Source organism: Solanum dulcamara, chromosome 8 (assembly GCF_947179165.1).
Source record: "Solanum dulcamara chromosome 8, daSolDulc1.2, whole genome shotgun sequence".
Classification (NCBI taxonomy): Eukaryota; Viridiplantae; Streptophyta; class Magnoliopsida; order Solanales; family Solanaceae; genus Solanum; species Solanum dulcamara.
Genome location: NC_077244.1, coordinates 21,756,045 through 21,828,133, shown reverse-complemented (window position 1 = coordinate 21,828,133; position 72,089 = coordinate 21,756,045).

Genomic DNA, 72,089 nt, shown 5'->3' with positions numbered 1-72,089 from the left:
TTGACATAGGCCAGTACCTACCTATAATCTAAAATATCCAATTTGACCATCATGTTAGCTAAATACTATATGTCTAAAGTCAAAGGTTGCTCTGCAATAGGAAATTAAGCTAGGCTACCCATACTCCCCACCTTCCGGGTTAAGGCATCCCTTACTAGATTTGCCTTGCCTGAATGGTAGAGAATAGAAAGATCGTATTTTGCCAAAAGTTCAATCCAATGATGCTGCCTAGAATTAAGATCCATTTGGCTCATAATGTTCTGTAGGCTGCGATGATCAGTTTAAAACTCACAATACACCCCATAAACATAGTACCTCTACAACCAAAGCGCGAATACTACCGTCAAAAACTTTAAGTCATGAGTGGGGTAGTTGCGCTCATACACTGTAACATTCCTTAAAATACTCACAAGTACCTTAAGAATGCCTTAGGAATAGGCCGCTCGTGTAATCCATTATTCTTAATATTTTTGGCAAATTTGAGTCCAGAATATCAATCAGGGAGTCAAAACCTGCGAGAAAATAGTCTCGGGAATTTTTAGGATCCGTATATCAAAAGATAGGTTTTTTAAAGAAACTGCACAAAATAGTAAAGTGTTAGTCAAGTCTGCGCCGCGGACTTGCTCCCGTTCAGTACATTTTTTCTCAAGTCAAAATCTGGGAAAAATCTCATTCGCTCAAAATTTGCCTATCAGAGAACACCTCTGCATCGTGGACCTGCGCGATGGTTTTTGTCTGAATTCGGTTTTTAAGAAAAGTCACTTTGGACTTTTCCCTAATTGTTAGTAATGAACTGGACATTTTTAGGACTTAATTCAGCTCTATAAATTAACCTAAACCTTTGATGATATTCATTCTTCTACAATTTTCCTACGCAAATATTTCTCTGTCTACAAAAGACTCTCAAGAACTCCATTGAAGCCTTCAAATAAATTTTCTCAAGCACTTCATAAAAACTCTCAAATTCTTCCAAATTATTTAGTTTTCTCACCTAAGGTATGTGGGAATATTCATGGATTCTTTCATCTATGAAGCCCAATTAATTTCTCAAATTTTTTATCAAATTAAAGAGTGGTATTTTATGTGTCTTATGATCTCTAATCCAATTACATGAATTATGATTCAAATTATAATTATGAGTGTATTTTAATATAAATTGATAGTTATTACATTGAATTGAAGAGGTTATCCATGATTTTCCTATATTTATCTTTAGCGTTCATGTTATGAATTATGGGTATTTTTAATTATACTTCCAAATGATATTATCTTTATGAATTGTGTATGGACTGATAGGAGGTATATGATCATACATATTTTCAAGTCATTTTTGTGGTTTTCAAATCAATTGATCATGCAGTCATGTCTTACCCTAATTTCAAGTATAAGCTATGATCATGAATTTCCAAGTATGAATTATGTCTATGTATGTATGATTTGTAATGTGGAAGGACAACACCCGTATTTTACTTATCTTATGAAGTTGAGAAACTCTATTATTTCAAACCTATGATCATGGCTATAATATATGCAATTATGATTTCTATGTTATGTATGTACTCTGTGGGATTTGACTTAGTATCGAATGTGGACTTGAGGTAGGGGCTCGAAATATTGGGTCTTTATATAAAGTGTCTTGTCCCAACTATGTACCACCATAAGATTTCCCTTTCTGGTCTAGCTAGTGGATCTATATATAGCGTGTGTATGACCCGCCTAGCGGGGTAGAGTTAACCTTGGCAAGTAGATTTCCCTTTCCTTTGATGTATGGGTAACATTGAGATTCCATGTTATAGCTCTCATGGTATTATTGTCAGTTATAGTTCCTATCCCACACATGTATGACCTTATATGTATTTTCATATCTGAATTATGCTTTTCTATTGCTTGTGTCATTATGATTTTTCTCCTGACTTCAGTTATTTTATCTTATCATGTGTTTTACTCAACTATTGCATCCCATGATTTATGTTGCATGTCATGCCCTCATACTTAGTACATTCTAACTTACTAATGCATACTTTTTGCCTACATTATCTCATTATGTAGGGTTGAGGTTGAATATCTTATTGGTCCACGTGACTAGTTAAGCTTTCCTATCCGGTAGTGTCGTGGTGAGTCCTTATTTATCAGGGAATAGTCATCGATTTGGTTATTATTTTCAAAGACTTTTGTTATATTTCATATTCAGGGTGAGATAGGTACATGTCTTAGCCCTGCCTATGTTCATGAGTAGAGACATCTAGTTGGACAAATGTTTCGAGTCTATGTTGTCATGTGATATTATTCTTTTTGTACTCATGGTTAAGACTCTTTTATGAGGTTTCCTCTCTTAGTTTACCTTATGTATGCTTATGATATATACAAGAGGATTGGTTGGAGCCATTTGGGGTTTCGATCGACGTATTACGACTAGGGACTAAGTAGGGTCATGATAAATTTGGTATCAGAGCACAAGGTTTAAGTGTCCTAGGGTGTCTAACATGCTGCTTCAAATAGAGTTTTATTCATGGGTGTTGTCACGACCCATCCCCGTAGGCCGTGAAGAGTGCCCGAACTGGACACCCACGTGTACCCCGGCCAACTATGCATAACCTGCCTCATATTTACACTCAATATATATTAAAAGGGAAAGTAACATACAGGCCGACAGGGCTGTAGTAAGACATAAGGACGTTCGTAATACAAATATATGGGAGCCGACAAGGCTGCCACGACACCGGGAATGCCCCAAAGTATAGGTCATATCAGTACCATCGTACATACCCATACACATAGCTCATATACCACTCATGCACAGCTCATATACAGCCCATATATAACTCATATACAGTTCATATACATTTTATACACATACACAACTCATATACGTCCAACCCATACCCGTATCCACAGACCTCTAAGAGTAAGAAAATAGTAACATAAGGCGGGACAGGGCCCCCGCTGTAACCATGATCAAACTAATATGCACATCAGAGTTTAGTACCCAAAATCAGGCTCCAGCACAATGGAGCGCTCTTCAACCGCTGAGTGGGACTCCTATGCTGACGGATCCCTAACTTGTGCACTTGTACCTACGGGCATGAAACGCATCCCCCCCTTTCCAAAGAAAAGGGGGTCAGTACGACATATATACTGAGTATGTAAAGTATAACATAATATAACTGGAGGTATATCCGAAATAGAGGAACAAGAGAACAATTTATCAAGTCAGAAACATTTACCTGCACTCTGTAAATTATAAAGACATGCATGCTCAAATTTTCAATATAGCCAGCCCCATCAGGGGTCCGGTGAATCATATATGTAGTTTCAGTATCAGGCCCTATGACATCGTCATCTTATTACAACACATCATCATAGTATCAATATTAGGCCCCAGGACATCGTCACCTTATCACAACACATCATCATAGTATCAGTATCAGGCCCTAGGCCATCATATATCTATATAAAGATGCCAGCCCTCTAGCAAGGGACTCGGTGAACAATGCAGTAAATTGCACGAATTTAACAACCGGCCGGGGACTCAGAGATGAAGTGTTACAGTATACACGAGTAGATTAGTGAGAAACAAAACACAGTTTAAATCATTATCTGAGACTCAACTATATAAGAGGACTAAGCTATTGTCTAAGAATTCAAGTAGCAGTATAGTCATTCTAGCTGCCCTCTAAATGCCATTAGGGGCTATATTAATTACATCTCGAGGTCCCTAGACCTATACCAAAGTAAGACTATTCACTTAAGAATTCCAGAGTACTCGTCTTCGAATAATTTTATGACTAGGAGTCTGTATATTCACTAAGTCCTCAGTGTATAAAAGATTAAAGAAAACTAGCTTAACTATCATAAAAGTTCAACATTCAAAACTGAATAAAAGACACTTAGGAATGGAATCACTTTAGAGATTATATCATTTTTACTTACCTCTACGACATGCCAAAAGAAGAGAAGGGATAGGCTTCGCATACTTCTTATGGACTCCCCTTAATCGTGTTTATGTCGTTGTCCTCGCAACCTGTTTAACACGGAAGTAAGACATGTATTAACAACCTTAGACTTTTCAGCAACTTAGGCTACCCACTAATATTCATAGCATTCATCCCCTCGCTCGCCTTCTCGAGTAGTTCCTTAACTAGTTAAGGTGTTAACGGAAATGGGACAGCACCTCCCCTATAATGTGCCCTATCTGAATTCTCAACCATGTGTTTAACACCTGAAGACAACAAACAATACAACCAGCAGCCCATACATATGCATATTATGACAACATTACACAATATAAACCCCCAACGACTCACTCGAAACTATGATACCAAAACTAGAATTTTTAATCTTTCTTTCGCGAATTCTTTAATCGCAAAGCGAAGGGTCATGTGGCTGCAACCAGCATCCCCCACGCCCTTAACAACACACATTCCAGAACCCTAACAATTCACCACACGACCAGCAGTTACACACCACAGCGCAACGCATTATTCGATTACAATTAACTATAGCGATTCTAATTTCGATTATTTCGAACGCCGAACTTTTCAAACTTTTTCCCCAACTTCCAGCAGATCCTAAGTGTGTAATACACCCTAATTTAACCTCATAAACTTCAAATTAAAGGGGGAGAACATACCTTTCCCGAAATTGGCTAGAACTCGCCGAAATCGCGCCTCAGAATTCTTTTTAGCATGCTGAAACGTTGTGGCAGCTTGCTGTCCATTTTTTTGGCTGCACCGAACTCTAATTTTATACTACTAATACTTCCATATCATTTTGGTACACGTTATATAATTAATTTACAGAACGAAAACGGGACTTACCTATTTTAATCTCCCAAAGCCGTCACAATTTTCTCTCCACTTTTAGGGCTGCTCACGTTGCTTTGGCTAGAAATTGTGAATGAAAGCTGAATTTTAGGATACATATCCATACATATATGTGACACGTGTCAGCCCCAAGAGGTGACACATGTCCAGCCCCTATTGGGCCACCACATCTACATGTTGAAGGAGGGGCTGCCACATGGGAGTGGGGCCCACCTCCCCTAAGCAGGTGGGTCACCTACTTGCTTAGGTGTTTCCACGTGTCACCCTCCCATTGGCTTCCCCGCGAATTTTTTTTTCCTCCTCGTGGGTTCGTAATCTCGTCTCACTTTAAGAGCCTATGAAACCCTTGCTACGTAAGCTTGGTATGTAATCAAGTAAATCACGTATGTAAGACTTCTAACTTAGTAGTTTACGTAAATAAGTCGAGTCCTATGACCCGTTACTTGGCCTCCAACTCCTTCCGACTTCTCTTGGCCCTATTTCCAACCTTCCCTACCATGGGGTGTCACATTCTCCCCTCTTAGAGTCTTTCAATAGGGTCGTAACTTAAGTAGCTCACATACTAGATTCTAAGTAACTTAAGGAACCTTCTGAGTTTAAACATGTGGGGTATAACAGGTGTGAAGCGCACCATACTTACGAGTAGGAGGCTATTAGGCTTCTTAGGAAATCCTCACTTCTTTCATGATCTATATTGTGCGATAGAGTGCTACTCTAAGCCCTTCCTTCCTAATAATTGTTTATTTGTGATTTTCAGAACATGCCTCCAAGAAGATAAAACTGTCAGGCTAATGGTTATCTTCCCAATCAAATAACTAATGAGGAGTTTTGAACTGCTATCACTATGCTAGCCCCATATAGTTACAACCAAGGAGTAATGGTTCTTCAAAATATGATCACATCAACTTCAAGAGTTAGAGACTTCCAAGGATGAACTCTCTCTAGTTCCAAGGTTCGGAAGGGGATGAGGATCCCCAATATTTTGTTTATGAGGTATATAAGATTATGGATATTATGGGGATATCTTTGGAATAGAAGGCGGACATGGCGGCCTACCAACTTAGGAGTGTTGTTCGAGTATGGTTTGACCAATAGAAGGCCAAAAGGTTTAAAAGAGGCCCTATAGGTTGGGAGGATTTCAAAGTGAAGAGGTTAAGAAATATAGACGTTGTGTCCATCAAAGTTTTATGAAAGAATCAATAAGAAGAGAGTGCTACATGGGAAACAGAATCAGACATGATGAAGCGTTATCCGTATCTCTTTCCTTATACTCAATCCTAAAGGTACTAAGTAGTTCATAATCAAACCGACTAAGATCCTACATTTCAGTCCCATATGTCATTCATATGCATGCATGATTCATGAAAATAATTTTTTTTTCTAAAAGACTATGTCTTATGTTAAGTATGAAGTTTAGATGATCTATGCATCTTTCAAAGTGTACTCATGTTCATGTTGGATTACTTGTCCTTTTTTCATGTCCTTCCTATATTAGTTGAATCTCATTCGAGGACACGTGTTCCCAAGTGGGAGATATTTTAACATTCCTCAAAATCCTCACAAGTACCTTAAGAATGCCTTGGGAATATGCCACTCGCGTAATGCATTATCCTTAACCTTTTTGGAAAATCCGAGTCCAGAATATCGATAAACTACGCAAAATGGTAAAGTGTGTGGCAAGTCTGTGTCGTGGACTTTCTCCTGTTCAGTACAATTTTTCCCATGTCAAAATCTGGCTAAAATCATTTGCTCAAAATTTTCCTATGAGGGAACACCTCAGCGTCGTGGACCTGGGCGATGGTTTTTGTCCGAATTTAGTTTTTAAGTAAGGGCACTTTAAACTTTTCTCCAATTGTTAGTTAATGAACCTGCACATTTTTAGGACCTAATTTATCTCTATAAATTAACTTAAACCTCTAATACTATTCATTCTTCTACAATTCCCCTAATCAGATATTTGTCTCTCTACAAAAGACTATAAATGACTCTATTGAAGACTTCCAATAAATTCACTCAAGAATTCCATCAAAACTCTCAAGTTCTTCCAAATTATTTGATTTTCTCACTAAAGGTATGTGGGAATATTCATGGATTCTTTCATCCATGAATCTCAAACAATTTCTCAAGTTTTATTTATCAAATTAAAGTATGGCATTTTATGGGTCTTATGATCTCTAGTCCAATTGCATGAATTATGATTCAAATTATGATTATGAGTATATTTTAATATAAATTGATAGTTATTGCATTGAATTGAAGAGGTTTTCCATGACTTTCCTACATTGATATTTAGGGTTCATGTTATGACTTATGGGTATTTTCAATAATACTTTCAAACGATATTATCTTTATTAATTATTTATGGGCCGATAGGAGGTATATGATCATTCATATTTTCAAGATAATTTCATGAATTTAAAATTAATTGATCATGCACTCATGTCTTACCCTAATTTCAAGTCTAAGCTATGATCATGAATTTCCAAGTATGAATTATATCTATGTATTTATGATTTATAATATGGAAGGACAATACCCGTATTTCACTTATGTTATGAAATTGAGTTACTCTATGATTTCAAATGTATGATCATGGCTATGATATATGTAATTATAATTTCTATGCTATGTATGTATTCTGTGGGATTTGATTTAGCATTGAATGTGGACTTGAGGTGGGCTCGAAATATGGGGTACTTATATAAAGTCTCTTGTCCCATAAATATGTGCCACCATAAGATTTCCCTTTCTGGCCTAGCTAGTAGATCGACATAGAGCGTACGTATGACATGCCTAGCGGGGTAGAGTCTACCTTGGCAAGTAAATTCCTCTTTCTTCCGATGTTGGTGTAACATTGGGATTCCATGTTATAGCTATGGTGGTCTTATTATTGGTTATGGTTCTTATCCCACATATGTAGGACTTTATATGTATTTTCATGATCAAAATTATGCTTTTCTAATGCTTGGGTCATTATTATTTTTCTCATTACTTTACTTATCTCATCTTATCATGTGTTTTACTCAACCATTGCATCCCATAATTTACATTGCATTTCATTCCCTCATACTTAGTACATTCCAACATACTAATGCATAATTTTTGTCAACATTGTCTCATAATATAGTGGTTGAGGTTGAAGATCATATTCGTCCATGTATCTTGTTAAGCTTTCCTATCCGGCAGTATTGTGGTGAGTACTTATTTATCAGGGACTAGTCATCGATTTGGTTATTATTTTCAAAGACTTTTTTATGTTTCATATTGAGGGTGAGCTAGGCACATGTCTTTTCCCCGACCCATGCTCATGAGTAGAGGTATCTAGTTGGATAAATATTTTGAGTCTATATCGTCATGTGACATTCTTCTTTTTGTACTTATGGTTTAAACTCTCTTATGATGTTTTCACTCTTACTTTACCTTATGTAAGAGTCTTGGTTAGAGCCCTTCAGGATTTTGATCGCTGAGTTATGACTAGGCCCTAGGTCGAGTAGGGATAAACTTGATATTAGAGCATAAGGTTCAAGTGTCCTAGGGTATGAAGCATGCCACGTCAAGTAGAGGCTTATTCATAGGTGTGAAGCATGCCACATTTATGAGTAGGAGTCTATGAGGCATCTTAGGAAATCTTCACTTCTTTTATGATCTATATAGTACGATAGAGTGGTACTCTAAGCCCTTCCCTCCTAAAGATTATTCTTCGTGATTTTCAGAACATGCCTCCAAGAAGACAAATCCCTTAAGCTAATGGTCCTCTTCCCAATCAAGTAACTAATGAGGAGTTTTGCACTGCTATTACTTTGCTAACCGATAGTTTGTCCAACAAAAGAGTAATGGCTCCTCCAAATGTGATCACACTGGCTTCAAGAGTTAGAGTATTCGTAAGGATGAACCCTCCTGAGTTCCATGGTTCGGAAGGGGATGAGGATCCCTAAGATTTTTTTTATAAGGTATATAAGATTACAGATATTATTGGGATGTCTTTGGAAAAGAAGACGGAGATGGCGACCTACCAACTTAGGGTTGACGCTCAACTGTAGTTTGATCAATGGAAAGCCGAAAGGGTTGAAAGAGTCCATATATGTTGGGAGGATATCAAAGTTGCTTTTCTTGACCACTTCTTTCCACCTGAGGTGGGGGAGGCAAAGGTGTTGGAGTTTATCAACCTCAAGCAAGGTAATCTAAGTGTGAGGGAGCATGCCCTCAAGTTTACAAAGTTGTTCAAGTATGCTTCTTCTTTAGTAGTTGATTCTCGTGCCCGAATAAGTAAGTTCATTTTGGGGGTGCCAGACTTAGTTGCTAGAGAATGCCGAGATACTATGCTTGTGAAAGAAATGGACATATCTCTGCTCATGACCTAGGACCCCACCACGAACTATGAAGGGTCCTCATGAAGCAAGTTTCTGCCAGATTTTTAAAGGGATATTTTGGTCTTTTCCTACATTTTAATTCAAAGTGGAGTCATTTTGAGGGTAGAATTCACCCATCTAAAGACCCTAAACCCTTCCAAACCCTCAATTCTCACATAGACTCAAAATTCACAAATTCTCTCCTCTTAAAATTCTCCCACGAGTTTCAAGCCAAGTTATAATTTCATCTCATGGTATTTCCAAGCCTCATTTCCTTCTCAAGCTTCATTAGGGATTTTGTTTCCCCAAGGTATGTGGGTTTCATCCATGGGTTCTTCCCTCATGGAGCCCAAATGTTTTTTCAACTTAGTGTTTCAATTTTAAATGATGAAATCTTATGGGATTTTACATGATGATTCTAAATGCATAGATTATGCTTTATTTGAAGTTTATTTACCTATATTGATATGTATTGACTTCCAATTTCATGAAAAGAATAATCTATTAAGGTTCTTATATGAAGGCTTAATAGTAGCCCTAAAGTGTAAATGGTGGGTTATTTTGAGATGTTTCGCATTGACGTATTTTCATCACCCTCATGTATGCAAGTATTATTTTAAAATATATTTGAAGGTTTTATGAAATGAACCCACCTAGTTTCCTTAGGATAAAATAAATTGAAAGCTTTGACTCCAAATAAAAGTTTATGAAGCAAATATTTATGTTTAAGGGAGTCTTATGAAATGATTGAATGATGATGAAAGGGCTTTTTATCCAAAGAGAGGATTCAATGTGAAAGGAAAATTCTCACATAGTTGAATCAAATGAAATGTTTTAATGAGATATTCCGTTGAATGATAATTTGATATCTAAATTTATATAAATGATTATGCTATTATGATATCTAAATATTATTCCATGAGATTGACCTAGCGTCGAATATAGCATATAGATTGGGAATCAACCTAAGGGGTCCTTAAGTAAAGTCTCATATTGCATCAACTATACGCCAACATAGATTCCCTTGTTGGATATTTAGGCTAGTGGATCTACGATTAGCCATTGAAGTTAAAGTTAAAGAAATGATTAAAGGTTACTGAGTTCTACCCTGCAAGTAGTCTCCTTATGCTAACGTAGGGGGTTATATTGGATTTCATGTAATAGCTTGCATGGTGCTAAATGTCAGTTATGGTCATCTTCCCACAAAAATATATGTTTTAAGGTTCCATGTGATGATTTCTCATGCATGCATTCACCTATGCATATTGCTTATAAATGTCTTAATGCTCTTCATTGTAAATCATGCTCACATACTTAGTATATTCAAAGTACTAGCACATACTTTTGCCTATATGATATTACCATGTAGGGACCGACATTGCTCCACACTCTCCTCCTCATAGATAAGTTCGGTTGTTGAAGGCTATCACTATTTTTGTGAGTTCTCATGTTTTGGAAACAACACTTCTACCTTTCTAGCTTGTGTTACATATAGACTATTGAGTTACTTTTGGTACTTTTTGACTTATATCTTGAGGGTGAGCTAAGGACATGGTTTATCCCCCACCAAGTCTTTAATTTAGAAGGTATGGCTGCACAAAATGTATGGTGTTCAAATGACTTGAATCTTATGCTATGTAGAATCCCTTAGTCCCATTTTCCCTTACATTTCCGCTTGTTTTTTATTATCATTACCGATGAAAAGCTTAATGAATGCTAAAAGGCTTGGATGAGGTAACTCTGGTGCTTCATTTTCCATGTCAGGTCTAGGCCCTAGACTAGGATCATGACAGAATGCTCCTACGACTTTTATGGATTTGACTCACAAGGCGTTCAAGCAATACTATGTTCGTCATTGTGTTTATCGATGACATTTTGGTCCAGTGGCGGACCCACATAGTGTTAGAGGATTAATCTGAACCACCTCCGGTAAAAAATTATACTATTTATATATAGTTAAAATATTTTTTTATGTATAAATAGTAGATGTCGAACCCCCTTCGGCTATTTCATGTGTCTACTTTTTCAGATTTTGAACCCCCTATCTTGGTTCCGCTACTATTTTGGTCTATTCTTGAAGTAAGGATGAGCATGTCGAGCATTTGAGGATTATCTTACAAGGTCTTATGGATCGCTAATTGTTTGTGAACTTTAGCAAGTTTGAGGTTTGATTGAGGTCGGTTGCATTCCTTGGCCATATATTTTCCGGTGATGATATTCGAGTTGATTCTAAGAAGACCAAGGCGGTTAAAAAGTGGTCTAGACCTTTCTCCCTCAAATATTTAGAGTTTATTAGGTTTAGTCGGTTACTATAGATGGTTTATGGAAGAATTTTGCTCTATTCCTTCACCTTTGTCTACTTTGACTCAAAAAAGCTAAAATATCAATAGTTTGAAGCATGTGAGAAGAATTTCCAAGAGTTTAAAGATCGACTCACTTTATCCCTAGCTTTGACTCTACCGAAAGGGTCTGATGGTTTTTTCATGTATTTTTATACCTCGAGAATTATTCTTGGTGTTATTTTTATGAAAAATGTTAAAGTAGCTTATGCTTCTATGAAACTTAAAGTCCATGAGAAGAATTACTCAACTCATGATTTGAAGTAAGTGGCAGTGGTGTTTTCTTTTAAGATATGGAGAGACTATCTCTATTATGTTCATGTGGATGTTTTTACCAATCATAAGAGTCTATAATATGTGTTTCAGCAGATGGACTTGGAACCTCACCAAAGACATTGGCTTGAATTGTTGAAGGATTATGACATGGGTGTTTGTTACCATCCGAAAAAGGCAAATGTAGTTCTCAATGCTCTTAGTAGGTTGTCCATGAATAGTGTTGCTCATGTTAAAGATGAGAAAAAAGAGTTGGTTTGCGATGTGCATAGACTAGCTCATTTGTGAGTTCGTCTGCTTAGATCCGAGGACGATGGTGTTATTGTGCAAAAGTGGCTCAGAATAATCTCTTATGTTAGATGTGAAGGAAAAATAAGATAGTGATCCAACTTTGGTTGAATTGAAGAAAGCATTTTCAGAAAGATCTATACAGTCTTTCTTCCAAGGGGGAGATGGTGTACGTTGTTACCAAGGTCATGTGTGTGTTTCAGATGTAGATGGTTTGGCAAACAAATATTGTCAGAAGCTCAAAGTTCTCAGTACTCTATTCACCCTGGATGCACTAAGATGTATCATGAATTGCGGGAAGTCTATTGGTAGTATGGAATGAAGAAAGATATTTGTGGAGTTTATGGCTAAGTATCCAAATTGCTAACAATGGAATGTTGAGCATCAAAAACCAAGCTGTTTGGCTCAATATATTAGCATTCCTACTTGGAAATAGGAATATTTGAATATGGACTTCATTATGGGTTTTCCTTTTATGCGTAGTCAACATGATTTTATTTGGGTGGTTGTAGACCAAATGACTAAATCAGCGCATTTTTTCCCTATAAGATTGATTATTCAGCCAAGGATTATACTAGGCTTTACATTTGAGAGTTTGTTAAGTTGTAAGGTAATACATTGTATATTTTTTCTTACAGAGATACTCAGTTTACTTCTCAGTTTTGGAGATCATTTCAGAAGTGTTTTGGTACTCAAGTTAATCTTCGTACAACTTTTATCCCTTAAACTAATGGTCAAGCCGAAAAGACTATTTAGACTTGGATGATATGTTGAGAGCTTGTGTGACTTACTTCAAGGGTTGTTTGGATGGTCATTTGCCTTTGATTGAATTTTTCTATAACAATAGCTATCATTCGAGTATTCAAATGGCCCCGTTCAAGCTCTCTATGGTAGGAGGTGTAGATCACATATTGGATGGTTCGAGGCTAGCGAGGTAGCTCTTATAGGGCTCGAATCTATCCATGAAGAGAAAGAGAAAGTTAGACTCATTAGAGAGAGGTTGAGGACTATCCAAAGCCATATAAAATCTTATGCGGATGTGAGAAGAAGAGATCTTGAGTTTGAATTTAATGATTGGGTTTACTTGAAAATCTCATCTATGAAGGGTGTGATATGTTTTGGTAAAAAGGGAATCTTAGTCCCTATTATGTATGTTAAACCCCATATGTTTTTTCTCCTCTTACATAATATACATAACGTGGCATTGTTATATTAGGTATCTATGATTTAGTATAGCACACGGGGAGAATAAGACTACAAATCTGTGGTAATATCAAGGAACGAAACTAAGCTTTAGGTCAAAGTAATCCCTTAAACAAAGGTTCATGGTTAAAAAAATGGCTCGGGTAGCACCTACCTCGTTCGAAAGGTTTAAAATAAATTGCACCTTTGATATAGTACTAAGACTGTCTAATATTCTAAGAATAATTCATTGTGAGGTATTATAATATCAAAATGGTCATATGTTAAGATTTAGAGAAAAGCAAGCAGCGAAATAAAGGTCGACAAAAGTTATCGTATGTTTCTCTAATAAATTTTCTGAACTTTGGGCCTAATGTCTCAGATCATTTCTCTCAATATATAAAGATTTATGGAAGGTACTAACCTACTAAATCAAATGACTACGAGTCTGATTTGCAATAAAAAACTCACATCAAACCAATATTGGAATAAAAAGTTATGACGATTTTACCGCGGACTATCTTGGCTGAAATCGGATCGAAAAATAGGTTCGCTAAAAAATTGGTATAAGTCGGCAATTCAAATTTTAAGCCCAAAAACATTTCATTTCCATCCCAAAATAGTTAGAAAGCTTAAGAGAGGGCTCCAATAGAGTTCTTGAGTGATTAAGGTGCATTTTTAGCATATTTTTTTACCGTTAAAATTCGCTCTCGTGCCTAGAAACGCAATCTCTACGCTTTGCAATCATTTTTCCCTTTTATTAGCTATGTTTGGAACTATTTTTTGAAAATAATACTTTGTTTTTCTTGATGGTTCTTCAAGATTTACACTTAGTTTATCATCTTGGGTCTCATTTATGATCATTTTTACAAAATACAACGAACGTTTCTTCAATTTAGGATCATATGGAAAATATGCCAATTTAAACTCAATTATGAACAATTTATATGTATTTATAGTGTTTATGAAGTTTAGGACATAAGGAACAACTTTCGTGAAGGAACTATGGGCATTCAGATTTTCGTTGGAGAGGTATGTTAAGGCTGCTTTGTCCTTCCTTTTAGCACGAATTCTCAGAAATTCCTAAATCGCCAAATGTGATATTTTACTATTTTATTGCTAGAAAGACCTTCTGTGAAAGGTATTGGTATCGCAACAGAGGTATTTTCATGATGCTATTAGGTTGATTTCAACTTGTTCAGTTAAATAGGATATTCGACATCTTTATATGTTATTTTGTCGGCATTCTTTACTATATATCCATATGTGTGATTTCTTATTCGTCTTTGGGTGGTGTGCCTTAAAAATATTATGAAAGGCATTTAGTACTAGCAATCATTCCTTCTTCCACGTTAAAGTGTAATTTAAAAACTTTAAAGCAACATGTCGATTTCCAAAAATCTCAAATATAATTTTTATATTTAAACTACTAAAACACTTAATTTTTAAAAATACTTTCTTTTACTAATTATCAAGGAATCAGGTATAAGAACTAAGTGAAGCACCTTAAGCTCCTTATGAACATCTTCAAGGTTAATTTATCTTTCTAAAACTTGAGTGAAGTTTTAAAACTTATTTGAAAAATATATTAGGTTCCACTACACATTTGTATGTGCTACGAAGGTGATTATGAGTTATGAAAATAAGAGTACCAATGAGACAAGATTGGCTAAGTTCTTGTTATGAACTACTATGTGCATTCAAAGTTCATGTCATACATGGCATGTTATGCATGGTCTCCGAGCTATAATCGAAGGGAAGGGGCGTTATTTTCCCAAAAGACTATATATATATATATATATATTATAGATGGCCACAAGTTGATAATATAATATTGGTTAGCTACCATTGCTAGAGTACGGGGTGTTACGCTCCCATAAGCTCGGAAGGAACAAGCAACAACTATAACCCAACTGACCCCCATAAGTCAGAGGGTGTCAAATACCAATCAATTATACTGGTGTTAAGCAATTCATATGAATGTAGGGCATGTAGTAGAACCAGTTGAACCATCAGAAACCAATTATATAGATCTACCCTAGCCCTTGGCATGCAAAGTAGGACCCATGCAGCTTCCTTATTTGGTTCAATGGTACTCACGTCTAGAGGGGCCCATTGAGAAGCAGGAAGTTCATATATACTTCTTGGGCCCGAATAAGGTATTGCAACAAGTCATATCTATCATGTTATTGGAAGAATGAGTAGCCAAACCAATGCAAACACTTATGGGTGACAATGCGTCGGCAAGTCAAATAAAAGTTGAGCACATCCTAGATGCCTCTAATGTTTCAAGTATAAAAAGAACTTCTTGAGTCACATTCTCAAACTCTTTTTTAGATTCTCGAGCTCAGTTCCGGAAGTGCATTTTGGATTATGGTGGAATATCATTCTCATCAGCATTCCTCTGGCTCAAAGTTGTTTTAGAAGGCATAATCTGAAATCGTGAAATGTATGATTTAGAAAGGAAATTTCATAAAGTTCAAATCTATAGAACGAACTGGAGTATGAAAGAAGTGAAATAGTTTCTAAGGTCTTTTAGCCTCCCTATTATGGATGTGGCATGTTTCACACTGATAAGAAGGATTTTACTAGACTCGGCTTCATAGACATCCTATGACTTTTGAACTTTTTGCTCTTATACCAAGTTTTTTACTCCCCTAATCTATACCTTAGGTGCATGGCTACTCTAGACTGATAAATAAAGACTTAAACTTAAAGACTCAAGAGCTCCTCTAAATGCAAACAGATCTCACCAAAGCTGGATAGAAGAATGATCTTCAACGAGGCACCTATTGAGGATCTAAATCACGTGCATCTGCATTATAAAATGATGCAGCACCAAATGGAGTTAGTACATAGAATGTACGGTATATAAAATAGCTGAAGAGAGTCTTTGTCAAGAGACTCAACTCAACTCTAAAAATAGTTCAGCTCAATAAAGCATGCAATACATGTAAAACAATGCTTTAAAAGATATGAATAAGTAATGCAACTTAGTATGTAAAAATAAAATACTTTACTCTTTGGGAGTTTTTCTTAACCAGCAACCATCACTTATGAGCTACATAATGTACAACGAACTATTGGCATTGCCATAGTTGTCCAATACCTTGCCAGGGTAACGGACGTAACTCATCTTTGAATCTAATAAAAGTCCTCTTTTGGTACTATGAGGAGTCGTCCAAATGAATGGTACAATCTTATCCTATGATAGCTACGTAATTTATGGATTCGAGTTGTTCTATACTGTTACTCAAATCGATGTTCAATACTACTCCAAAAATATATTTACTATGCTCATATCTCAAGTGAGTATATTTACTCAATTAACTCGTTTAGTCTCATTTGGACTTAGATCAAAACTCAACTTTTCTCAACTCATCTCTTCTCTTTACAATAGATATTTTCTCAACTCAATAAATGTGTTTGAAAGCATAATTTGACTTCTCAAATCAACCTCAATAATAGATATTTATTTATTTTAATAATCATGCTCAAAATAATAATTAAGAGACTTCTCAAACTCAACTAATGCTAAAAATGATAACTAAGAGACTTCATCAACTCAACTCACTCTCGAACTCTTTTTCAATTAAATGATGAAAATAATCATTGTTTAATTCAAAACAGTGCATAAAATAATTAATATAAAATTCAAATATGGTTCATGTGAATACAAATATGAACACACATCCCAAGAACTCAACTCATCAAAAATCATCAAAGTATATTTTAATATATACAAGAACTCGATAGAATTTATATAGATAACTCAAGAAATCACTTTATCGAAATTGAAACTCAAACTCAAAACTCAACCTGATTGTATGAAGATGTAGGGAATGAGGAAAAACATAGTCAAACATTATGATAGCCTTACATACTGTCATGACCAAACCCCATAAGCCACGATGGGTGCCCAAATTGGACATGCACGTGTACCCCTGCCAACTATAAGTAAATTCGTGTCCTTCTCGACTCGTAGTATAGCTGACAAGGCTGTCATAACATATAGGGTCATTCCGTAATATATACACAAGCTAGCCGGCACAGCTGTTACGACATTAGGAACGCCCAATTCATAAGTAATATGAGCATAACTATACATACATACACATACTATCCATACCACCCACGTACATATCCACAAACCTCTAAGACTAAGAACAGTAACATATGGCGGGACAAAGCCCCCGCCGTACCCGTGAACAAAAAGAATATATACATCAATGTTTAGAACCCAAAATTAGGCTCCAGCACAATGGAGCACTTCTGGACCACTGAGTGGGAATCCTATGCTGGCGGATCTCCAAATTGTGTACCTGTACCTGCAGGCATGAATGCATCCCCCCGAGGAAAAGAGGTCAGTACGACATATGTACTGAGTATGTAAAACATAACATAACATATCCAAAAGCATATTTGAAACAGAAGTAGGGGATAAAACATCATAAGGAAATTACAGTTATCGTGGAGGTGTAGGGGACAAGTATAAAATTTAACAGAGTACTGTTCCTGCACATTACAAAGTAAGGTCATGTATATCATTATCACGTACCGTATCCGGCCTGCTTAGTGACCCGACGTTACAAATGCATTATTTTATCATCGTAGGCATATGCATACTATTAGCGTTGTGGGACGTATAGCTCGATCTATATAGATATGATAGGTTAGTGCAGAGGAATGTTCGGCCCAATCCCTACACATATAACATGTTAGTGCCGAGGAGCATTCGGCTCGATCCATATATATAATACGTTAGTACTGAGAAACATTTGACCCGATCCCTATACATATAACATGTTAGTGCTGAGGAGAGTTTGGCCCGATTCATATATATAATAATGCATATATGTGCACATAAAACCTAGTAACGTAACAACCATCTCCCGAATATCATCATAAGATGTGTCAAAGAGTCTCTAGGTATAAGAGTATACACATCCAATCATTACTCAGCTAATAGAAGGGTCGAGGAATAGGAGTTTCACCACTTTAAGAATCCTAACCTCAAGAAGTGAGTACAAGTCATGATTTATACCCGAAACCTATAAATGGGATCACCTCTAACTCATACCATATATCGCTTCACTTACATCCTACTGTTTCAAAAGAAGGAAGGGATAGGTTTCACGTGTACTACGTTTTGTCAGGTAGAAGACTTACAAGTCCATAACTCAACTATCGCAGGAGTTGTAATATTGAGAAGTGAATAAGATTGACGAACCATACTCAGGGTTCTATGAATGGAATTATTCCCACATTACATACACAATCAACTCAGGACTGAGATATGCCAACAGAAAAGAAAAATAGACTTTACGTACTCCTCACTTCCTAACATATGGAAGGCTTAAGAGGTCCTAGTTCAATTACTGTAAGAGTGCTTTCATTAAGAAGTAAATAAGGGTCGTGAAGTACACTTGGAATTGATGAGTAGATTTACCATCAAGTTCATATCATTCACTACTTAACTTGAAAACATGCCAAAAGAAGAGAAAGAATAGGCTTTACATACATTACCTTTTATCATATAAAAAAACCTTAAAAAGGAAATAGTTTGACTATTACAGGAGTTCCACCATCATGAAGTGGATAAAAATTATGAACTGTACTCAGAGCTTTACGAATGGAATTACTCCCAATTTCACATACATAATACTTACATCTAAGACATGCCAAAAGAGAAGAAAGGGTAGCTTCACATACCTTTTACGGACTTCTATTAATCGCGTTCACGTCGTCGTCCTCCAAACCTATTTAACATAGAAGCAATAATAATATCAACCACCTTAGACTTTTACAGCTTCTTATATTACCTACGAGTATTCACAACATTCATTTCCTCGCTCACCTTCTCGACTAGTTCCTTAACTAGTTAAGGGGTTAACGAAAATCGGACAGCATCTCTCCTATAATGTGCCCTATCCAAATTTCCAATTACACTCCACATACCTACAGACAACCAACAACAACAACCGTTAGCATATGTTTAATCAATTGATATCAACAATATACAACATAAACTCCAAACAACTCGCTCGAAATTACACAACCAAAATAGGGTTTCTAGTTTCCAATTTGCAAAACCTTTAACCGTACGAACCAGGGATTGTGTGGATGCCACCAGCATCTCCCACACATATTTTAGGACACATTTAGATCCTGAAACCCACATCACACAACCATCATCAGCCTCCACACACACAACGCCTCATTTCGACTACAATTTAACTACGACGACTTTAATTTTAATTGTTTCTTTTTCTCAGCATCTCCACGACTTTTTTATACTTACAGCAGTATAAAAGGTACATAATACACTTCATAACAACCCCATAAAGTCTAAAGTTAAAGGAGAAACCTTACCTTACCCGAAATTGGCCAAAACTAGCCAAAATTGTGCCTCGGAAACCTCTTTAGCGTGCTGGAAGTTGCGTGGACTGGTTGCTGTCCGTTTTGGATGCACCAATCCATGATTTTATACTTATAATAACTCCATATAATCGTTTTATATGCTGTATAACTAATTTATGGAACAAAATTGGGACTTACCTATTTTTTTCTCCAAGCCGTCATCTTTTTCTCTCTAGACTTAGGGTTCTTTTTATGTTGTTGCTGCTGAAGTTTTCTGGATAGAAATGAAATTAAGAGTCATGTAACATGTATACATATGGTATGCCTTGGAGGTGATATGTGTCCAGACGTGATTGGACCACCGCATCTATGCAGCCTATTAGGGGCTGCCACATGGTAGTGGGGTCCACCCCCAAGTTGTCGCATCACCTACTTGAACCTAAGTAGGTGCATCACCTGCTTGATTAAGGTGCTGACATGTGTCGTCCTCTCCTCTTCCTCGTGGGTTCGTAATCTCGTCCTATTTTAAGATCCTATGTAATTCGTGCTACGTAATCTTGGTATGTACTCAAATAGCTTGAGTGTGTAAGACTTCTAAGTTAGTAGCTTACGTAGGTAAATCAAGTCCTAATACTCATTACTTGGCCTCCAATTCCTTCCGGATTCTTATGAATTTATTTCTAACCTTGTCTACTATGGGGTATCACATTTTTCTTACCTTAAAGTCGTTTGATAGTGTCGTACCTTATCCAGCTCACATGATAATGTTTAAGAAACTAAAGAGACATTCCTATCTCGAGTGTGTGGGGTGTATCATCCTTCCCCCCTTTAGAACATTTGTCCCCGAATGTTGAATAAAACTTCCCTTAAGACTTTATACAAACTGTAGGGAGATTCCTTTCTATTGCGATAGCATATATTTTCATCCAAGTAATTAATATACGAGTTCTAGGAGTGGGGGTTACCTGTAGACATCGGGGATAGGTATGGAAACATGTGTTTCGTGTCCTCTTCTACTTCCCAGTTCATTTCTTCACGATTCTTATTCCACCACAGCACCTTGACAGAAGCTACATCCTTAATTCGCAACCTTTTACTCTGCCGATCCAAGTTGGCGATAGGTTTCCCCTCGTAGTATAACTTTCCTTTCATGTGGACCTCACCCACGAAGAATATTCTGGGAAGATCTCTTATATATTCGCGGAGCATTGATCTATGAAAACTGAATGTATTAATTCAAATTGGACGGTAGGTCCAACTTATAGGCATATTTATCTATCCTACGAATAACCTGAGAAGGACTAATGTATCCCCTTCTTGCCGACTCTAGGATGCTAATCGATAGTTTTTCCCTTAATAAGCTTCACTTTATCGATAATTTAGTGGATCATATCTGGGCCTGTCCATTTCCAAGTCGGAATTTCTATCTCCTGTAATTGGTCATTCGACTTCTGATACTCGATCTTGTTCAAGCTATTTCATAATTTCTCTTACGCCAACTTATAATACTCCAGGTATATTCCATTGTGCCTTTACTCAAATCTTCTTTCCAGTTTTATTACCATGCATTATATTGTAATCCTTACACAACGTGTATAGGTACTTAGAGCAATCCAGAAAATGCCTTAGCGTCACTATATTAGTCTCTTACCTTCTTCAGTTGAGGTCAGGGCTCCACTATGGCTTTGTCCTTAATAACAATTATGTCTTAGTAGTTCTGCCTCAAATCATCTTATACTTTTCTTTAAAAGATTCTGAATATGGCAATCAAATTGCTATTACAAACTTCGTTTTATCGAATAATCACTTAATCTTACTCTTAAGATGCCAGTGCTCGTAGACTGCACAATTATTCTTGTTCCATTTGCACGAGGTGCGTTCCAATTTAGTCATAATCTTTTCTACTCTTGGCTTACTATGTTCTATATGTGTTATTGTACTAATACGCGCTTACAATCTCTTTTTGTCCTACTTGTTTTGTTTCCTTTATCACTTCCCAGGGGTCACCCATCCCAATGCTACTCTCACCCAAGCACACTTAACTTCAGAGTTTTGACGAAATTCGGTGCATTAGTGCGGGTATGATCGCGTTCATCCCCTATGGGGTCTCATTTGAAGTTTAAGTATTCCCATGTACATACGATAGCGTCAATTGATTTTCTCTTACGCTTGTACTTCTCTTGTCCACTTCCCCCTTTTAGGGTGTACCCATGTCATCCTTCATTTATTTTTAGCTATTCACATGCAAATGATTCTACTCCAACATATTTAACGTGCTGCACCATATCTACATTTTCTGTTAAATAATCCCTATCAATGATTAGTTCGTGCTCATAACTGGTTCAAATTCTCCACTCGGGAGCACTTATACTTTGATGATTCATGTCTCAAGCTCCGTCATTATACTAGCCTTATTCCAGTGGATACCCCTTATTCTTCTAATAACCTCGTAATTCAGCTGTTGTTCTGCAAATCAACATTCCCTCTCCTTGCAGGATCTCACTAATCATCAAGGTGGAGTCATGTATACACAATACTTCTTTATGCCTCCTGAACTTTCATATTTGCCGTGTTCTTAAGGCTCACTTCTAATCCTGCTTAAAACCATAGAAACTTCATTGTAGTAGTGGCCTTGTCTTATCACCATTTCATCGTACTATACCTTCAGTTCGTAACTGTCTATTTCTCTTTTTGTTCGATACTCATACTTAATTAATCATATCTATCTTGAGTGCCTCTATTAGAACTTCTCTATTATTCCTCTAGCTCATATTCATTTTTGATTGTGCGCAAGAAATTTCATATGACTCTTTATTTCCTTGCACTAGCTATCCTTTTCGTCGTCACATACCTTTTATTCAAAACTTTCCTTACAAAACTTGATAAATCTTCCTTATTTGATCCATAGCTTGTTTTTCCATTTCACACTTATCTTTACATTCCATTCACATGGAACACGCGATACGTTTTAATTATTTCCTTACTATGGGATACTTACCCTTCTTAGTTAGTCTTATCCTTAATGTCTCATAAGCTGTCTTATTACTACTTTATATCCGTCACAATTCTTTTCCCTTGTACTCTTTTCTTAATCATATTGTTACTTCTTTTAACCAAAACTCGTCATAGTTTATCCCTATGTATCAATTTCGTCGGTGCCTTAATATATCGTTCTATCCATCTCTGTCAGTCTTCTCTAAATCATCTTCTTTGGATTATAAGTCTTTTCCAACTTCGTCCTACCATACCAAAATCGACCCCCTAGTTTCTATTGCCATCAATTCAACCATTAATTCATTTCTTGAGGTCAGCCATACTTGTAGTTTGATAAAATCTCATTATTGTTGTGGGCAAAACCTTTCAAGATATATTACAGCCCTGTATCTCATTCTCTTCTTATTTCTAGGAGAATTTGGGCAGAGTTTCCTCTTTATTTCTTACTATCTCCACACCTGCACGAAGAAAATGCCAACAGTGACTCATAGGTCATGCATGTATATATATTTAGATCATATCACATAGCAGCCACACAGGCCACACATATATAGTCATATTATCTCATATCGCAGCCATACAAGGCGCCCACAATTAGCAGAAAGAAAAAGGACTTACCTCGTATGTCCACTCGAACTGCACCTGTTGCACTTTCTTGTATACTTTTCCTTTCATTTTTCAACTTTATAAGTCAATTGTATTACAACACCTTGACATAGTTCCTTCATGCCTTTGCTTACCTGTGTGCCTTGTAACTTCCAACATCGTCAGTCACTTCTTCAATCGATGTTGTCCTCCTATTAAAATCACAGGTTAGTATGATGAATTTTATTTCCTATTACTCAGCTCTATCACACGATCTTAGATCTGAAAGAAAATAACATCCTATATGTTCTGTAGCCTCTTGTTTATAGATGTGGTGCACAACACACCGATAAACAAGCCTCTACTAGACACGAATGGCTCTGATACCACTTTTGTCACGACTAAACCCCGTAAGTCGCGATTGGTGCCCGAATTAGACACGCACGTGTACCCCTGCCAACTATAAGTAAATCCGTGTCCTGCTCGACTCATAGTGTAGCCGACAAAGCTGTCATAACATATAGGGTCATTCCGTAATACATACATATGCTAGCCAACACAGCTATTACGACATTGGAAACGCCCAAATCATAAGTCGTATGAGCATAACTGTACATATATACACATACCATCCATACCACCCACGTACATATCCTTAGACCTCTAATAGTAAGAACAGTAACATACGGCGGGATAGGGGCCCTGCCGTACCCGTGAACAAAAAGAATATATACATCAAGGTTTAGTACCCAAAATTAGGTCAAACACAATGGAGCACCTCTGGACTGCTGAGTGGGACTCCTATGCTTGTGGATCTCCAAATTGTGTACCTATACCTACGGGCATGAACACAGTGCCTCGAGGAAAAGGGGTCAGTACGACATATGTACTGAGTATGGAAAACATAACATAACATATCCAAAAGCATATCTGAAATTGATGTAGGGGATAAAATATCATAAGGAAATTATAGTTATCGTGGGGGTGTAGGGGACAAGTATAAAATTTAACAGAGTACTATACCTGCACCTTACAAAGTAAGGTCATGTATATCATTATCAAGTACCGTATCCGGCCCCCTTGGGTACTCGACGTTACAAATGCATCATTTTATCATCGTAGGCATATGCATACTATTAGCGCTATGGGACATATAGCCTGATCCATATAGATATGATAGGTTAGTGCTGAGGAACGTCCGGCCCGATCCCTACACATATAATATGTTAGTGCCGAGGAGCGTTCAGTCCGATCCATATATATAATACGTTAGTGCCGAGGAACATACAGCCCGATCGCTATACATATAACACGTTAGTGTCGAGGAGCATTCAGCTCGATCTATATATATAATAATGAATATACGTACACATAAAACCTAGTAACGTAACAACCATCTCCCGAATATCATCATAAGATGTGTCAAAGAGTCTCTAGGTATAAGAGTATACACATCCAATCATTACTCAGCCAATAGAAGGGTCGAGGAATAGGAGTTTCACCACTTTAAGAATCCTAACATCAAGAAGTGAGTACAAGTCATGATTTATACCCGAAACCTATAATTGGGATCACCTCTAACTCATACCATTTATCTCTTCACTTACTTCCTACTGTTTCAAAAGAAGGAAGGGATAGGTTTCACGTGTACTACTTTTTGTCAGGTAGAAGACTTACAAGTCCATAACTCAACTATCGTAGGAGTTCTAATATCGCGAAGTGAACAAGATTGATGAACCATACTCAGGGTTCTATGAATGGAATTATTCCCACATTACATATACAATCCACTCAGGACTGAGATATGCCAATAGAAAAGAAAGATAGGTTTTACGTACTCCTCACTTCCTAACGTATGGAAGGCTTGAGAGGTCCTAGTTCAATTACTGTAAGAGTGTTTTCATTAAGAAGTAAATAAGGGTCGTGAAGTACGCTTGGGATTGATGAGTAGATTTATCCTCAAATTCATATCATTCACTACTTAACTTGAAAACATGCCAAAAGAAGACAAAGTATAGGCTTTACATACATTGCCTTTTATCATATTAAAAAAAAACCTTCAAAAGGAAATAGTTTGACTATTACAGGAGTTCCACCATCATGAAGTGGATAAGAATTATGAACTGTACTCGGAGCTTTACGAATGGAATAACTCCTAATTTCACATACATAATACTTACATCTAAGACATGCCAAAAGAAAAGAAAGCGTAGCTTTACATACCTTTTATGAACTTCTATTAATCTCGTTCACGTCGTCATCCTCCAAACCTATTTAAATGGAAGAAAGAATAATATCAACCACCTTAGACTTTTCCAGCATCTTATATTACCTACGAGTATTCACAACATTCATTTCCTCTCTCGCCTTCTTGACTAGTTCCTTAACTAATTAAGGGGTTAACGAATATCGGACAACATCTCTCCTATAATGTGCCCTATCCAAATTTTCAATTACACTCCTCATACCTAAATCCAACCAACAAAAACAACCTTCAGCATATGTTTAAGCAATTCATATCAACAATATAGAACATAAACTCCAAACAACTTGCTCGAAATTACACAACTAAAATAGGGTTTCTAATTTCCAATTTGCAAAACCTTTAACCGTACGAACCGGGGATCGTGTGGGTACCACCAACATCTCCCCCACCTATTGTAGGACACATTTAGACCCTGAAACCCACATCACACAACCATCATCAGCCTCCACACACACAACGCCTAATTTTGACTACAATTTAACTACGACGACTTCAATTTTGATTGTTTCTTTCGCTGAGCATATCCAGGACATTTTTATACTTCCAGCAGTATAAAATGGACATAATAAACTTCATAACAACCCCATAAAGTCAAAATTTAAATGATAAACCTTACCTTACCCTAAATTGGCCAAAATTGCACCTCGGAAACCTCTTTAGCATGCTAGAAGTTGCGTGGACTGTTTGTTGTCCATTTTGGCTGCACCAAGACATGATTTGATACTTATAATACCTCCATATCATCATGGTATATACTGGATAACTAATTTATGGAATGAAATCGGGACTTAGCTATTTTTTTTCCAAGTCATCCTCTTTTTCTCTCTAGACTTAGGGTTCTTTTTTTGTTGTTTCTGCTGAAGTTTTTTGGATAGAAATAACCTTAAGAGTCATGTAACATGTATATATATGGGCTTCCTTGGAGGTGACACGTGTCAGTACCTTTGGGTGACATGTGTCCAGCCGTGATTGGACCACCGCATCTATGTAGCCTATTAAGGGCTACCACGTGGCAGTGGGGTCCACTCCCAAGCTTCCACATCACCTACTTGAACCTAAGTAGGTGCATCACCTGCTTTCTTGAGGTGCTTCCATGTATCGCTCTTCCATTGGCTGCCACGTTTCATCCTCTTCTCTTCCTCATGGGTTCGTAATCTCATCCTATTTTAAGAGCCTATGTAATCCGTGCTACGTAAGCTTGGTATGTATTCAAATAGATTGAGTATGTAATACTTCTAAGTTAGTAGCTTACGTAGGTAAATTGAGTCCTACGACTCATTACTTGGCCTCCAATTCCTTACGGATTCGTATGAATTTATTTCCAACCTTCTCTACTATGGGGTATCACATTTGCCTTTCCATAAAGTCATTTGATAGTATCGTACCTTATCCAGCTCACATAATAATGTCTAAGGAACTTAAGAGACATTCTGAGCTCGAGAGTGTGGGGTGTAACACATACCTAGAATGAAGATTATCTAAGCAAAATTTGAAGATCTTGCTCAAAATTCATTCTCTCCAATTCTCACTCTCAAAAGATTCTAAGCGTTAATGAGAGAAAAAGGCCATTGTGTACTAATAAGTGACTAATTTTAGTACCACAATTGCTTGAGTTAAGTTTGGAAAAGGTGTAAAAAAACAATAATGCCCCCACTTAAAATTGTTTTTGGCCGCCACATTACCCTTCCTACGAACTGTAAGGTCCCTCTGTAGGAACTGGGGTCCAATTTTGGACCTCACTAGATTCGCTTGGTAGGTCTACAACCAAGCTTCTACATGTCTTAGACCTGTTGATGGGTTGTAAGGGACTACTCATAGACTTCGACTAGATATTGGGTTGGGTTCTACGGACCCCCTTTTATGGATCATACCTATCCCTATGGGTAGTAAGACCCACTTGTGAAAACTTGTGCACATTCCAGTAGCTACTGGAATGTGACACCTAAATCTATGAATAACCCTAAGAGTTATAACACTTTTGACGATCTATAATTCCCACTTGTAGGGGCTGTTCTAGACTTCTAAATTTGGCTAAGTTCTGGGGTGACCTACGAATAGCCACCTATGACTCGTAGGTATGACTCATGGCCATTTCACAATTTACACATGTTCTTTTAGTATTCTTGGAATTTATCTGAGTTAGAATAGTACGTGATGTTATACTCTCATATGCTCGAAAGGAACAGACAGCAACAATAACCCAACCGGCCCCCATAGGTTAGAGGGTGTCAAAGATCAATCAATTATACTGGTGGTAGGCAATTTATATGAATGCATGGCATGCAGTAGAACTAATTGAACTACCAGAAACCAAGTGTATAGATCTACCCCAGCCCTTGACATTCCCAGTAGGACCTATGCAGCTCCCTTATTTGGTATAGTGGTACTCACTTCCAGAGGGACCCATTGGGGAAGCGAGAAGTTTGTATACACTTCCTAGGCCCGACTAAGGTCTTACAACATGTCATCTCTATCGTGTTACTGGAAGAATGAGTACCCAAACCAATGTAGGAAAATAAGGGCGACAATGCGTCGGCTAGTCAAATAAAATTTAAGCATATCCCAGATGCCTCTAATGTTTTAAGTAGAAAAGGAGCACGTCTTGACACCCCATAAATCTCAAAAACTATTTATCAAATTGATCCAGTTTGTACTACTCCCATCAAAACCAATTTTAAAATTCCAACATTGGGAAAACGGTCTTTTTCCGTGAATGATAATGATGAACCAATGCATGAGTAAGGATCATACCATAAAATACTTGAGAATGGATAACCAAATGCAATGCATGCAATTAATAGCATCTAAACAAGACGCGTGAGATCAGAATACGATACAAACACTTCCATGCTAAAAACAGTAGAGAAAACTAACCTGGGGTCCAACTATTCTTTGAACATAGCCTCGGGCCCAATAATATAAACACTGCTCAATAAAGTACAACGACCCTATTACTAGTCAACAAGAGAAGTAATCAAGAAACTTCTCTAAATCAAATAAGGGGAGATATAACTCAAAGATCAATGCCTTAACCTAAGAACATGCCACTCATGCTCATGACCAACCACAACCAAAGCCAACCTATGGCTACGATGAGCCACTAAGGTTTAGAGCACTAACACAAGATAAGCAGCCTAATACAAGCCCTATAGGGAGCAACATGTATAACTACAATAGCGATACAACATATCCAATGTATCTAAGGCTCAAACATATCTTAAAGCCACCATTATCAATCCTAATAAGGATAATCATGCAAAATCATAACACAAGCAAGGCCTCTATCCTAAACTAAGGATTCTACGAGACTACTTTAGTTTGAGGCTCAACCAAGAACCAGGAAAAATACAATAGAAGAAAGAAATTCTAATACTCGATGAGCACAATCCCATATCATATACAATTCATACTAAATAATTTCTAATAAATCTCAATAAGAAAGTAGATTATAGCCTATGTGGAAGTCAATCACGCATGTTTCAAATTTACCAAAATGAAGCTTTAAATTTCTAAATCACCTCCATTCATTGGCATTCTATAAAAATATCAATCACAACTTTATTACGAATGCTTAAACACCAAATTCATAATAATCGGAGATGAATTCAAACTTGGGTCTAAAATATGATTGTGGGAAATGTGCCAAAAATTTCAGAATTGACTCTTTCAAAATGTCCTAATTAACTTACTGAGCTTGTGTCCCAAAATGGGACATAATTCGATGGTCAGAAAGAGAGAATTTAGCCCATGCAAAAATTATCTAAAAATCACTATAAAATAGATGGCCCTTTCTGAGAATAAATTACCTCAATCCAACATCCCTCATGCTTCCCTGATCATTACAATTTTAGCCACATTAATTCTAGACAATATGAAACTTGAATCACCCAAAACAGGGATCTAGAGCTCTCAAAATTGAATTTTTAAAATGAGGAAGAACGCTAAAATTCAAGATGTATAACTCAGCGATCTCATTGCTAAAAGTCATTTCCTTTCGTAAAATGTCTATGCTTTCATTGCTTGAGGTCTACACCAGCAAGATCAGATTTTGCTATTTTCAAAAGTCTATGACTAGATCCTCGAAATTCATTTGAGACCCGATAAAAAGAAACAAGATATGCTATCCCCACTAAATTAATCATTTAGGATTCAATGGAATCGTTGAATTTCCCAAAAATATTGTTATGACAGAAATACACCCTCTGTACCCCTTTAGACCTAAAACTCAAATTTTCACCTAAACACACAAATTGCAACCCAAGCTCTGAGAACTGTAGCCAATCACTCTTCTAGATCAAACTCGATGTTCTGAAACTCACGGTGCTAATAGAAATCTCATCCAAGTTTGTTTACTTAGAACTTTGACCTTAGTCAACCCTTTGCCAAGCTTACGCAAACATCTCGCATAATGGCTCAAACTTATATAGGAGCCTCGAGACCTAAATCAAAGGTTCTCATAGACCAAAATCAACGTTCTAGAGCTAGTGAAATCATCAAAATCGCATTCTGAGCTAATTTACCTGAATTTTTTACCAGAGTCAACCATTTACACTTCAAAAGCTCCAACACAAGAACACTTGCATAATGCCCAAATGAAGAACCAGACGATCGAACTATCATTCCCTGAAATTCATAAAGAACTTGAAGTCACTACAGGAAAACTCTAAATTCTAAAATTATCAAAAAAATGAAGAAATAACAAAGAGGTAGGGGCGGACATAAATACCAAAAAATCAAAAATCTGAATCAAACCGAACTGAACTAATTTGGTTTTTTGATGTCAGTTCTTTGGTGTTTCGATTTGGTGTTGGTTCTATTTTTTGAAAACTTCAGTTCTTTAGATTGGAATTTTGATTTTAGGATAACAATTCCATGTACACCAAAGAACCAAAATTTTATTAAATAAATAAAAAATAATATTTAAAAATTTATTACTTATATATTTTAACCCAAAATATATTAATTATGACCCAACTAAATTTAATTTTAAATTGTGGCCCAAATTTTGGAGCCTTGCATTAAACAAAACTCTTCTTCAATTTTCCTAGTGATCTAGTGTCTCTCTTCTTCTGTCTGAAGAGGTGAGTTTAGTAGTTCACAATTCAGGGCCTTCAGGCTTCGCAACCTAGAGAATAGCATCCCTCTTATTTTGTTTTCATTCTTCTTAGTTCTTAGGCAGCACTGCAATGGTCGCAAGTCATAATGGTAGGTATTCCTCGATTCTAATGTCTCTGTGTTCTTTGGTCTTCTTGGTTCTCACTTTTCAGCGACGAGCCCCTCTCTAACTTTCTTTTATTTTTTTATTTATGATTTCATAAACTGATGTCGTCTCAATGCTCATTGTTGTTATAATTTACTTCTAATTAAAATAACTAAATTAAAGAATAAATGATATTCTATATTGGAGCTAAAAAATTAGACTTTTGCTCATTTAAGAATCAGATTATAGTACAAGATCAACTTAAGCTTTTTAATTTCCACTCGTCATCGTACTTAACTAGTTTTATTTTGTGTTGTTCACTTGTTATACTCTTTGTATATTTGTGTTGCTCACTGCTTAGTTTAGTTTTTATAGATGGCAGATGAAAGTAGATTTAGTATTGCCGGTTAAAGTTCTAGCTTAACTGCTAATACAAATAATAGCAATGACTCATTTGGCACCCAACTTTCAAAGAAAAGAAAAGAAATAGCACTAAGATCCAAAGCTTGGAATCATTTTAATAAGTGTACTTAGAATGGTACTATCAGAAAAGCAACGTGCATGTGTTGTTACCAACTTTACTTATAAACCCTCTAATGGTACTACTAATTTGAACCAAAATTTAGAACAATGCATTGTTTATAAGCCTATCATTGAAAGTGGTTCTCAACACAAATAATTTCCCAAATATGAATGCACCACTTTCTAAATTTGAACAAGAAGTAGTTAGGAAGGATTTAGTTGAGATGATAATTATGGTTGAAATACATTTTAGCTTCATAGAAAAGGAAGGCTTTAAAACATTTATGAATCAAGTCCAACCTCTATTTCGATGTCCTTCCCATAGAACATTAACAAAGGATTGTTATTAACTTCAAGGTGAACTTAGATACAATCTGAAGAAGTATTTCAGAGAAGTACAACCAAAGATTTGCCTTACCATCAACACATGGACATCGATGTACAAAATTAATTATATGTGTTTGACTGCTCACTTTATTTATAACAATTAGGTGTTGCATAAGAGAATACTAAATTTTTGCCCTATCTCTAGTCATAAATGTGAGAAAATAGCAGAGGATATTGGTAATTTCTTGCTCGATTAGACTTGGACACTGTGTTTTGTGTTACTGTTGAGAATGTTTCTTCAAATAGTGTTATAATTACAGAATTGTCTAAGCAGTTAGATTTGTGGGGAACCAATATAATGGGTGGTTAGCATCTTCATGTGAGATGTATGGCTCACATACTTAACCTAATTATGCAAAAAGGTTTAAAGGAAATTGATATTTCTATCAAAAGAGTTAGGAAAATGGTAAGGTATGTTATATCATCTCCGGCAAGAACAAGAAACTTTGTGAAATGTTGTGAAGTCCAAAAGATAAAATGTGGTAAAATATTATTGCTAGATGTGCCTACTAGGTGAAATTCCACCTATTTGATGTTGGAAACGACACAAAAGTTTTAGAAGGCCTTTGATAGATTTGAACTTTTTAATGAGAGTTTTAAAGCTTTTTTTATCTATTTATGCTTGTGAAGATGGAAATATTGTAGGTATGCTTGTATGTGATGATTGGAAAAATGTGAGAAATGTGGTAAAGTTTCTTGAAAAATTTCATGAGCTTACCATAAAGGCTTTAGGTTCACATTATGTTACATCTCATGTTCAGTTTGAGGTAATATGTGAGATTTATGTATACTTGAAAATGTGTTTGACAAGTGAAGATCTTAATTTGGGAACTATTGTTGAGGAGATGATGAAAATATTCACAAGATAGTGGCGTACTCCTGATAAGATGAACCCAGTAATTTATATTACTTCTGTATTAGATCTTCAAAATAAATTTGTGTATGTTATCTTTGGACTTGAAGAATTATTTGGGGAGAAAATAGGAAAGAAAGTAGATAAAGGAGTGAATGATTCTATGGAAGCTTTGTTTGGAGAGTATTTAAGAAAATATTCAAGAGAATCTCAATATCAATCATCTCCATCTAGATCTGCTTCATCATATGCATCTAGTACATCTAGTTCTGGCTCTCTAAGTGTGAGAAAAAAATATTGAGAACTAAGCTTCACTTGAAGAAACAAACAGAAGATTGTGGAAGTAGGGGTGCAAGGTTAGGGTTGGAAAGATACCTTAAAGAAGATAAGAAGCCTCAACATGATGATTTTGATATCTTAAGTTGGTGGAAAGTTAATGCTCCAAGATTGCCTTTTCTTTCAGAGTTAGATCGTGATGTGTTGCCTATTCTAATTTCTAGAGTGGCATTCGAATGTGCATTTAGTATTAGAATTTGTATTCTTGATCGATTTAGAAGTTCTTTGACTCCTAAATGTGTTCAATCACTTATTTGTGCTCAAAATTGTCTTTGAACAAAGACTAATTCTATTTGTGTGGAAGAAAGTTTGGAGTATCTTGAGAAACTTGAACTTGGTAAGGGTTCATATTTTTTGTACATTTTAGTGTAAAGCTAATCTACTTATTTATGTTTCTTGATATTTGTTTAAATTATCTTTAGAAATGATAAATAATGGAAGGGATCCTTGTACTATTGATGTATAATAGCAATTTGCTTTTTTTGCTACTAGTGTTCTAATCTCTAATGGTGAGTTTCAATATTTTATTTGCTTGCTATGAGATATCCTTTTCTATCTTGAAAATTATATTCTAACGTCTAAGTTTCTACCTTTTGGTTTAATCTTTTTATTAGGTTCAAGTTCGACTATGTCTCCTAAAGCTCGCTCATTTATTTTGATTTTGGAAATATTTTGTGGTGGTTCAAACAATGAAGAAGGAAATAGTGGATATGTTTACTTCTTTGTGGTGTTTTAAATTTGGGGACTTGTATTTTCAAAACATTTGGAGATATTTTTTGGTGTTTCAAATTTTGTGACTTATGTAGTTGTGTTTATGAGTTGTGTCGCCTGGTGATTTTTTTTTTGCGCATTGTAATTGTTGGGTGTTGGTTGATGCTTGATGCCTGCTGCCTACGTCCTGCTATTCTTCTACTACTAATGTTGTCTGTTGTCTGCTACTGTGTAAGAACCCGTAAGACGAAAAGACAAATGAAAGAAAAATGTTCAAAAAAAAGGAACTGCCTAGACCAACAAGTCATTCTATGACTCATTTTAGTTGTTATGGGTCATAAACATGGCTCGTAGAAGTGAAGAAGAGGATTGGAAATTTGGCTAAGACAAAGTATGGGTCTACAAGTCATATTACGACTGTACGAATCAAAAGGATAAGTCGTAGTGCAGTCCTCAAACCCTGCAAACCATAGACATTAGGAATCTACTGTACGAATCAAAAGGATGAGTCATAGATATGATGATCTGTCATGACGATTCATGTTAAAACTTCAGATACTATCAACTTGAAGGTTTTTCAGACCTACAAGACGAGCCATTTTGACTACCTATAGAGAGGACAACAAGTAGTAAATATGACTCGTAAAAAAAGTACCGAGGCTCAATTTTCAGGCATTTATCAGGACCTACATGATGAGTCATAATGATAGCTCATCACCATATCTATGACCTATAGGCTCAAGTCGTAGGGTTACCCTATTAGAATTTTAAGGAGGGGTAGTTTGGTATTTTCCCTACATTCTAATAATGTAAGTGGACATTTTTAAGGACTACATTCATTACGAATTGGATCCTAAATACTCCTAAATTCTTTATTTTATCTCATTTTCCCCAAACATATTTTTAGACTTCTCTCCCAAGGTTCCTCAAGAGTTCATCAAGCTTCTGTTAGGGTTTTTTCAAGATCAAGTCTCCTTTCTCGAATTAAAGTCTGATTTCAATCAAGTTATATGTGGATTGTTTCATGAGTCTCTTCCACTCATTGAGTCCAAGGTTTAATTCTCAAAATCTCATGAAATTTCATTACTTTTGAACTTCAATTTTGATGAATTATATTGGGCTTCTTCAATTTAATTTTAAATCATTGTTTATGATCATTATGAGTGTGTTTTTATGCAAATTACATAATTTCAAGTTGAATTATGAAAGCTCATGCATGAAGTTATTTCCTATGATGAATTATGCATTATGTTCATGGAGTTCAATGTTCTCAAGGTACTCTCATGGTTTTCAATAAAATTGATTATTTATATAAGTTTTACCATAGTTTCAAGTATGAATTACGATCATGAATTGCAGGTATGTTCAAGTTATGATTTTCATGCAAATATGAAGATTGGTGACTTAGGGCCCTATGTGGTGACTTAAGGCCTAATGATATGAATTATGTATGTATGAATTGTAATGTGGAAGGACAATACTCACATTGCACTTATGTTATGAAATGAGCTACTCTATAAATTTCAAACCTATGATCATGTCTATGATATGTTAACTATGATTACTAATCTATGTATGTATTCTGTGGAATTTGACTTAGAACCGAGAGGACTTGAGGTGGGGCCTACCAAAAGGCTTAATAGCACCCTCATGTCCCATAAACTACGCTCCACCATAGGTTGCCTTATGTCTTAGCTAGTGGATCCACATATAGCGTATGTACATGACCCGCATAGCAGGGTAGTATCTACCTTGGCAAGTAGATTTCCCTTTTTTTGTTCTACGAGGAGACAACGGGTTTCCATGTTATAGTTCGCATGGTCTTATTATCGGTTATAGTTCTTATCACATATATGTATAAGAGTATCATATTATTTTATGATCTTCAACTACGTATTTTAAATGCTTTGATCATCATGGTATTCCTCGTGACTTTACTTATCCTTTTACTATATATGCTTTTGATCATTGCATTTCATGATTTTCATTTCATGTCATGCCCATATACTTAGTATATTCAAATTTACTAACGCATATTGTTTCCTACATTTTCTCATAATGTAGGGGTTTAGATTAAGGATCATATCCATCCACGTGGCTAGTTGAGTTTGCTTATCCAAGAAATTGCGGTAAGTCCTCATCTATCGAGGAATAGTTTTGAGCTGTTGTTCTCCTATTTCCAAATATTTATTTTCCATATATTGAGAGTGATCTAGGGACATGTCTTATCCCCCACCTATGTTCATGAGTAAAGGCATCAATTTGGACAAATATTTTGAGTCAATGATGTCAAGTGACATTCTTCGTTATGTTTCATATTCTAGACTCTCTTATAATGTTTCCACATGTAGTTTACCTTATGTATGCTTTATGATATGAAAAGAGGCTTGGTTGAATCCCTTCAAGATTTTGATCATCGTGTTATGACAAGGCCCTAGGTCTGGTCATGACATAATGCTAGTAAAAAAATCTTATTGTTGTCTGCTAGCATTAAGCAATGAGCATTAAGCAATGAGCATCATATTGGGCACTGGTTGATCACTAAGTAGTTGTTGTCTGCTGTTAAGTTTGGATGAGTATAAGATATTTTTTGGGCGCTGGTTTGAATTTACTTTGGCTGATCACTTATGTTAGTTTTTAACTTTGAAGTTTGATGTGTGAACAACAAATTGATGTTATTACTTTATGTTGTTAGTTATTACTTTGAAGTGTGAACAGTTGCTTGATATTATTACTTATTAGTTAATGGCTATTTGGGCAATGAAGTGTGAACAACAACTAATATAATTTATAACTTTAAAAATGGAGTGTGAACTGTGAACGGCCTTATGTCGTTTGTATTTTTCATTTGCACAGAAAAAATTATTTTAAAAACACCAAAATAAATCAAACTGAAGTTGAAAAAACCTAACCAAACCAATCTAGTTTGGTTTGAAATATGGTGCAAACGTTTTCAAAATTGAATACTAAAGAACTGAACCAAACTTAGCAAAACTGAACCAAAGAACTAAATGCCCATCCCTACCCAGAGGGTCATTACAACATCCACTATTAATAGGACTTTGGTCCTCAAAAGTCAATAGACTAAAAAAGCTTGAAGGCATAAAAAAATAAGGGTACGGGGACCATATACCCCACCAAATCTCTAGACACCCTCTTCGAGCGGACAACAAAAACAAGAACTGGGTTAATAGAAAATTCTCAAATCCACCTCAAAATGCCAAATATTCCTCCAATTCTTTTCTTTGACTCCAACTCTCTACCAACTGAACCAAGCCTGACCAAAAAAACCATATTCATCTAAGATACACCAATACTACACCAAAACTGCGAAATTGAGCAAACACACGATAAATGCAGATGCAACCCAACTCACAAATCAAATTACTCGCCTCCTTATGTTCCAAGTCCAACATCATCTAGTCACCAAGAGAGTCCTACCCATCGTCGCCACACCGAACATCTCCAACAATATCTGAATCCTACCGACAAGACCTATACAAAACAAACCTCGGAAGAATGACATCCCCTCTCCCGAACATTGAGGAACCACAACAACCAAAACAAGAAACTCAACCCGAGAAAAAGCCCAAAATCCCATCATAGCTACTAAAACCTATAATTCCAACTAAAATACAACCTTCTGAAACTGAACACTCTACTCCCATGGATGGTCATCCCGTGAATAACAAGTTGCACTAAGCCCAACTCCAACAACTACTACTACCAAGGGAACTTTTGGAAAACTGACACCATATGCACACAACTACTCTATCACCGTAAATCTAAAGCAACCACCCCAGTTAGAGAGAAACCAAGCCAATAGGTAGCATATAAACATATTAAAATGATTAGTAATGGTCCAAGCAAACCAACTGCCATCAACGAACACCACTAGCTACCCAAATATGCTAAAAGTGAACCTTGCATTCTGAACAAATTCAAAATTACAGATGCCATGAATTAATTTAATCGCAACCGATAGATAAACCTTCTAAGAAACTTTTCATCCTCCAGATGAGGCTAACATGTAAAGATACTAATGAACACCACTAGTCCAACCCAAAAACACAGAAAAAAAACTTGAGAACTACCAACACAACCACAGAGAACCAACCACAATAGTAATAATGTAAAACAAGGAATCATACTTCCAAATACCAACTAGCTATAACAAGTGCCAAAAACACTAGAAAAAGATGAATCCAAAAAGAAGAAACCAGAGAAACAAAACTACATAGCCGAGAAAAAGACTAAGTCAAAGGAAAGAAGCAGCCAAATAGGACTACCACAACACACAAAAGACCAAACTACCCTTTACAGAACTCCAACAACCACCAACCACCCAACTACTAATCCAAGAGGACTACACACACGCAATACAACCTTCTAAGCTTACTAGTTCCAAGAGTACAACAAATCTAAATTGGGAAAAGCTATTCTAGTCAGTTCTTTAACAAAGGTTGGCATTGCAGCAACACATATAATAAGGGTGGCAAAAAGGAAAATCAACCAGCCCAGCCACAAACTCATAATAAACAACCAAAGACAGAGGCACAGGGAGTTTCTCAATCACCACTTATCAAGCATAAAAACCTGACCTAGTCGATCCACTACTAAAAGAAATCAAATACAAAAGCTCAACATATATATAGAAATACATATAAACCTAGCACAACAATCATAAGATAAATAACATGCCAAATGGGATAAATGGGTATGAAAACTCAAAAACCATACAATATAAGATATGAAGGACAAAATAACAAAATCACACAAATACAATCGATACCTAAAGCCTTAGCCTCTGGCCGGCCTGTAGAAGCATAGGGGGGATCATTTCCAATGTCTATATAAACACCTCAAGCACCACCAACAACACTCTAAGAACCACCTTTGACCAGAAGTGACATAAACCCACGAGACTGACTAGGCTGGATGAATTTCCCAGTGGTGACATATTGGGGATACTGCCTAGACCAATTCCCAAGCACCCAATACATAAGACATGATCTTTCCATCCTAGCTGAGGGGTGTCACGACCCGACCAAAGGCTAGTCATAACACAATGATCAGGATGCAAAGGACCCCAACCATAAGCCATCTTAGAATACATTGCATACATAAGGTAAAGAACAACATACACGTGAGCGTAAGTAAGCATTAAGTGAGGAATGGTAACTAGGAGAGATATACTCTATAAACATCGAACTAGACTACACTATAATATCATCTAAACATGCCTCTAGTCTAATCTTTGACGGGGCTTAGAACAAGCTCCTAGCTCACCCTAACAATAGAAGAAACTGTAAGCAATAGTAACATGACTAAAAGTTTTGTCCTTGATAGAATAAGGACTCACCCATTTTATTGAAATCTAAAGAAAATCTTTAGCCACCAGTAGGGTGATCATGAGTGTCGTCCATCCCTACATTATGATACAATATAGGAAAAATATGCGCTAGTACATTTGAATGTACTAAGTATGTGAGGTATGCATGAACAAGTAAAGAACGTAATCAATATGTCAGAGGATGCATGACCAATCATAATGAACATGAGTATAGTTTAAAAGCAACTTAAATCATAAGAAACTCTTGGTCAATGCATATCATAAAACTTTATCATAAACTCATAACTTGACATCTCATAATTTCAACTTCAACATGTTTGGGATAGGACTATTAACCAACAACTAATACTATGCGAGGTATTACATGGAATCCGATGACTCCTATATCGAGATAGGCCAATGACTCATACATCAAAATAGGGGAGGCTACCTTGCAAGGGCATAATCCAAAAATAACTCAACTCAACTCAACTGTGTTATATTAGATCCACTAGCTAGGCGATGAAGGCAACCTATATGGACAACATAGTTTGGGACTTTAGGTTACTGCTAGGATTTTCTTGGGTAAGTAACTGAGTTACCAGATCGAACCCTACCTAGAAGTCCTCTCGGTGCTTACTCAATATCAAAATAGAAACTCATAAATAGGACATAACATAGTAGGGAAATATAGTAACTTCCTATAAATCCATCCTTAAAACACATTAGAAATAGCTCATCTATTGAGTGATTCATAGGAATCCACAACTTCGTTAAGAATTATCCTTATCACCATCTTTAAACATCTGATTAATAAGAATCTATAACTTAGGTGAGAATTGTCATTATCAGCATCTTTAAACATTTTTTGATCTTAACTATGATCATCATCATAACTTTAACTTCAGAATCATGAATCTCAACTTTAACTCATATAAAACTTTCATTGAAAATCATTTAACTCATGATCAACACATAAACTCATCTTAAAATTATAATTCATACTTGGAAATTAGGGTAAAATATGAATACATGTTCGATTGACTTGAAAATCATGAAATTGACTTAAAAACATGCATGATCATATACTTTCTATCAGCCTAATATATGAGAATTCATGAAAAACTCATTAATTTAATGCAATAACCATCAATTTATATGAAAATAGCTCATAATCATAATTTGAATCATAATTCATGTATTGGAATAGAGATCATAAAACCCATAAAATCTCATATTTTAATTTAATAGAAAACCTGAGAAATTGTTTGGGCTTCATGGATGAAAGAATCCATGAATCAATATCCACATACCTTGGGTGAGAAGACCAAGGAATTTGGATGAATTTGAGAGTTTTTGATGAAGATCTTGAGTGAATTTCTTTGAAGTCTTCAATAGATTCCTTGAGAGCTTTTATAGGGAGAAACATTTGAGTAAGTAAATTGTAGAAGAATGAATGGAATTAAGGATTTAGGGTAGTTTATAGAGTAGAATTAGGCCCTAAAAATGTTCATGTTCATTAATTAAAATTTAGAAAAAAGTCTAAAGTGCCCTTACTTAAAACCTGAATTCGGGAATACTTTCCTTCCCAGGTCCACGATGCGGTGCACCTCTCGGATAGGCTAATTTTTAGCGAATGAGATTTTTGGCCAGATTTTATCTCAAGGAAAATTTACACTGCATGGGAACAGGTGTGTGACATGGAGATGATGTGCACCTAACTGTTTCGTGCAATTTTTGATAAAATTTATCTTTCGATACATGAGTCCTAAAAATTTACCGAGACCATTTTTTAGCACGTTTTGACCCCCTAAACGACATTTCAGACTCGAATTTGCCAAATAGAATAAGGATAATGTGTTACGTGAGTGTCCTATTCCTAAGGAATTCTTAAGACACTTATGAGCATTTTGAGGAATTTTACAGTGGGGTCCAAATGCTAGAAATGTTTGAATGATCAATTCCCAACTAGGCAATCCTTGGACCAATTGCTAACTTTCCCACAATGATAACAACCTCTTTAGTCTTAAGCCTGGTGTGAAGAACGTGATGAACTGCCCTATCCATACTACCTAGCTCAAGATCACCCCTAGCCAGCTATATCGGGGCCTTATGACAATATCTAGCAAAGTGTCCTACCTTAGCACACGAGAAGAAACCATCACCGAAACTAACTTGCAGAAAAGACCTCGCTGGAATAAGATGAGATCCAAAACCTGAAGGCCCAAAGTGCTCATCCTGCAAATTCTGACCTAAAATCTCTCCATCATAGGCTCCGCGACTTATCTTAGAACCTCCTAGAACCTGAGGTGTTACCATCATAGTCCTGATAAGTCAAGAAGGAAGATGACCCTCACTGAATTGATACTCACCTCGAAGTGGAATGTTATCACTGATGTGCTAATGGTAAGGCCTCTCACTCCTATATCTATAAGTCTCAAGGCACGCCTACACCACGACCCTCACATGACTAACAAGTGGGGAAAGATAGAAATAACTTCTATCAAATGCTCTAACGCCAAATAGAGCGGCAAAGACAACCCCCTTACAAACTCCTAGCTCATACCCTGATTCATAGGAAATAATGTGGAGTATACATTAACCACTCGAGAAATCCCCATACTTACTTAGAAATGGATGAAGAACCCTATTGAGGAACAACCAATCAATCCCTAGTCTGAGAACCACCTACCAAAACTCTGGTAGAACATGATGATGCGCCAATGAGTCCATCTAAAACCTTGTGCTATCCATCTAAGAGAGAGTGGATTTCAAAGGATCAGTTTTAGAGGTTATTCAAAGCAAAAACACACGATAAGGAGTCAAGAACAATATTTCCTATGAATTCCCTATAGCCTCCTAAAGATAGGATACGAACATCTCTGCACCAATCCACGGGACTCTACTAAATATTTTCTCTCATACAATTGATATTGATCAACCAAGAGCTCTGATACCAACTTTTTATGACCTGACTTCTTTGGTTATGATGACACCTACTACACCCCTTCAGTAGGTAAGCCTAATCCATATCCCAAAACCAAAAGAAATGGCTATCACGCGAAAGATTACAATAATAAGCATGAAGTTGTCAAAAATGAGAAGAAATAGGAAACAATTGAAATATAACATAAGAAAACCATTCCCAAGACCTAACATCAGTAAGTAATTGAGCATTTAATCAAAAAAGGAGTACAAGGATTTTACAATTACAATATAATAAAAGTTGTCTCTGAATACAACATAAAGATTAGCCTAGATAAATTAAATGGAAACTGGTAATTTAGAACATTGGGAGCTCACCTAGTCTCCGAAGTCCAAAAGTTGCTCTACACAAAATCCAAATCAATCGTGAGAACTTGTACTATCATCTTCATAAGTATAGTATGAGTACCAAACAAATGGTACTTAGTAGAAATATGCCAATTGAGCTCTCTAGATAATGTAAAAGAACAACACAAGTAACTACACAGGAAATATACCATAATAGAACATGTAATGGGAATGAAGAAATAAGACACACGGACTAAAGGAACTGAATCAAAGAATATACCTGAAAGCACAGCCCAACAATCTACTCGCACCTAAGAAGTACTACTAGAGTCAACTAAGCCAGGACATACCGATGAAAATCACTGCTAAATAATATAACAGCCTAAAGACTAATCCAACTCAACTTAACAGGGAGTATCAACATCATGCCAAGTAAAATCCACACAATTAAGAAACTATCAGAGCAACACAGGATAACACAATTATAATCAAACAATAACCAATCAAACCCCCATAATCCACGAAGGTACAAGCAACAACCATAACCTAACTAGAGGTTACCAAACAACAATCAACTATACTAGTGATAGGCACTGCATATGAATGCAGGGCATGTAGTAGAAATAGTTGAACCATGAGTAACCAAGTGTATAGACCTACCCTAGACCCTGGCATGCGATGTAGGACCCGTGCAGCTTCCTTATTCTATATAGTAGTACTCACAGCCAGAGGGACCATAGGGGATGAGGGAATTTTATATACACTACATAGGCTCGAACTAGGTCTTACAAAAAGTTATCTATATTGAAGTACTGGAGGAATAAGTAGCCCAACCAATGCAGGAAAGAGTGACACACATTGTCTAGTATAGTAAAAGGTGAGCACATCCTAGATACCACTAATATTTCAAGTAGAAAAGTAGAACATCCTTGATGCCACATAATTCTCAAAAAACCATTTAACAAATTGATCCAAGTGGTATGACTCCTATTAAAACCAATTTAAATTACAACAATGAGAAAAAAGTCTTCTTTCGTGAATGATAATGCTGAACCATTGCATGAGCCAAGATCGTACCACAAAACAGGCAAGAATGAAAAAATAATATAACGCATTACATCACCGGCATTCAAACAAAGGCACACTAGATCATAATATAATACAAACACTTCCACACTACAAAAGAAGAAAGAACTAACCTGGGGTCCAACTACTCTTCGAACATGGCCTTAGGCCCAATAATATAAAAATAACTCAACAAATTACAATAGTACAGCTGCTACTGAACAAGAGAAGGAATCAAAAAGTTGCTCTAAATCAAATAATAGGAGAAATAACAAAAGGAACGGCACCTTACCCTAAGATCATGGCACTCCTGCTCACAACCAAACATATCCACAAATAACCTATGGCTACAATAATCCACTATGGTTAAAGTACTAACACAAGATAAGCAGCCCAATAAAAACCCTATTGGGAGCAACACGCACAGCTACAAGAGCGATACAACACAATCTAAGGCATCTAGGCTCAAACCTAGCCTAAGTTCACCAGTATAAATCCTAAAAAGGATAATCATGCTAATTCATAACACAAGAAATGCCTTTATCCTAAACTACGGATTCCGCAAGACTATGCTAGTTTGAGGCGTAACCAGAAACATAGAAAATAGAATAGAAAGAAGGAATTCTAATACTCAAAGAGCACAATCCCATATCACATGCAATTTATGCTAAATATTATCTAATAAAGCTCAATAAAGAAAGTAGAACATCGCCTGCCTCAAAGCCGATCACGCGTGCTCCAAATTTATTGAAAAGAAGCTTTCCACTTTTTTGGTCATTCTATCAAAATATCATTCATAATGTTATTATGAACAAATGCAAAATTCATAATAATTATAGACATACTCAAAATTGAGTCTAAACTGGGATTGTAAGACCCACGCTAAGAAAATCAACTCCATCAAAAGATCTTAATTGTCTTACTGAGATTGTGTCCTAAAATGGGACACAATTCGATACATGAAAAGGGAGAAATGATCCCATGCAAAAATTATCCAAATATCACCATAAAAGATCTAAGGAAGCCCTTTACAAGTAGAAATTCCTCAATACAATATCTCCAGTGCTTCTCCAATAACTGCAATACATAGACACAATAATTATGGATAATATGCAACTTGAATCACCCAAACCAGAGGTATAGAGATCTCACAATCACATTATGAAAATGGAGAAGAAGGCTAAATATTTGAGAATTATAACTCAGAAATTTCATCGTTGATAATCAAATCCCGTCAATAAAAGCCTATTGTTTCATCACTAAAGGTCTGCACCAGCAAGACCAGATTTTGCTATCTTTGAAAGTCTTTAAACAGACCCTTCGAATTCATTCAAGAATTGATAAAAATAAAATAGATATGCCACCCCACTAAATTTGACATTTCAGAGTGTCACGACCCAAGCTAGGCCCTAGGTGTGACATGGTGATTAGGATTTTTGAAGAAACCCCAACTAAGACTCTTAGCATATCATAAGCAAACATAAGGTAATTATTAAGCAGAAACTCATAAGAGATCCAAGAACATAGCACATAGACTCCATACACATATCCAATATGTCTCAACATGAACTATCATATATGGAGATTAGGACATGTTACTAGCTCACCTTCAAGTAAAAGTAAAAGTCATAAGGAACAATGAAAAGATAAGTGTCTTATCCTCGAAGCATGAGGACTCACCAATAATAGCAGTAATACTAAATCTCTAGCCATGAGTGGAATCTTTGTGATCGTCTGACCCTATATACATGGAATGCACTAAGTATGTGAGAGGTATGCATGAACAATAAAAATAGGGCATAGTCAATATGAACTTGGGATGCATGACCAATATTTAAAACATGAGTAAAACCTTGAATACAAAAATCTTAAAACATCATAATCATGTGGTATTTGCCTCAAAATATAATCATGAGGACATATATATTTTGGGTGGAGTAGGACCTTTAAAATATCATGTGCAATGTATTATATATTCAATGCAAATTGTAGGGAATTCATAAGTAATAATAAGAGTTGTTATCAAAATATAGCGTAAATCCTAACATAATATTCGTATGGGAGAGACTGTCAACCAACATATAACCATGTGAGCTATAACATGGAGTCCGATGTATTTTCCCATCAAAGAGGGCCTAATGTATCTTGCCAAGATATAAAGGCATTATCCTCTTGAGAACTGGGTACTCGCCGCTAGTCCTCGAGATTGGGTACTCGCCTCTAATATCCTTTATATTGGGTACTCACCTCTAATATCCTTTCATTCTACGGTGGCATGTAGTTATGGGACATAGGTAATCATAACTAGTCTATTCCGTGCTAAGAATAACTCCCAACGGAATATCATTCATAATATAAATATATCATAGGAATAGCTCATTCATCATCTTTAACATGCTTGTGTGAGAAAAACCCATCACAACCCTTATACTTTGCTTGAAGCATCATTGGAACATCATTGAAATCATCATTCATCACTTTTCATGAGTCATTTTTAGGCCTTGATAATTATTCATCAAACTTGTTCATAGAGACAACTCATTATCATGTGAATCATGTAATGTGGGTGTAGGTCTTCCATCATTAAGAATCTTATTTCATAAAGAGTAACATTAGAGTTTCAAGTCACCGTTAAGGATCTTTAAGTCACTCCATTTCATAAACTTTCTTAAACATTTAAAATTTCACAATTATGACTTATACTAGAAATTAAGGGTAAAGCCTGGGTTCACAATCAATTGACTTAGAAATCAAGAAATTGAATTAAAAGCATGCATAATCATATAATTTGAATAAATGCATGCTTTATTGAGAAAAAGCATATAATAGAAGTCAAAACTACAAGATCCCACTTTGACCTTCATAATTTCAAGAAGCAATTGGAGGGAATTTGCATGTAAAACCTCAATATAACTCAATTTATATCAAATCATACATAATTCATGATAAATAATATCAATTTGAAGTATAATTGAAAATACCCATCATCCATATCATGAATCCTAAGGAGTAGTGTAGGAAATTCATAGAAAACTCTTCATTTCCATGCAATAATCATTAATTCATATTGAGAAAGGTTCATAATCATAATTTAAATCATAACTCATATAATTGAAATTGAGATCACAAAATCCATAAAATATATACTTTGAATTAATTGAAAAAGTTGAGAATCAGTTGGGCTCCATTGGTGAAAGGAACTCATGGACGAATACCCACATACCTTGGATAAGAAGTTAGAAAAAACTTGAAGAGATTTTGAATTTTGGTGAAGAACTTGAGAGAATTGTTTTCTTGTCTTCAAAGGAGATCTGAGAGCCTTCATAGAGAGAGTAATTTTGAACTTGATGAATTGTGAAAGAATGAGGGAGAATAGGGGGTTTGGGGTAGTTAATAAATTTAGTCCCAAAAATGTTTAGGTTCATTAACTAATAGGTAAGGAAAAAGTCCAAAGTTCCCGACTCAAAAAGTAAAATTGGATGAAAATATTAACCCAAGTCCGCGATGTAGAGAGGGTTTATGATAGGCTAATTTTGAGCAAAATGAGAATTTGGCAAAATTTTGATCAATAAAAAATAAACTCGCGCACTTCACTAGAAAGAGAATTTTTTTCAAATAATTTATTTTTCATAATTCTTGATCTAAAAATTCACTGAGGCCATTTTAAAAATATTTTACCTTATTATATTATGTTTCGACCTTCGAACGCCTGGGATATTACATTTTCTCTCCTTGGAAAAATTTTCCTTGAATGAAACTCAAGCTAACATAAATAGGACATGGAAAGAGGAATATTAACCCAACATGAATGCAATGACGTGTTTAAAATATGCAAACTATGATACCTTCAACTTAACATAAAACATAGCTTAAAATCAACTTCATGAACATGCATGCATGTGAAAACATGAGAAGGACTGAAACTTAGGGATTCATAAGGATGGACATTAGGAACTAACTCTTTAATTAACACAGAAACTCAATCACTTGGGTTCTAAGGTCAATCAGGGCATAACCAACATGAATCCAATCTATACTAATCATAACACCGAACTAGAAACTCATAACATACTAGATGAGGAACCTTGTCAAGTCGGACGACATGAAGAAATGTAGGGCTAAGCTCTCAGATGACTATGCTCATCATTCTTAGCAACCGAAGGAAAATTCCTTATCTTATGACCCATCTTACCACAACCACAACATGCACCTGAACTGGCTAGACAATCTCCCAGGTGGTTCCTCCCACACTTTTGACATGCGGGGAAAATTTGACTACTAGAACCATCACTTTGATGATTATTAGGCACCTTGTCCTTGCTGAACTTAGACACCGAATTACTTGCAAAAGATTGACCACCACGGTTCGATCCCGCTTGGACTACCTCTCTTTCAAATTCTCTTTCTTTATTTGCTCGGCATATGTTATGAGCCTAGAAATGCCTATTTCTTTGATAAGCATTACGGTTCATTATTCTTTCATCACCAAGTTCGACACTCCAGAAATGAACTTACACCTCCAGGCACTAGAGTCAGCTACCAAAGAAAGAGCATACTTGAATAATTTTGTAAACTTGAGAACATACTCCCTCATACTCAAATTACCTTGTTTGAGATTGATAAACTCCAACACTTTTGCCTCCCTCAATTCAAGTGGGAAAAAACATTCAAAAAATGCAACCTTGAAGTTCTCCCAACCTATGGGACCCGTTTCAACTCTTTCAGACTTCCATTGATTTTACCATACTTGATCAACACCCTTGAGTAGGTACGCCGCCAACTTTGCCTTCTCCTCTGAAGACACCCATATGATAACAACAATCTTATGCACCTCATCAAAAAATTCTTAGGGATCCTCATCAACCTTGGACCCATGAAATGCAAGAGGTTTCATCCTTGTAAAGTCCCTAACTGTTAGGTCGGTGTAACCACATATGGAGGAGCCACCACCCTTTGGTTCACTTGAGTAGTCATGGCTTGGGCTAGCATAGAGATGGTAGTTCGGAACTAAGCATTAGCAACTTGATCGACTAGAGAATCATTACGAGCTAGAGGGGTGTGTCCCTCATTAAAATCAACCGCTCTTTGGATTGGAGCTCTTCTTGGACCCATTTTTTGAAAATAAAAAAGAACAATCATTACGGAAAAAAACCTAGAGTACACTCTATCGCAAGACATAGATCATGAATAAAGTAAAGATTTCCTAAAATGTATCATAGCTTCCTACTGATAGATGTGGCCTTCTTCACATAGATAAATAAGACTTTACTTAATGTGGCATGTTGAACTTCTTAGGACACTTTAAACCTTGTGCTATGATATCAAGTTTGTCACGACCAAATCTAGGCCCTAGGCATGACACGGTGATTAGGATCTCCAAAGAAACCTCAACTAAGCCTCCTAGCATATCATAAGCATACATAAGGTAACAACTACGCGGAAACTCATAAGAAATCCAAGAACATAGACTCCATACACATATCCAACATGCCTCTACATAAACTACATAGATGGGGACAAGGACATGTTCCTAGCTCACCCTCAAAGAAAAGAAAAAGTCATAATGAACAATCAAAAATATAAGTGTCTTGTCCTTGGAGTATGATGAATCACCAACAATAGAAGTAGTACTAAATCTCTAGCCATGAGTGGAATATGCATGATCGGCTGACCCTACATTATGATACAATATAGAAAAAAGCATGCCTTAATACATGGAATGAACTTAGTATGTGTAAGACCCCGTAAGATGAAAAGTCGAACGAAAGAAAAATCTCAAGAAAAGTCTACTGACCCCAAGTCTACAAGTTGGTCTATGACTTGTAGGGACTTGTACGGGTTGGACAACTAAGTCGTAAACATGAGCTTAGGGTTGGAAAATTTACCAAGGCTAAAGTGGAGTTGACGAGTCACTTAACAACTCGTAGAAACAAAGACGACTCATCAGAATGAGTCGTGCTGAAATTTCAGAGACCTTAAACTTTCAAGTTTCTCAAGCCTGCAAGATAAGTGGTTTTTATGACTCGTAAGAAATACTACGAGTTGTAACCATGAGTCGTAACAAAAGTAGACTCCAAAAATTTATAGGGTTTTAGACCTACAAAATGAGTTAGTTTGATGACTCGTGACTCTAACGATGAGTCGTAAACATGACTTGCAGAAGCAACTTTAGAGACTTGTTTTCAGGTCTTTCACAGGACCTACAAGATGATTTGTTCCTATGAATCGTCACTGCTTATACGAATCATAGAACCTATTCATAGATTTAGTTGATCCAAAATTTAAAGAGAGGTAGTTTGGCATTTTCCCTACATACTGATAATGTATGTGGATATTTTTAAGGACTAGATTCATTACGAATTGTATCCTAAATACTCCTAAACTCTTTTATTCCCTCATTACATCCCCAAACAAATTATATACTTCTCTCCCAAGGTTCCTCAAGAGTTCATCAAGCTTTTCTTAGGGTTTCTTCAAGATCAAGTCTCCTTTCTCAAATTTAAGTCCAATTTCAATCAAGGTATGTGTGGATTGATTCATGGGTCCCTTCCACCGATGGATTCCAAGGTTTATTTCAAAAATCTCATGAAATTTCATCACTTTTAAACTTTAATTTTTATGAATTATGTTGGGCTGATTCAATTTTATTTTTAATCAATACTAATGATCATTAGAAGTATGTTTCTACATAAATTACATGTTTTTGAGTTGAATTATAAATTCCCATGCATGAAGCTATTTTTCTATGGTAAATTATATGAATTTTAATTATGGAGTTCAATGTTTTCAAGGTATTCTCATGATTTTCAGTAAAATTGATTATGTGTATGAATTATACTTTAAATTAAAGTATGAACAATGATAATGAATTATAAGTCTGTTTAATATATGGATTTCATGCAAGTTATAAAGAAAAGGTGACTTAGGGCCTGTCATGACCCAAATTAGGGCCTAGATATGGCACGGCGATTAGGATTTCCGAAAAACTCCAACCAAGCCTCTTAGTATATCATTAGCGTAAATAATAAGCAGAAACTCATATAAGTCCAAGGAGACAAAGCATAGCTAGATAGAATCAAGACAACATAGACTCTTTATATATATGCCCACATCCCTCTACATGACAACCTAGGCAGGGACTAGAACATGTTCCTAGCTCACCCTCAAAGAAAGTAATGACACCATATAGAATAATCTTTAAACATCACCATAGTCTAAAACAACAATAAGGAAAAGAATGACCCGGATTGCCCTCGAAGGAGGAGGACTCACCACACTAATCTTCAATGGAACAACAACTAGCCACGGGGAAGAGGATGGAGCATCCGACTATACATTGTGATATAATGTAGGCAAAAAATATGTGTTAGTATGTTTGAATATACTAAGTATTTAGGCAATGCAATGCATAGAAAATCATGTTTGTGAAAATGACCATTTTAATTAGCATGATAGGAGAAGTAGTAAAACTTATAAATAATCAAAAGAAGGATAAATAAATAATAAACCATAAAAGTATCATATAAACTAAAGGATAGGATTAGTCATTTAAAACATAAAAAGGGCCATACATATGTGGGATAGGAACCATAACTGACAATAAGACTATGCGAGTTATAACATGGAATTTTGATGTTGCCCCTACACAAGAAAAAGGGGAATCTACTTGCCAAGGTAGACTCTACCGCGCTAGGCATGTCATAATGTACTCTATATGTGGATCCACTAGCTAAGATAAAAGGGAAATTCTATGGTGGCACATAGTTAAGGGACAAGAGAATTTATATAAGGACCCCATGTTTTGAGCCCCCACCTCAAGTCCACATTCAGTGCTAAGTCAAATCCTACGAAATACATTCATAGCATGAGAATCATGATGGACATATATCATAGTCATGATCATAGGTTTGAAATCATAGAGTAACTCATTTTCATAACATAAGTGCAATACGGGTATTGTCCTTCCACATTACAAATCATACATACATATTCATAGTTCATACTTGGAAATTTAGGGTAAAACATGAATGCATGATCAATTGACTTGAAAATCATAAAAATGACTTGAAAACATGCATGATCATATACTTTCTATCAGCTCATACGTAATTCATAAAGATAATATCATTTGGAAGTATAATTGAAAATATCCATAATTCACATTATGAACCCTAGAGATCAAATAGGAGAATTCATGGAAATACTCTCCAATTCAATGAAATAACCATCAATTTATATCAAAATAGACTCATAATCATAATTTGAATCATAATTCATGCAATTGGAGTAGAGATCATAAAACTCACAAAATCCCATACTTAAATTTAATAGAAAACTTGAGAAATTAATTGAGCTTCATGGATGAAAGAATCCATCAATCAATACCCACATACCTTGAGTGAGAAGACCAACGAATTTAAAAGAATGTGAGAGTTTTGAAGGAGAGCTAGAGTGAATTTCCTTGAAGTCTTCAATGGATTACTTGACACATCTTGTAGAGAGAGAAATATTTAAGTAGGTGAATTATAGAAGAATGAATGGAATTAAGGATTTAGGATAGTTTATAGAGTAGAATTAGGCTCTAAAAACGTCCAGATTCATTAACTAACAATTAGAGGAAAGTCTAAAGTGCCCTCACTAAAAACCTATATTCGGACAAAATTTCTTGCGTAGGTCCACAATGCGGAGCTGCTCCCAGATAGGACAATTTTTAGCGAATAAGATTTTTGCCAGATTTTGAATTTGGAAAAAATTACACTAAATGGGAACAAGTGGGCGATGAGGAGCTGCCGCGCACCTCACTTTTTTGTGCAATTTTTAAAAGAATTCATCTTTTGGTACATGAGTCCTAAAAATCCACCAAGACTATTTTACAGCAAGTTTTGACCCCCTAATCGACATTCCGGACTCGGATTTTCCAAAAAGAATAAGGATAAGTTGTTACATGAGCGGCCTATTTCTAAGGCATTCTTAAGGCACTTATGAGCATTTTGATGAATCTTACAATATCTCTCCCTTGAGAACATTCATCCTCGAATGAGATTTAACTAATATAGGATGGATATGGAAAGAGGACTAGCAACTCAACATGTACATGAGAATACATTGAAAATGCATAGAACATGTAAATTTCATACTTCACATAAAACATGACCCTTTTTTGAAACAATCATTTTCATAAATCATGCATGCATATGAATGACATATGGAATTGAAACGTAGGAGTTTAATCAATTTGATCATGAACAACTTAGCACCTTTAAGCTTGAATGGAAGGAAAGAGATACGAATAATGCTTCATCATGTCCGCTTTTGCTTCCCACATAGCACTCTCTACTTGTTGATTCCTCCATAATACTTTGACAGATGCACCTTCTTTATTTCTTAATCTCTTCACTTGCCAGTCTAAAATTTCCTCTGAGACTTCCTCATAAGTCAAATTCTCTTCAACGTTCACAATTTCCAATGGCATAATAAGGTTTGGATCACCCACAAATTTCCTCAACATTGACATATAAAATAGCGGATAAACCATAGCCAACTCAAATGACAAGTCTAACTCATATGCTACTTTGCCAATACGCTTCAATATCCTATAGGGTTCTACATATCTAGGACTTGACTTTCCTTTTTTACCAAATCGCATCACACCTTTCATAGGTGATACCTTCAAATACACCCAATCATCCACATCAAATTCAAGTTCTCTTCTTCTAGTGTTCGAATAGGACTTTTGACGACTTTGAGCCATCTTCAATCTCTCTCTTATAAGCCTTACTTTCTCTATTGCATCAACTACGAAATCTTGACTAATCAATTTCATCTCACCCACTTAAAACCACCCCACCGGAGACCTATATCTTCTCCCATACAAGGCTTCAAAAGGAGCCATTTGGATGCTAGAGTGATAACTATTACTATAGGAAAACTCAATCAATGGCAACTGCTCATCCCAACTTCCTTTAATATCAATCACAAATTCTTTAACATATCTTCCAAAGTTTGAATCGTTCTTTTGGCTTGTCCATCAGTTTGAGGATGGAAAGTTGTACTTAGCTTAACTCTAGTACCAAGACCTTTTTGAAATGACTTCCAAAAATGTGAGGTGAACTGAATAACTCTATCCGATATAATTGACAAAGGAACACCATGAAGTTTCATAAATTTACAAATGTACAACTTAGCATAGTCTTCGGCACCATAAGAAGTCTTGATCGATAGAAAATGTGTCAATTTAGTCATTTGGTCTACAATGACCCAAATAGTATCATGTTGTCTCCTAGTGTGAGGCAAACCCATTAAAAAGTCCATATTTACATCTTCCCACTTCCAAGTAGAAATCTAAATGCCTTGAACTAAACCTCTCAATTTTTGATGCTCAACTTTAACATGTTGACAATTAGGACACTTAGCCACAAACTCCACTATGTCCTTTTTCATGCCATTCTACCAATACACTTCCCTCAAATCACAATACATTGTAAAGAAATGCCCAATACATCGTACATTCACCCACATGCCATCAACACCATAATCAAGCCTAGTTCTATAACCATTCTTGTTACACCTCACCCTTTTAAACTCAGAATGTCTCATAAGTTCCTTGGACATTACCATATGAACCGGATATGCTACGATACTATCAAATGACTCCAACGAAGGGAGGATGTGATACCCCGTGGTAGAGAAGGTTGGAAGGGAAATCATAAGAATCCGTAAGGAATAGGAGGCCAAATAACAAGTCGTAGGACTCAACTTATCTACGTAAGCTACTAATTTAGAAATCTTACATATGTGAGTTACTTGATTACATACCAAGCTTACGTAGCAAGGGTTTTATAGGCTCTTAAAGTGAGACGAGATTACGAATGAGATTACAAACCCACGAGGGAGGAAAAACAATTTGACACGTGGCAGCCTAGGAGGGTGACACGTGGCAGCACCTCAAGCAGGCAGGTGACCCACCTTCTTGGGGTCAAGTAGGTGACCCACCTGCTTGGGGGAGGTGGACCCCACTACCACATGGCAGCACCCCATTGGCCGCATGTTGAGGTGGCCCAATAAGGGCCTGACACGTGCCTCCCTTAGGGGATGACACGTGTCACCTCATATATATATATGTGTAAATGACTCTTAAGTGTTCATTTATCCAAAAATCAGTCCAAAACATCAGCAGCTTTGGGAGAACAACGTGAAGGAGAAAGGCAGCCATAGCTTGGAAGCTTAAAGGTGAGTTTTTTAATTTTCTCTCCGTGAATTAATTATATACGACGTTCCTAAAATACGTGGAGGTTTATATATGTATGTTATGATGCTTACGGAACCATATTTTCAGTTCTTTACTTGGAAAACTAAGAGAAACTTAAAGAGAAAACGCTAGGGCATAAACCCATTTTATGTGGGGACAGTTGTTTGTAATATTGGTATAACCTCTTGTGTATAACTTAGTTTCGGGTGATTCAATATGTTTTGGAAAGTTATTTCATAGTTCTATAACTCTTATTTAGACTTTCTAATCCATTTTTGCTTTTATATTCGCGAAAAAGGGTGATGAAGTGGAGAGGAGGTACTGCCCAGATTGGGTTTTGGAAATCCTACACGGACAACTGTGAGTATTTTGGTCATATAGTTTCATAAAAAATTGTTGTAGGGGTAATTCAAAATTTTTTACGACCTTGATACACATGTCTATAACTTTCATTGAGGCCACAAATCCTGTTTCCCTCAATTACCCCTCCGAAACTAAGCGACAATATAAGACAGTGGGCTACCCAGATTTTGCGTTTTGATAGTTCTGGCGAGTTTGACAAGTTTAACGTAAGGTTAAGGTTTCTTCTTTAAATTTGATATATATGTGTTCTTATTTAGCATGTTACACGCCCTATAGGTGACTGGAAGTGTGTAAATATCATTGGAATACTTGGCGTTCGGAATAAACTAAATTGTAGTCGTTATAGTCGAATTGTCGTCAAGGTAAGGCGTTCTTGTGAGTTGCTGCTGCAGGGGTGTGGTGTGTTATTGCAGGACCTAAACATGTTCAAATATGGTTTAGGGTGATGCTGGTTGAAGCCACATGACCCCCCCCCATTGCGTATAATTAAAGGCATTACAAAATAAAGGCTAGACGCCCTATGGTGATATCGTATTTTTGAATAAGTCGTTTGGAGTTTATGTTGTATATTGTTGGTATGAATTGCTGCAGGTTGTTGTTGTTGGTTGGCTGTAGGTCTTAGGGACCTAATTGGAAATTCGTATAGGGCACATTATAGGGGAGGTGCTGCCCAATTTTCGTTAACGACTTAACAAACCAAAGGACTAGTCGAGGAAACGACTAAGGAAATAGATTCCATTAACATTAAGGCGTAATCTAAGATGCTAGAAAGTTAAAAGTAGTTGATATTCGTATTACTTTCATATTGAATAGGTTCGGAAGACGACGAGACGAGCAGGATAAAGGGTAACTCCCAAAAGGTATGTAAAGCTTTCTCTTGGCATGTTTTTGTATAAGTTCGTACAACTATCTTTCTTTCCTTTTGGCAATGTTTAGCCTTAAGTGAATTGTATATGAAGTGCGGAGATAATTCCATTCTCAAAATTCCGAGTATGCCTCATAACCCCTACCCACTGTTTAGTATTAGAGTTCCTGTGAAGATTAAGTATTGCCTAGTGGGGCTTCTATATGTCAGAATATAATGTATGGGAAGCTATCTCTCATTTCCATTGAGATGTATTTGATACGAAAATGAGATTACAATGCCATAGTGGTTCACCGAGCCCCCTAAAGGGTTGGGTATGAAATATGTATATGAAGATCACCTGGAGGAAGGTACAGACCATATAGAGCTTATTCTCTTTCTTCTTTTGGGCATGTCCTTGTTTTAGTTGTAAGTTGAATCTGATCTAAACTCCGAGGTAACTCCATTCTGAAACATCTCTTAATTACTTCTAAGTATTGAATTCCTATAATAGTCACACTGTTTCTCTGGAACTCTTAAGTGAATAGTCTTACTTTGGTATATGTCTAGGAACCTCGAGATATAATTAGTATAGCCCCTAATGGCATTTAGAGGGCAGCTAGAATGACTATACTATTACTCAAATTCTTAGACAATAACTTAGTCCTCTTATATAGTTGAGTCTTGAATAATGATTTAAACTGTGTTTGGTTTCTCACTACTCTACTCGTGTGTACTATAACACTTCTTCTCCGAGTCCCGGGCCGGTTAACAGATTCATGCAATTCACTACATTGTTCACCGAGTCCCTCGCTAGAGGGCCGACATCCGTACGTATATATATGATGGCCTTGTCACGACCCAACCTCGTAGGCCGCAACTGGGGTCTGACCTGAACCCTCTTATACATATGTACTAGTTATACTTAAGTTGAACCGTGTGTGATGTGATACTATACACAGACCCTAATGGGTTGAAAACTTTTTCATATACATGTAGCCTTTATCACCTGTATCATAACAAGAAAGGGCACGCAAGCCGACGAGGCTACCATAACATGAAAACATTTGCAATACGTCGTATGAGCAAAACTAGAATGAACTTGCAAATAACCCACATACACATGTCTACAGACCTCTAAGAGTAATAACTGCATCATATGGCGGGACAGGGCCCCCGTCGTACCTCTGAATAAATGAATATGTACATCAAATAACCAGTATCAAAAACTAGGCTCCAGAATAGTGAAGCACTTCCAACATAGCTGAGAGGAACTCCTAAGCTGACGAATCTCCAGAACGAACATCATTACCTGCTGGCATGAAACGCAGCCCCCCGAAGAAAGGGGGGTCAGTACGACATATGTACTGAGTATATAAAGCATAACATCATAACTGAGACAACAACTGAAATGGGGATACAGAAGACATGTATAACAGTTAACAGATTACTGTACCTGCAGCTTAAGACATACAGTCATATACCTTATCATACCCTGTACCCGGCCCTCTAGTGAACTCGGTACCATAATTGTTTCATCATAATCATGAGTCATCATATCATCATGTATATCATTTTATCATGTCATCGTATACGGTATCATATCATCGTATGCGACTAACCTCGTATATCATCACCGTATATCCGGTTCACTTTGGGGCTCGGGGTCACAAATGTATCCCTATACTTTCATATGCATGCCTACATAAAGTGTCCGGCCCTTTAGTGAGGGACTCGGTGAAAGAGTAGTGTACGTCTATAGTGTACCATCATCATATAGTAAAATACGCCGAGGAATGTTCGGCCTGATCTGTAATTTAAAATAATGCCGAAGAACATATGGCTCAATCCACATTTTCCATTATATCCTTATATGTACATATCCGGCCCGGGATGCGGTGATGGGCATCATCACATACGGCGTCATCGTATGCTTCACTTCATCGTATACGGAATTTCATCCTCGTATACTTCTTATATATATATATATATATAGCCAGCCCGGGACTCGGTGAATGAATAGTAAAACTAGGCACAATCACATTCCCGGCCCTCTTATGGGACTCGGAGTAAGATGGGTTATAGGGTGCTCGAATAGAGTAGTGAGAAACTATATGCAACTAAGTCATCTTTTGAGACTCAATGAAACAGTCAAGTGAATCATCACATGAAGATCAGAGTAGTAATCGTCTTAAGTATCTTCTAAACATCATTACGGAGCATATCAACTGGAGTTTCAGGAATCGTAGACGTGTATCGAGACAAGGTTAAACAGCTTATGGAAGTAGAGACATTTGTCGTCGCAGAGACTTTAGGAATAGGAGCTGACACATTCAAGTACTATTCAGCAGATAGGAAACTCGAGGGTAGTTTAACTATTTTAAGAATTCTAATACCAAGTAGTAAAAAAAAGTCACAATCATACCTGGAGCTTATAATTAGAACTACCTCCACCTCATATCATATGCTATTACATTTATACTTAAGACCTTCCAAAAGAAAGAACAGACAGGATTTACATATACTACTATTTATGATCTAGTAGCTTGGAAAGGCAATAACTCAACTATTACAGGAGTCTTAACATTACAAAGTGAATACCATTATGAATTACATTTGGAGTTTCACGAGTGGAATTATCCCCACATTTCGTAGACACAGAATTCATAACTTATACCTAAGACATGCCAAAAGAAAAGAAGAATAGCTCTACATACTTATTTCATAAACACGCCAAAAGAAAGCTTCACGTACCTCGTCTGAGTTATTCCTAGAGGGTGGCACATGGAATACCATAGGGGTGACACATGGCAGCCTCCTAGGGTGCCACCTCACCCATGCGGCCACCCACATGCTGCCACGTGGCAGTGTGGGCCCCACCCCAAGCAGGTAGGTGAGTCACCTGCTTGCTTGTCACCTTCTTGCTTGAGGTGCTTGCTTGAGGTGCTTGCTTGTCACCTACTTGCTTCACTTTCGTAAGTTTGAAAACTAGTTTTTGCTCCCTCTCGTAGGTTCGTAATCTCTTTTTATTTTAAGAGCCTATGTAATCCATGCTACACAAGCTTGGTACGTACTCCAATAGCTTAAGTATGTAAAACTTCCAAGTTAGTAGCTTACGTAGGTAAATCGAGTTCTACGACTCATTACTTGACCCCCAATTCCTTCCGGATTCTTATGACTCTATTTCCAACCTTCTCTACTATGGGTATCACATTCTTCTTTCCTTAAAGTTGTTTGATGTGTGTGGATAGTAAGGGTCTTATGGCTACTTTCAAGACGATTAGGGACACGTGTCAAGATTCAAAAGTGTGGGGTATAACATCCTTTCCCCCTTTTTGAAACATTCGTCCCCGAATGTTAAATAAAACTTCCCTTAAGACTTTATACGGATCATAGGGAAATTCCTTTCTACTGAAATAACATGCATCTTCATCCAAGTAAAAAATATATCTGAGTTCCAGGACTGGGGGTTATCTGTAGACATCGGGAATAGGTACGGACACCTGTATTTCATGTCCTCTTTAACTTCCTGGTTATGGCTTCACGATTCTTATTCCACCACAGTACCTTGACGGAAGTTATGTCCTTAGTTCGCAACCCGTTTAATCTGTTGATCCCGAATGGAAATAGGTTGCCTCTCGTAGGATAACTCCCTGTTATGTAGACCTTCTCAATGGGAAATATTTTGGGAGCGTCGTTTACGATCTTGCGGAGCATTAATCTGTGAAAACTAAATGTATTGCTTCAAACCGGATGGTAAGTCCTACTCATAGGCAGCTTTATCCATTCTACATATAACCTGAGAAGGATCAATATATCCCCTTCCTGCCGACTCTAGGCTTCTAATCGATAGCTTGTCTCGGACTAAGCTTTACTTCATCAATAATTTACTGGATCCCCTCTGGACCTATCCATTCATCGAAAGGCGAAATACTGTACTAAGATTCACTTGTGTTCCTAATCCTTACCGGAATGATCTCCAGTGATTAGCCGTACGTTGAACTTTCCCGTCCGAGATAATAGATGTGGGAACCCCGTGAAATCTTATTGTTTCCTTGTTATGTCATCTCGTATAACCCTTAGCCGAGTACATCTTCCTACTTGAAATAAAATGGGTTAATTTTGTCAGCTTATCTACCATAACCCATATGAACTTATACTTCCGTAAGGTACGAGGTCAGCCTGCACTATAACCTACATTAATCGCCTTCCATTCCCGAGTCGGGATTCCCATCCCCCATAATAGGCTATCAAGCCTCTGATGCTCCTCTTCATTTAAGCCATTATACCACTCTTCTTAATTAAACTTGTAACACCTTAGATATGCTATCTTGCTCTTTTACTCGGATCTTCCTTTCAGTTTTATTACCACACATTATACTGAAATTCTTACACAACCGTGTGTAGGTATGTCGAGCCATTTAGAAAATACTTTAGTGTCGCTATACTAGCGGCTTACCTCCTTCAGTCGAGGTCAGGGCTCCGCTATGGCTTTTGTCCTTAATACCGATTAGACCTTCATAGTTCTACCTCGAACCATCTTACACTTTTCTTTAATAGATTCTAAATATGGAAACCACATTGCTATTACTGACTTCCTTTTATCAAGTAATCATTTGACCTCACTCTTAGTATACCAATGTTCGTAAGCTGCACAACTATTCTTGTGCCATTTTCATGAAGTGCGTTGTATTTCAGTCATAATCTTTTCTGCTTTTGGCTTACTCTGTTCTATATGTGTTATTGTACTAACACGCCTTTATAATCTCTTTCTGTCATACTTGTTTCGTTCCCTTTCTCGATTCCCAAGGGGTCACCCATCCCAGTGCTACTCTCATCCGAGCACGCTTAACTTTGGAGTTTTGACGGAATCCGGTGCATCAGTGCGGGTATGATCACGTCCATCCCTTATGGGGTTCCGTTTGAAGTTCAAGCGTCCCTATTTACATACGATAGCGTCAGTCGATTTTCTTTTACACTCGTACTTCTCTTGTCCACTTCCCCCCTTTTAGGGTGTACCCATGTCATCCTCCATTTATTTTCAGCCATTCACACGCGAATGATTCTACTCCAACATATTTAACGTGCTGCACCATGTCTACATGTTCTGTTAAATCTTTCATACGTTAGATTGCCTTTATAGGAAACCCTAGCACAACCATAGGGTGCTTTCGTATATGTAATATATCATATAAACCTCATCTAATGGTTGATACTCGAGTAATATCCGTAATGTAGCAATGCATTCCAAGCCACATTTCATCCATCCCAATCAGTAATTAGCTCGCGCTCATCCTTAGTTCAAATCCTCCACTCGAGAGTACTTATACTTTAGCGATTCGCGTTTCAAGCTCTGTTATTATACTAAACTTATTCCCGTGGATACATCTTATTCTTCTAATAACTTAGTAATGCAGCAGTTATTCTGCGAATTGATATTCCCTTTCCTTGCAGGATCTCATTAATCGTCAAGGTGGAGACACGTATACACAATACTTCTTTATGTCTCCTGAGCTTCCATCTTTGTTGTGTTCTTAAGGCTTACTTCAAATCCTGCTTAAAACCATATCAACTTCGTTATAGTTGTGACCTTGTCTTAATACCTTTTGATCTTACTACACCTCCAGGTCGTAACTGTCTATTTCTTTTTTTGTTCGATACTCATACTTAATTGATCACATCTATCTTGAGTGCCTCTATTAGAACTTCTCTATTATTCCTTCAACTCATTTCCATTTTTGGTTGGGCATAAGGAATTCCATATTACCCTTTATTTCCTTGCACTAGACATTCTTTTCGTCATCATATAACCTTTATTCAAAACTTTCCTTATGGAACTTGATAAATCTTCCTTATTTGTTCCATAGCTTGCTTTTCCGTTCCACACCTATCTTTACATTCTATTTACATGGACCACGTCATACCTTCTAGTTAATTCCTTACTAAGTTTTGCTTATTCTCATAACGGTTTTTGTTATGTTCACCTGGTACCTTGTTCGCATTCCGACCCATAGTATAATACCGTTTGACTTTCTTCACGATTCTTACTATGGGTTACTTACCCTTCTTAGCTAGTCTTGTCCTTAATGTCTCACAAGCTATCTTATTAACACTTCATATCCGTCACAATTCTATTCCCTTTGTACTCTTGTCTTACTCTTGTCTTAACCATATTGTTACTTCCTTCAACTATCACTTGTCATAGTTTATCCCTATGTATCAATTCAGGCGATGCCTTACTATCTTGTTTTATCCCGATCTATCAGTCCTTTCTGAGTCATCTTCTTTGTCTTATAGGTCCTTTCTAACTTATTATACTATTCCAGTATCGTCCTCCTAGTTTCTATTTCCATTAACTCAGCAATTAACTTATTTCTCGAGGTCAGCCATACTTGTTTAGTCAAATCTCATCATTGTTGCGAGAACAACCTTTCAAGACATACTACAGCCCTGTATCTCATTCTCCTCTTATTTCTAGAAAAATTTGGGCAGAGTTTCCTCTGTATTTCTTACTATCCCAACACCTGCATGTAGAAAATGCCAACAATGCCTCACAGGGCACACAAATATATATTCATATCATTTCATATCACCTCCACACAGGGCGCCCACAATTAGTAGTATGAAAATGGACTTACCTCATATGTCCCTTCGAACTGCACCTATTGCACTTTCTTGTATAATTTTCCTTTCATTTTCCAACTTTATATATCAGTTGTATTACAACACCTTACCTAATATAGGTCCTTCGTGCCTCTGCTTACCTGTGTGCTTCGTAACATCCAATATCGTCAGTTACTTTCTTCTATCGATATTGCCTTTCTACTGAAATCACAAGTTAGTATGAGGAATTACATTTCCTACGACTCAGCTCTATCACACGATTCTAGATACGAAAGAAAGTAACATCCTAAATGTCCTTTAGCCTCCTATCTATAGATGTGGTGCACAACACACCGATAAACAAGACTCTACTAGATACGGTCTGTAGACACTCCAAAGACGAACTGCTCTTATACCACTTCTGTCACGACCCAACCCCGTAGGCCGCGACTGGGGTCCGACCTGAACCCTCTTGTACCTATCTACTAGTTACACTTAAGTTGAACCGTGTGTGATGTGATACTATACACAGACCCTAATGGGTCGAAAACTTTTTCATATATATGTAGCCTTTATCACCTGTATCATAACAGGAAAGGGCACGCAAGCCGACGAGGCTACCATAACATGAAAACATTTACAATACGTCGTATGAGCAAAACTAGAATGAACTTGCAAATAACCCACATACACATGTCTACAGACCTCTAAGAGTAATAACTGCATCATATGGCGGGACAGGGCCCCCGCCGTACCTCTGAATAAATGAATATGTACATCAAATAACCAGTATCAAAAACTAGGCTCCAGAACAGTGAAGCACTTCCGACATAGCTGAGAGGAACTCCTAAGCTGACGAATCTCCAGAACGAACATCAGTACCTGCTGGCATGAAACGCAGCCCCCCGAAGAAAGGGGGGTCAGTACAACATATGTACTAAGTATATAAAGCATAACATCATAACTGAGACAACAACTGAAATGGGGATACATAAGACATGTATAACAGTTAACAGATTACTGTACCTGCAGCTTAAGACATGCAGTCATATACCTTATCATACCCTGTACCCGGCCCTCTAGTGAACTCAGTACCACAATCGTTTCATCATAATCATGAGTCATCATATCATCATGTATATCATTTTATCATGTCATCGTATACAGCATCATATCATCGTATGCGACTAACCTCGTATATCATCACCGTATATTTGGTTCACTCTGGGGCTCGGGGTCACAAATATATCCCTATACTTTCATATGCATGCCTACATAAAGTGTCCAGACATTTAGTGAGGGACTCGGTGAAAGAGCAGTGTATGTCCATAGCGTACCATCATCATATAGTAAAATACGTCGAGGAACGTTCGGCCCGATCCGTAATTTAAAACAATGCCGAAGAACATACAGCTCAATCCACATTTTCCATTATATCATTATATGTACATATCCGTCCCGGGACGCGGTGATGGGAATCATCACATACGTCGTCATCGTATGCTTCACTTCATCGTATACGGCATTTCATCCTTTTATACTTCTTATATATATATATAGCCGGCCCGGGACTCGTTGAATGAATAGTAAAACTAGGCATGATCGCATTCCCGACCCTCTTATAGGACTCGGAGTAAGATGGGTTACAGGGTGCTCGAATAGAGTAGTGAGAAACTATATGCAACTAAGTCATCTTTTGAGACTCAATGAAACAGTCAAGTGAATCATCACCTGAAGATCAGAGTAGTAATCGTCTTAAGTATCTTCTAAACATCGTTACGGAGCATATCAACTGGAGTTTCAGGAATCGTAGACGTGTATCGAGACAAGGTTAAACAGCTTATGGAAGTAGTGACATTTGTCATCGCAGAGACTTTAGGAATAGGAGCTGACACATTCAAGTATTATTCAGCAGATAGGAGACTCGAGGGTAGTTTAACTATTTTAAGAATTCTAATACCAAGTAGTAAACAAAAGTCACAATCATACCTGGAACTTATAATTAGAACTACCTCCACCTCATATCATATGCTATTACATTTATACTTAAGACCTTCCAAAAGAAAGAACGGACAGGCTTTACATATACTACTATTCATGATCTAGTAGCCTGGAAAGGCAATAACTCAACTATTACAGGAGTCTTAACATTACAAAGTGAATACCATTATGAATTACATTTGGAGTTTCACGAGTGGAATTATCCCCACATTTCGTATACACAGAATTCATAACTTATACCTAAGACATGCCAAAAGAAAAGGAGAATAGCTCTACATACTTATTTCATAAACACGCCAAAAGAAAGCTTCACGTACCTCGTCTGAGTTATTTCATATCCTGTTCGTCTCGTCGTCCTTTGAAACTATTAAACAGGAGAGTAATATGCATATCAACTTTTCTTAATTTTCTAGCATCTTAGGTTACACCTTAGTGTTAATGGAATCTATTTCCTTAGTCGTTTCCTCGACTAGTTCTTTAGTTTGTTAAGGTGTTAACGAAAATTGGGCAGCACCTCCCTTATAATGTGCCCTATACGAATTTTCAATTAGGTCCCTAAGACCTACAGCCAACCAATAACAACAACCTGCAGCAATTCACACCAACAATATATAACATAAAACTCCAAATGACCTATTCAAAAATACGATTTCACAACAGGGCGTCTAGCCTTTATTTTGTAACGCCTTTCATTATACGCAATGAGGGGTCATGTGGATTAGAAAATCAGCACCCTAACCCACATTAGAACATATTTATTCCCTGAAACAACAAGCCACACCCCAACAGCATCACCTCACAAGAGCAATACTTTATTTCGACGACAATTCAACTATAGCGACTATAATTTAGCTTATTTCGAACGCCGAACTTTTCAAACCTTTTCCCCAAATTCCAGCAGACCCTAAGGTGTGTAATTCACCCTATAATAACATCATAATCTTCAAATTAGAGGGGAATACCTTACCTTAGACGAAATTGGCCAAAACTCGCCAAACTTCGCCTCGGAAGTTTCTTAACATGCTGAAACTTTAGTAGACTGTTTGTATCTTTTTGGTACTGGTACGAATCCTAACTTTACGTTAATAACACCTCCATAGCATGTATAAACCCTCACAAAAATGTGGGAGAAGAGAATCAAACCATACCTTAACAAACGGCTCTCCAAACGTGCTGAAAATTAACTTCGGAACTCCTCGACGCGGCTGAAACTAAGGGGCTGTTTGTGTGGTTTCTTGCTGCCCCAAATCCGAAATTTTCATTATTAAAAACCGCTATATCACCGTAGCATACCTTAAATAATTAATTCACGAAACAAAATCGGGTCTTACCTTTTGTTTTGCTCAAACCCGTGGCTTCCCTCACTTGTTCTTCACGTTTTTCTCTCATTCCCTAAGTTAAAAATTCTGAAAATGAAGTTCTAGTCATAAAATGACTAATATATAACCTTCCCTAGAGGGTGACACATGGCATACACTAGGGGTGACATATGGCAGCCCCCTAGGGCGCCACCTCACCCATGCGTCCACCCACATGCTGCCACGTGGCAGTGTGGGCCCCACCCCAAGCAGGTAGGTGAGTCACCTGCTTGCTTGTCACCTGCTTGCTTGAGGTGCTTGCTTGACTTTCGTAAGTTCGAAAACTAGTTTTTTCTCCCTCTCGTAGGTTCGTAATCTCTTCTTATTTTAAGATCCTGTGTAATCCATGCTACACAAGCTTGGTACGTACTCCAATAGCTTAAGTATGTAAAACTTCCAAGTTAGTAGCTTACATAGGTAAATCGAGTTCTACGACTCATTACTTGACCCCCAATTCCTTCCGGATTCTTATGACTCCATTTCCAACCTTCTCTACTATGGGTATCACATTCTTCTTTCCTTAAAGTTGTTTGATGTGTGTGGATAGTAAGGGTCTCATGGCTACTTTCAAGAGGATTAGGGACACGTGTCAAGATTCAAAAGTGCGGGGTATAATAGGCCTGGGGCCTGATACTGATACTGATACTACATATGATGGCCTGGGGCCTGATACTGATACTACATATGATGGCCTTTGGCCTGATATTGATACTACATATGATGGCCTGGGGCCTGATACTGATAATATATATATGATTCACCAGACCCCTGACGGGGCCGGCTATATTGAAAATTTGAGCATGCATGTTTTTGTGATCCACAGAGAACTGGTACATGTTTCTGATTTGACATTTTATCCCCTATTTCTCTACTTCATATATGCTTCCAGTTGTATCACGTTATGTTTTACATACTCAGTACATATGTCGTACTGACCCCCTTTCTCGAGGGGCTGCGTTCATGCCCGCAAGTACAGATACAGATTTTAGGAGTCCATCAGCTCTGGATCCCATGCAGCTCAGCTAGAAGAGGCTCCATTGTATCGGGGCCAAGTTTTTGATACTGTCCACGGATGTATGAAAATTATTTTGTCCATTCAGGGGTACGGCGGGGGCCTTGTCCCGCCATATGTTGTCATTTATATTTTTAGAGGTCTGCAGACATGTATATGTGGGTTGTGTATGTCAGTGTGATTCATATGGGTCTACATGGTACATGATATATGATATGATGTTATGGTAGCCTTATCGGCTTGCGTGCCCTATCATGTTGTGATACAAACGAAAAGGGCTACAGATTTACGAAAATGTTATCGCCCAGTGGGGCTTGGTTACATAATATTATTTTAATTGCAGTTCAATGTTACCACAGTTGATAGCTAAGTGTACGGGGGGTCCAGGTCGGACCCCAGTCACGGCCTACGGGGTTGGATCATGACAGAAGTGGTATTAGAGCAGTTCGTCCTCGGATTATCTGCAGACCGTGTCTAGTAGAGTCTTGTTTATCGGTGTGTTGCACGCCACATCTATAAATAGGAAGCTATAGGATATTTAGGATGTTACCTTTCTTCTACATCTGAGATCGTGCTTTAGATCCGAGTCATAGGAAAATTCCTTATACTAACCTTGGATCTTAACAGAAGGACGACATCAACCAAAGGAAGTAATTGACGACATGGGACATTACGAAGCACGCAGGTTGGTAAAGTAAAGGCATAGAAGATATCCGTCGGGTAAGGTATTGAAGTAATATAGAAATGTAATGTTGAAACCTGAAAGAAAAGTAGACAGAAAGTGCAACAGATGCAGTTTGAAGGTGTACATATGAGGTAAGTCCAGTATTTTTATATTATTATTGATGTTGAAAGCCCTGTGTGGCTGTGATATGATATGTATATATATATATATATATATATATATATATATGTTGGCCCTATGAGGCATTGTTGGTATTTTCTGCGTGCAGGTTTTGGGATAAGTAAGAAATGTAGAGGAAACTCTGTCGAAATTTTCCCAATACAAGAAGAATGGAATAAAACATAGGTTATAACATGTCTTGGAAATGAATATCGGGTACCTATGGGATGCTAAATTAAAGCTGTAAGAGATACTCTTCATATCGACGATAAGGGATACCCTCTTTACTTGGGGAAAGAGCTTTAGACAGAAGCACCTCAAGGAGGTGTTAGGAACTGAACAGGAATACGAATTAAAAGGGGGATATGTAAGTATGATTCGAACAGTGTGATACGAGTAGGTAGGGATAAAGTGGAACCACTAGTAAGACGCACTTAGTACGCGTTGACTAAGTTAAAGGCCTGTGTTGAGAACACAGTAAGAGCATGGGGCTTAAGATACAAAAAAATGATGCGTATACACAACTTCGCCCGAAAAATAGTGGAACCCTTAGGGGACGAGGATGGAAAACTTAAGGAACAAAGGGCACAACTTCCATTCACCTAGAGAAATAAAGGATATAGGTTTGGGTAAAGCTACTATTTCAAAAAGAACCTTGAACAGTTATCGTCGGAATACTAGCACCGCCTAATTGAGATGGGAACGACTACAAGTACAAACAGAGAAAAGTATGAGTACCCTCTAAAGGGGGGAAGTTAATGAGAAAATGGCAAAAGTAGAAGGAGGCAATTGAGGTGGTAATATATTTGAGATGGATGTCTAAACTTCAATGAGATATCCTGCCAAACCAAGTTAGAAAGGTCTGGAAGCCACCAGTAATTGAACGGAAGCCAGAATGCTACATAAGGCAGCATTAAGAAGTTTGTGACGAGACCCTAAACAACATAACGCTAGAAGGTGACTAATTATAAAAACAAAAGGGTGTAAACAAGAAAGGATGTCAAATGAATTAAGAAACACTACGAAGGATAATGATAACATGCTAGAACAAAAGCCAAAATGTTAGCTATAGAGTTGGTCTCAAACAATGTTGCGATAGATATATAACCAAAGGAAAAGGAATAGAAAGCCTCCTGTGGTAGAAAATGGGGAGAACACAAAGTGAATAGAGGAAGCCAACTCTAAAGGCGAAGAAGCAAACCCAAGGGGTAAGGGTGCCAGTTGATGTAATTTACGAATAACAGGAAGCAATACCCAAAGGTCGAAAATTCCACAAATGTTACCTGTGAATTAACAGTATTAACCCCTTCTCCTTCGATCACAGGTTACCTACTCCACCGAGAAGGTGTAAAGTTGTAAGGTAAAAGAGTGGTAGGACCTTACGGAGTCCCCGCAGCTGTTTTCCTAGGCAAGGGAGCCCAAGTTGTGATTAACTATCGAGAGATGCAAAAATAGGTTAAGTCAAACTATCGAGATGGAATTAATACTATGGGTAAAGTGAGACATGGCCACGAGTGGACCAAAGATCTTCCCCGACATCGAATATAGGATAAGGGAGAAGAAAGACCCAAAAGAATAAAGTGCCAGTTAAAGTTCTGAAGAAAGTCGAGAAAACTATATGAAACTAAGGATTCCCGAATTATCAACGTCATCACGCACCTATTCTATACTCTTCAAGAGTAGGGTTCTATACGGGTTATTGCGGGAAGGCTAACGAATCATCCCATTTGCTTTCAAGCAAGACAACCTATGCAACTGGAACTAGGTGAAGTTATATAACAAGGAAGTAGTAAGATTCCGTGAAGTTCCCCAGCTAATATCTCAGATAGAGGGACTTCAAATATGATTAGCGTTTGGACCTCAGTCCAAGAAGAGGTTGGGGGCACAAATAGGCCTTCATACCGCATTTACCTCGGGCTTCCGAACAGACTGAGCATACTAGCAACTGCTAGAAAGTATATTGCGAGCTTATAAGGTTGGCTTTAAGTGTAACTAGGACTATTGTCCACCAATTAATGGGTTTGCCTATGAGAAGGGCCACTGTTCCAGTATTCAGATGACCCCCTACAAGATGTTGTAAGGAAGAGCACATAAGTCCCCCCCCCCCCCGCGATGGGGAAAAGACTAAGTTGGTAGGCCAAACAGGATTAAACAAACTATTGAATAACAACCCAGAGTCGGCAGAAATGATATACAGATAATCGACATCGACATTCAGAGTTCAAATGGATGATTGGATGTCCATAATGGGTCACCCAGAAAAGGGGACTTAACCCAAAATATGTTAGACTATATTAGGTTGTGCGTAAGGTGGGCAACGCGGCTGGTAAGTTGAGCTTACCACCTGATTTGGACACCATACGCCCAGTCTATCAGATATAAATATTTTGCAAATGTTCTAGTGATCCACCCATAGTATGTCTTATAAATGAAGTCCATGAGATGAAAGAATTATCCTACGAGTAGAAACATTGCCATCTTCGATTGGCACGTGCCTTCCGTCAAGGTACTGTGGCAAAATCAAAACCAGAAAAGGGGATGACCTGAGAAATTAAAAAGAGGACATAAAACACCAGGTCAACAGGTAACCCCAACTCCTGAAACTCGTATACTAAGTACTTCGATGGAAATATGTGTGTAAGGAAATAGAAATGAATCCCCCGATGGTCTATATAAGTTCTAAGGGAAGTTTTGTTTAACATTCGGGGACGAATGTTCTAAAAGGGGGGAAGGATGTTACACCTCACCCTTTTAAGCTCAGAATGTCTCATAAGTTCCTTGGACATTACCATATGAACCGGATATGCTACGACACTATCAAATGACTCCAACGAAGGGAGGATGTGATACCCCGTGGTAGAGAAGGTTGGAAGGGAAATCATAAGAATCCGGAAGGAATAGGAGGCCAAGTAACGAGTCGTAGGACTCGACTTATCTACATAAGCTACTAATTTAGAAATCTTACATATGTAAGTTACTTGATTACATACCAAGCTTATGTAGCAAGGGTTTCATAGGCTCTTAAAGTGAGACGAGATTACGAACCCACGAGGGAGGAAAAAACATTTGACACGTGGCAGCCTAGGAGGGTGACACGTGGCAGCACCTCAAGCAGGCAGGTGACCCACCTGCTTGGGGTCAAGTAGGTGACCCACCTGCTTGGGGGAGGTAGACCCCACTACCACATGGCAGCACCTCATTGTCCGTATGTTGAGGTGGCCCAATAAGGGCCTGACACGTCCCACCCTTAGGGGCTGACATGTGTCACCTCATATATATATGTGTATATGACTCTTAAGTGTTCATTTATCCAAAAATCAGTCCAAAACATCAGCAACTTTGGGAGAACAACGTGAAGGAGAAAGGCAGCCATAGCTTGGAAGCTTAAAGGTGAGTTTTCTAATTTTCTCTCCGTGAATTAATTATATACGACGTTCCTAAAATATGTGTAAGTGTATATATGTATGTTATGATGCTTACGGAATCATATTTTCAGTTCTTCACTTGGAAAACTAAGAGAAACTTAAAGAGAAAACACTAGGGCATAAACCCGTTTTTGGAGGGGACAGTTGTTAGTAATATTGGTATAACTTCTTGTGTATAGCTTAGTTTTGGGTGATTCAATATGTTTTGGAAATGTATTTCATAGGTATATAACTTTTATTTAGACTTTCGAATCCATTTTTGCTTTTATATTCGCGAAAAAGGGTGATGAAGTGGAGATGAGGTACTGCCCAGATTTGGTTTTGGAAATCCTACACGGACAGCTGAGAGTATTTTGGTCATATATTTTCATACAAAATTATTGTAGGGGTAATTCAAAATTGTTTGCAACCTTGACTCACATGTATATAACTTTTATTCAGGCCACAAATCCTGTTTCCCTCAATTACCCCTCCGAAACTAAGCGACAATATAAGACAGTGGGCTACCCAGATTTCGCGTTTTGATAGTTCTGGCGAGTTTGACAAGTTTAATGTAAGGTAAGGTTTCTTCTTTAAATTTGAGCTTTATGTGTTCTTATGGAGAATGTTACACGCCCTATAGGTGACTGGAAGTGTGTAAATATCATTGGAATACTTGGCGTTCGGAATAAACTAAATTGTAGTCATTATAGTCGAATTCTCGTCAAGGTAAGGCGTTGTTCTTGTGAGTTGCTGCTGCAGGGGTGTGGTGTGTTATTGCAGGACCTAAACATGTTCTAATATGTTTTAGGGTGATGCTAGTTGAATCCACATGACCCCCCGTTGCATATAATTAAAGGCGTTACAAAATAAAGGCTAGACGCCCTATGGTGATATCGTATTTTTGAATAAGTTGTTTGGAGTTTATGTTGTATATTGTTGGTATGAATTGCTGCAGGTTGTTGTTGTTGGTTGGCTGTAGGTATTAGGGACCTAATTGAAAATTCGTATAGGGCACATTATAGGGGAGGTGCTGCCCAATATTCGTTAACGCCTTAACAAACTAAAGGACTAGTCGAGGAAACGACTAAGGAAATAGATTCCATTAACATTAAGGCGTAATCTAAGATGCTAGAAAGTTAAAAGTAGTTGATATTCGTATTACTTTCATATTGAATAGGTTCGTAAGACGACGAGACGAGCAGGATAAAGGGTAACTCCCAAAAGGTATGTAAAGCTTTCTCTTGGCATGTTTTGGTATAAGTTCGTACAAC